Source organism: Lycium barbarum, chromosome 9, assembly GCF_019175385.1.
Source record: "Lycium barbarum isolate Lr01 chromosome 9, ASM1917538v2, whole genome shotgun sequence".
Classification (NCBI taxonomy): Eukaryota; Viridiplantae; Streptophyta; class Magnoliopsida; order Solanales; family Solanaceae; genus Lycium; species Lycium barbarum.
The window spans coordinates 27,009,268-27,081,356 of record NC_083345.1 but is presented as its reverse complement, the minus strand read 5'-3'; the positions used below and the strand labels follow the sequence as shown (position 1 = coordinate 27,081,356).

General features: G+C 36.9%; 1 protein-coding gene, 2 long non-coding RNA genes and 1 pseudogene across 3 annotated transcripts in view; 1 reads left to right on the top strand and 3 right to left on the bottom strand.

Moving 5' to 3' along the window:
- Positions 1 to 865: 865 nt before the first annotated feature.
- Positions 866 to 5,534, bottom strand: LOC132611200 (uncharacterized). Its single transcript, XR_009571502.1, has 3 exons — positions 2,720 to 5,534; positions 1,998 to 2,054; positions 866 to 1,237 (listed from the first exon to the last, which is right to left on the bottom strand). It is a non-coding gene; the product is annotated as an uncharacterized LOC132611200 (long non-coding RNA).
- A 17,053-nt stretch (positions 5,535 to 22,587) lies between these two features.
- On the bottom strand, positions 22,588 to 24,146 carry LOC132608851 (uncharacterized). The gene is made up of 3 exons (XR_009570549.1): positions 23,937 to 24,146; positions 23,495 to 23,557; positions 22,588 to 22,712 (listed from the first exon to the last, which is right to left on the bottom strand). It is a non-coding gene; the product is annotated as an uncharacterized LOC132608851 (long non-coding RNA).
- An 11,873-nt stretch (positions 24,147 to 36,019) lies between these two features.
- On the bottom strand, positions 36,020 to 60,242 carry LOC132611801 (3-ketoacyl-CoA synthase 2-like; annotated as a pseudogene).
- A 10,448-nt stretch (positions 60,243 to 70,690) lies between these two features.
- LOC132611798 (uncharacterized) overlaps positions 70,691 to 72,089 on the top strand; it is a 1,698-nt gene continuing 299 nt past the window's right edge. The window contains exon 1 of the mRNA XM_060326170.1: positions 70,691 to 72,089. This exon is cut by the window's right edge and continues 299 nt beyond it. Within this exon, the coding sequence (XP_060182153.1) occupies positions 70,691 to 72,089 (1,399 nt within the window).

Genomic DNA, 72,089 nt, shown 5'->3' with positions numbered 1-72,089 from the left:
CACAAAAATGATTTGAAATAAAATATTGTACCTAAATAAATATATTGCTTCAAGTTATAAAAAATTGTGGCAATAGTTAAATGATATAGCCACAAATTGTTTGCTACAATAAATTTCTGTAGCTAATCATAAGTTTTGCCACGCCATAAAAGTTGTTGTAGCAATAGTAACCTTTTAGCCACAATAAATTATTGGAAACAAAATATTATAGCTAAATAAATATTTTTTCTTCAAGTTATTAAAAATCGTGGCAATAGTTAACTGATATAGCCACAAACTTTTTCCTAAAGTAAAATTTCGTAGCTAATTATTAATTTTTGCCACGAGTTGAAACTAACTGTAGTAATAGTAAGCCTTTAGCCACAATAAATTATTTGAAACAAAATGTTGTACCTAAATAAATATTTTTGCTTCAAGTTATTAATAAAATATTGCAAATGTTAATTTAAATAGCCATAGATTTTTTGGCTATAATCATTTGTAGCTAATTATTAATTTTTGCCACGAGTTGAAACTTGTTGTAACAACAGTAACATTTTAGCTATAAGAAGTTATTTAAAATAAAATATTATAGCTAAATAAATATTTTTGCTTTGTACTAAGAAGACGTGGAAATAATTAGCTCGATAACTATAAATATTTGTCATGCCAAAATGATATTGTCACGACCCAACCCCATGGGCCATGACCAGTGTCCGACCTGGACACCCATATACGTACCTGTTAGATGTAGTCAAACTGAAACTACGAATAATATGGAAACTTACGAAGAACTCTGAAGGTCCATAACGTCATCATATATATATATATATATATATATATATATATATATATATATATATATATATATATATATATATCCAGATAAACTGTCTCCTGAGGAGTCACAACTAATCAAATCATAAAATGATACGCAAGCCGACAAGGCTGCCACTATACATCAATATCATATCATATGCAAGCCGACAAGGCTGCCATCACAGACGAACATATCCATCGCACATCGTTTAGACACAGCTGAACAGAACTTATACACAACCCACACATATGTCTACAGACCTCTAAGAGTATCGATAGCGAAATATGACGGGACAAGGCCCCACCGTACCCCTGGTTAAACATATACATATATATCATAAGATCTGTACCAAAAGTCTAGACTCCGGAACAACGGAGCTCTCCAAAACAGCTGAGTAGAAGTCCTATGCTGAAGGGTCACCAAACCGACTATCTGTACCTGCGGGCATGAAACACAGCCCCCCGAAGAAAGGGGGTCAGTACGTAATATGTACTGAGCATATAAAGCATGAAATACAGTAAAAAGGATCATAACTGAAATAGAGATTACCAGAAACAAGTATGACTTTTAAAACATCAATACACTTGCCTTATGAAATGAAAATCATGCATATCAATATCATATATCATATATATAACGTGTTCCGGCACTCTAGTGAGGGACTCGGTGAATAAGGTCGCTACATACCATCCTTGGCGCCATAATCACATCATCACACCATCACATCATCACATCATCACACCATCATATCATCACATCATCATATGTATATATATAACGTGTCCCGGCCCTCTAGTGAGGGACTCGGTGAACAATGCAGTGAAACTGTGCACGAAAACGTGTCCTGGCCCGGGACTCAGTGAAAGACATATTGAGGCACGCACGAGCAGAGTAGTGAGCAACTATATGCAATTTAAATCATATCTGAGACTCAATGGAATAATCAAAATGAACCATCATTTGCAAATCAAGACAATAGTCATACCAAATACCTTTCGAATGTCACTGTGAATTATATCAAAATAGAACTCTGGAACCATATGTACATATTAAAACATGATAAAGTGAGTTCTGGGAATCAAGAACATTAGCCATCCTAGTGGCTCTAAGAATAGGAATTTCTTTGGAACCATATACACATCGTCTGTTCGTTTCATAAAGATCATGCCAAAAAGAAAGAAGGGTTAACTTTACATACCTTACGTCGTTCAAGAGCTCAGTCTAGCCAAGAACTTCCACAATTAATATGATAAACCTATAATCGTAAAAATACGCACGTGACTTAAGAAGGCTTTCGCATATCATATATATATTAATTGATGACTTAATTCTAAAACGAAACGGGCAGCATCTCCTCTATACCATTAGCATCTCCCAATTTGGTATATCAGCCCAACAACGAATAAATCCCAAAAACACAACATGCATGTCCATAACAATTTCATAATACTCTATAACGAGCGACAAGCTCGAATTACAATCCGTATACTCCATGGCACCTTTTCGTATATTTTCTTCTTAACCTTAAAAATATTCTCAATATGATAAGGACATCATTTATCACAAATCTCGGTTTTATATCATATATTTACAACAAGAAAAACAGCCCACAACTCCAACTATATCAATTGACAATTCTATTTGTAAGTTCGCGTTTATTCCATCAATTCCTATATCGACACTTGTATATACTTCTTTATTTTCGTATATACATTGTATAACAGCAAACACAACAACAACAACTACAGCCAATCCCACGGTATTCCAGCACACCAAACAATTTATAGCAACCACCAAACAGTCCACACGATAACAATAACGATTTATCCGATTTCCCGCAATTAATTTCGTAGTTCCCGTCTCTCAATTTAACTATGACCTGGACGAATTTAAATATATTGAGGAGAGGATAATTCTTACCTTATATGCGAAGAACTATTCTTTTTCCACCTTACTTCGCTTTGAAGAAAGCCCGAATTCGACAACACGACAGAACGGAACAACGGGATCTAAATATAAAGCAAAATCCGTACGTTGTTCTTGAGAAAGATTACATTATTCTTCCTTGAAATAAATAAAACACAACAGCGTTAACGTTGCTAATCTTTCCAAAACGTGAAATGCTTGCTGCTTGCTAATATAATGATGTTCATCAAGTGTGTAAAAGGATAGGCTAACGTGAAATGCTTGCTAATATAATGATGTTTTTACTTTCAATGAAAGGTGGCCATATTGCCTCATATCCGTAGGAATTTTGCTGCCATTTCCTTTATTAAAAACCATGGGGTCAATGCATATATAATTCACCCATCATAAATGCTATCATTTTAAAGATGCCACCTGTGCATCTTAATGCATGGTCATTTGGTGCTTTATTTTACATCATGGCACGTGGATGATTGCACGTGGAATATATTCCAAATATTTCTCCATTAATTATCTTATTCTCTACACGCCAAAATTTATCCTTACACACACAATTAATTTCTTGATCTCATTCACTTAAATAGTACTTATATACTCATTATTATACTCATGTGGTATAGTACTAGCCTCATTTGCTACACAAAATATTATTTTCAATCATCGTCGTCATACTTTTTAAGTCCTAAAATCATTTCGGGACTTCATCCTTTTATACACCGAGCTCTTAATTTGCATGCTTGAATATGACCAAATTCTCCAAGCTCAGGTAAATTTGCTCATGTTGGACGGTTCAATTTCTTAGTCCAAAATTACTAGATATTATAGCTTGGACCGTATTTCATCAAATAAATTTCGAACCTCGACAAAACTTATTTTCTTCGATTGGTTTAACTTCAAATCCTTACGATACATGTGTACCATCACTTTAACCACCTATAAGCTTGGGGGATAACCTCGTGTCCGTTACTAATATCATTCAACTCGCACACTTTCCAACGCATGAGAACACGGGATGTAACATCCTTCCCCCCCTCTAGAACATTCGTCCTCGAATGTTAAACTAGTCCTGCACTTCCAATACTTCCTCAAGTGTTCTTTTATTGAATTATGCCCTTCACATGCCTCTTTCGTTGGTCGATTCCCTTCAATTTATTATAACGCATTCTAGATCTCTAAGTAACCGTTCCCGTAGTATTTCCTCTTGCTCTTGACCCTCGAGGTAATAATTCCATGTCGTTGTCTTTACTCTCCTCTTTATTTCGCAGTTGGTTGACAGTTGTATTGCGAGCTCTTCTGCTGAAATCTTACTCTCTCTCTCTGGTGCACATAATCATAACTTGACTCTTTCTTCTTCTATAAGTTTCTTCCTTGAGATGTATCGTTCACTTCATCTTACCTCTCAATCTTTACATAAGATTTTATAACGCGCTATCCCTCGTTAATTCATTAGACTTTACAATCTTTGGAGTATTTCATGCCTCTGGTAACCTGTAGACCCTTCGCAGACTCTACGAATAAAACGAAATTTTCCAAGGTGTAACATTATTTTACTTCAATAATCTTACATTGCTCTGCTATTCCAGTCTATATTCTTGAATCTTCAGCCTCATGTATCACTTCTCGAATTCTTTAAAAGACTTTAACTGTCACTCTACTTTTTAGCTCTTAATCTCAATCTTTAGAGTTGGCTATCAAGTAGCGCTGGAGTTTCCTCATATAATAACCTTACATAGCTGCTCTGTGCTCTTCTATCATTAACTGGTATAATTCTGATTTTTTTTTGACATATAAATTCACTGTCTTCTAGTAACCAGCTCGTTCTAATCGTCTCGCTTAAACCATTTCACAATTTCCCTTAACTCAACTTGTAACACTTTGGGCACATTATCTCGTGTCGTTTCCTTATTTTTAATTCAAACTCTTCTATTGCCTCTTTACTCAGATTTTGCTCTTAGTTTTTCTGTCACACATTATGTTGCAATCTTTACAAGAATATGCGAAGGTACTCAAATACCTTAGCGTCGCTTCACTAGTCTTTATGCTTTACTTTGCATTCTCCTTTTGTATCTTTCAATCGGTATCGGGGCTCAACTATGGCCATGTCCTATTTGCCCTCACTACTAATTCTATCTCGGTAATTGGCTCAAACCATCTTACCCCTTTCATTAATGTACCCAAAATATCACAACCGTATTGTTATTACTGAATCCTTACTCTTCTTATCAAGTACTCACTTGGTCTCATTATTAGCATACGAACATTCGTAGGTTGCATAACTATTCTTGTGCAACTTGTATAAAGTGCATCGAATCTTAGTCATAGTCTTTCCTTCTCCTGGCTTATTCTGCTTTATACATCTTATTGTACTAAAACTCACTTGCTGCCTCTTTTGTCATACTCCTTCCCTTCCTTTACTTACCATTCAATTTTCTCACATTCTACCATAGGAGATTCCCTATCCCTTCTTCTTTCCGACTTATAAGTCACAATGTCAGTAGCCAATAACTCCGTTGCCAACATCTTAACCTCTAATCCAGTATAGTCTTGCTACTCTTTATAATATCTTTTAAGTTACTCGTTATCACTCTCTTGTCATATTCTTCCTTTTTATAAGCATCCACCTTCTGATGTCATATTATCCAAGATCTTTACCAATAATTCTCAGCACTTTCTCAAATACCATCTCGGCTTTTATCCGTTTATTGCTGGCTTTCAGATCTCACTAACTTGTTTCAGCAAGGGATCTCACTTAAAGTTTAAGTATTCACATTAAACGTGTTGCAGTGTCGGTTGATTTCATCTTACACTTGCATTTCTCTCATCCGCTTCCCCCCCCCCCCCCCCTTTAGGGTGTACCCACATCATTATCTATTTATATTCTACTCTATGTCCCCATTTTAAATTTTCAGATTCATATGATTCTTTTCCAACACATTTGGTATACTGCACCATATCCCTATCTTCCTTTATATCATCTATGACTTAGATTATGAAACTCCAACACAATCACGGGGCGATGAGAACTCTCGATATATAGTACAAAATCTCGGCCGATGGTTGGTACTCGAGTAATATAATTAATGTAGCAATTTATCCAAAGCCATATTCCATTCGTTCCAATCAGTAATTAGCTAGTGCTTATGATCGTTTCAAATTCTCCATTCGGTAGCACTTATATTCTGATGATAAGTGTCCCAAGTTTTCCTATAACACCATCTTTATCCCAACGAACATCATCTGTTTCTTCTAGTAAATTCACAATACATCAGTTGTTTCGCAATTCCGCGATCCTTGTCCTTTAAGGATTTCACCATTTTCGAGGTGAGGTCACATACACGTAGTACTCGTTTATGTCTCATGCTCTTTCATCCTCATTGTATACCCAACGCTAACTTCTAACTTACTCAAAATCATATCAAATTCGTCTTAATAATGGTCTTGTCTTATCACCTTCTCGTCGTACTACATCTTAAGTTCATAGCTATATATTTCCCTTTTGTCCTATACTCATACTAAATTAGTTACGTCTGTCTTGGGTGCTTCCTTTAGTATTCCTTTCATTTCTCCAGTCTATGTCCATCTTTTATTCTGTGCACGAGGAATCTCATGCTACTCCTGCATCCTTTGGAAAACACCACTTCTACATAACCCCTTTCTCGTTTTCAGAACATATTCTGTTCGTCCCTATTTGTTCTTATCATACCAGTCATTTCTGGCATTCATTCTGTCTTGTTGCTCATCTTCCTTTTGTTTGGCTTTCACAATTTTGTCGTTTATATTCCTCGTTTTCTTAGCTGTACACGTCATAACGCATCGCTACACTGTAATCCAACTCGCTTTCTTCTTATCTTCCTCCTTCGATTAACTTCTTCACCTTCGTTACCATTTGACTTTTATTCTGAACTTTTCCTATAGAACTTTATAAGTCTTTGTTATTCGTTCTACATTTGCTTTTCCGTTTCACTCTAATCATATCGTATTCTTTAGTTACTTCCTTGCTAGGCTTTACTCATTTCCATAGCAATCCTTATGGTATTCACATTACATCTTGTTCGTAATCCACCCTATAATGTAACACTCCTTAATCTTATTCACGATTCTTACTATGTTTTAATTACACTCCGTGGACTAGGCGTACTTAACCCTTCACCCTTTCTGATGAATCGTATCCTTAATACCTCACAAGCTGTCTTATCAATACATTTATATTTGTCGCAATTCTTCCTCCTCCGTACTCTTGTCTCAATCATACCATTACTCCTTTTAACTATAAACACGTCATAATTTATCCCTGCTTATAAATTCAATCGGTACCTCAATATAACGCTCTATTAAGATTTGTCACCCTTTTCTAAATCGTCTCTTAGTATCACAAGCCCTACCAAATTATCCTAGCATTTCTTTTTACCATATCGATATCGACCTCATAATTACAATTACTATCAATTCAACAGTTAACTTTATTTCTCAAAGTCAGACTTGCAACTTGGTCAAATCCTATCATTACTATTGACACAACCTTTCAAGACATATTACGAACTTATATCTCATTCCCTTTTTATTTCTATGAAAATTTTGGCAGAGTTTCCTCTGTATTTCTTACTATCCCAAAACCTGCACGCAGGAAATACCAACAATGCCTCACAGGGCCAACATTTATACGCATATATCATATCGTATCATAGCCACACAGGGCTCCCAATTTACAGAAAAAGTATAAAGGTGTTGGGACTTACCTCACATATCGCACCTCGAGACGTACCTGATCCTTTGACGATCTATTCTGTTATACTTTCTTATCCACCTCCTCTTTCATCCACGAACCTTAACGTTTCAATCATGTTTCAATATTCTTACCTTACCCAACATGCCTATTTCGCACCGTAACTCACCTGTGTACCTTGTAACTGCCAATATCATCGGTCGCTTTCTTCTGTCGATGTCGTTCTTCAGCTGAAATCAAAGGTTAGTATAAGGAATTTCATTTCCTATGGCTGGGCTCTATCGCACGATCTTAGATATGAAAGAAAGGTAACATCCTAAATGTCCTGTAGCTTCCTGTTTATAGATGTGGTGCACAACACACCGATAAACAAGACTCTACTAGACATGGTCTGTAAACACTCCGAGGACGAACAGCTCTGATACCACTTTTGTCACGACCCAACCCCATGGGCCATGACCAGTGTCCGACCTGGACACCCATATACGTACCTGTTAGATGTAGTCAAACTGAAACTACGAATAACATGGAAACTTACGAAGAACTCCGAAGGTCCATAACGTCATCATATATATATATATATATATATATATCCAGATAAACTGTCTCCTGAGGAGTCACAACTAATCAAATCATAAAATGATACGCAAGCCGACAAGGCTGCCACTATACATCAATATCATATCATATGCAAGCCGACAAGGCTGCCATCACAGACGAACATATCCATCGCACATTGTTTAGACACAGCTGAACAGAACTTATACACAACCCACACATATGTCTACAGACCTCTAAGAGTATCGATAGCGAAATATGACGGGACAGGGCCCCACCGTACCCCTAGTTAAACATATACATATATATATCATAAGATCTGTACCAAATGTCTAGACTCCGAAACAACGGAGCTCTCCAAGACAGCTGAGTAGAAGTCCTATGCTGAAGGGTCACCAAACCGACTATCTGTACCTGCGGGCATGAAACGCAGCCCCCCGAAGAAAGGGGGTCAGTACGGAATATGTACTGAGCATATAAAGCATGAAATACAGTAAAAAGGATCATAACTGAAATAGAGATTACCAGAAACAAGTATGACTTTTAAAACATCAATACACTTGCCTTATGAAATGAAAATCATGCATATCAATATCATATATCATATATATAACGTGTCCCGGCCCTCTAGTGAGGGACTCGGTGAATAAGGTCGCCACATACCATCCTTGGCGCCATAATCACATCATCACACCATCACATCATCACACCATCATATGTATATATATAACGTGTCCCGGCCTTCTAGTGAGGGACTCGGTGAACAATGCAGTGAAACTGTGCACGAAAACGTGTCCTGGCCCGGGACTCAGTGAAAGACATATTGAGGCACGCACGAGCAGAGTAGTGAACAACTATATGCAATTTAAATCATATCTGAGACTCAATGGAATAATCAAAATGAACCATCATTTGCAAATCAAGACAATAGTCATACCAAATACCTTTCGAATGTCACTGTGAATTATATCAAAATAGAACTCTGGAACCATATGTACGTATTAAAACATGATAAAGTGAGTTCTGGGAATCAAGAACATTAGCCATCCTAGTGGCTCTAAGAATAGGAATTTCTTTGGAACCATATACACATCGTCTGTTCGTTTCATAAAGATCATGCCAAAAAGAAAGAAGGGTTAACTTTACATACCTTACGTCGTTCAAGAGCTCAGTCCAGCCAAGAACTTCCACAATTAATATGATAAACCTATAATCGTAAGAATACGCACGTGACTTAAGAAGGCTTTCGCATATCATATACATATATTAATTGATGACTTAATTCTAAAACGAAACGAGCAGCATCTCCTCTATACCATTAGCATCTCCCAATTTGGTATATCAGCCCAACAACAAATAAATCCCAAAAACACAACATGCATGTCCATAACAATTTCATAATACTCTATAACGAGCGACAAGCTCGAATTACAATCCGTATACTCCATGGCACCTTTTCGTATGTTTTCTTCTTAACCTTAAAAATATTCTCAATATGATAAGGACATCATTTATCACAAATCTCGGTTTTATATCATATATTTACAACAAGAAAAACAGCCCACAACTCCAACTATATCAATTGACAATTCTATTTGTAAGTTCGCGTTTATTCCATCAATTCCTATATCGACACTTGTATATACTTCTTTATTTTCGTATATACATTGTATAACAGCAAACACAACAACAGCAACTACAGCCAATCCCACGATATTCCAGCACACCAAACAATTTATAGCAACCACCAAACAGTCCACACGATAACAATAACGATTTATCCGATTTCCCGCAATTAATTTCGTAGTTCCCGTCTCTCAATTTAACTATGACCTGGACGAATTTAAATATATCGAGGAGAGGATAATTCTTACCTTATATGCGAAGAACTATTCTTTTTCCACCTTACTTCGCTTTGAAGAAAGCCCGAATTCGACAACACGACAGAACGGAACAACGGGATCTAAATATAAAGCAAAATCCGTACGTTGTTCTTGAGAAAGATTACATTATTCTTCCTTGAAATAAATAAAACACAACAGCGTTAACGTTGCTAATCTTTCCAAAACGTGAAATGCTTGCTGCTTGCTAATATAATGATGTTCATCAAGTGTGTAAAAGGATAGGCTAACGTGAAATGCTTGCTAATATAATGATGTTTTTACTTTCAAAGAAAGGTGGCCATATTGCCTCATATCCGTAGGAATTTTGCTGCCATTTCCTTTATTAAAAACCATGGGGTCAATGCATATATAATTCACCCATCATAAATGCTATCATTTTAAAGATGCCACCTGTGCATCTTAATGCATGGTCATTTGGTGCTTTATTTTACATCATGGCACGTGGATGATTGCACGTGGAATATATTCCAAATATTTCTCCATTAATTATCTTGTTCCTTACACGCCAAAATTTATCCTTACACACACAATTAATTTCTTGATCTCATTCACTTAAATAGTACTTATATACTCATTATTATACTCATGTGGTATAGTACTAGCCTCATTTGCTACACAAAATATTATTTTCAATCATCGTCGTCATACTTTTTAAGTCCTAAAATCATTTCGGGACTTCGTCCTTTTATACACCGAGCTCTTAATTTGCATGCTTGAATATGACCAAATTCTCCAAGCTCAGGTAAATTTGCTCATGTTGGACGGTTCAATTTCTTAGTCCAAAATTACTAGATATTATAGCTTGGACCGTATTTCATCAAATAAATTTCGAACCTCGACAAAACTTATTTTCTTCGATTGGTTTAACTTCAAATCCTTACGATACATGTGTACCATCACTTTAACCACCTATAAGCTTGGGGGATAACCTCGTGTCCGTTACTAATATCATTCAACTCGCACACTTTCCAACGCATGAGAACACGGGATGTAACAGATATAGCCAGAGATTTATTATTGTGATAAAATTCCGTATCTAATAATTGTATTTTTACCACGAGCTGAAATTTGCTGTAGTAGTACTCATCTTTTAGCCACCTTAAATAATTGTTTTCTTACCCTTAAAGTTACCATAAAAATAGTACTAATATAATCACAATAATTAATTGTAGCAAAGTTTTTATAGTTAGATGAATAGTTATAATGCTTTTTGAGATATCTCTTCTGTTACGTATAATTGATTGTATAAGCAAGTTTTCAAATGGCATCGTAAAATAAAAAAATTCATCAAATCAATATCTAAATGAAGACAAATTCATAAAATAAGTGCATAAATTAAATTAGAGAGACATACTTTATGATAAAGCCACACAACTGTTTCATCGGAATAATACATTTATCAATCTAGCATAATTAGAGGTGTTAATCGTTGGATTCAATTTTACCGGGCTTACTTGTAAGTTCCAAATATAATTTAAATAAATAGGTGATTATATCTAATTACTTTTGATTAACTAATTATAACGAATTTAAATTTACAATCTCCCACTCAAGTTTTATATTGATCAAGTGTTTAGAGAATTGCTACTTTACTCGGACCTAATCTATCTGAACAATACCTTTATGATCTACTGTTAAATTGAATTGCTTAATAATTATTGTAAATGTAATTATAATTAGTTGAACTGAGGATTAATAATTGAATAGATTGATTACATAAGTGTATCTATACCATACATTACATCTCAATAAATAGATGATTAAATCTAATTACTTTTTATTAACTAATTATAACTAATTTAAACAAAACTTCACTAAGTTTTGCTGAAGCTTCATCTTAATCAAGTGTTTCTAGAATTGTTATTTAACTTAGATCTGTTCCATCTTAATAATGCCTTTATCGATCTAGTGTAATTGGAGACATCAATGATTCGATTCAGTTTTATAGTTTGTAAGTTTGGATTTTAAATAAATAAGTGATTACATGTTAACTTCTATTACCTAATTATATCAAATTTAAACAAAACTTCAAAAAGTCTCACTCAAGCTTTATCATGATCAAGTGGTTCAAGAATTGCTATTTGACACGAACATGTTCCATCAGAATAATAGCTTTATCAATTTAATGTAATTAGAGGTGTTAATTGTTCGATTCGATTCAATTTTACAGGCCTTATTTGTAAGTTAAAAATATAATTTCAATAGATATGTGATTATATTTAATTAATGTTGATTAACTAATTATATTGAACTTAAACAAAACTTCACTAAGTTTCAGTGAAGCTTCATCTTGACCAAACGCTTCCAGATTATTATTTGACTTGTTCCATTAAAATAATATATTTATCGATCTAGTGCAATTTGAGGTGTTAATTGTTCAATTCGATTCAATTTTATAGCTTGTAAATTTCAAATATAATTTCTATAAATAAGTGATAATATTAACTCTAATTAGCTAATTATATCAAATCAAAACAAAACTTCAATAAGTATCACTCAAGCTTCATCCTGATCAATTTTTTCTAGGATAGTTATTAATTTGACTTGGACATGGTCTACTAGAGTAATGCCTTTATTTGTAATTAGAGATGTATATCATTCGGATCGAGTTAAATTTACAGGATCTTACTTAAAAAATAAAATAAATATAATTTAAATTTATCTTACTTGAAAATTTTAAGTATAATTTAATTAAATAGGTGATTTTATCTAATTATCTTTTGTTAACTAATTATATCGAATTTAAATAGAAATTCACTAAGTCTCCCTCAAGCTTCACCCTATCAAGTGTTTTGAGTATTCATGTTATTTTATTCGGACATGATATATTGAAATAATACCTTTATTGATCTAGTGTAATTAGAGGTGTTCATCATTCGACTCGATTAAGATCTTATTTGTGTTTCAAATATAATTTAAATAAATATGTGATTATATCTAATTACTTTTGATTAACTACTTTTATCGAATTTAAACAAAACTTTAGTATGTGTCACTCAAATTTTATCATGATCAAGTGTTTCGAGAATTATTATTTAACCGAACCTAATCTATCTGAACAATACCTTTATGATCTACTATTAAATTGAATTAATTAATAATTATTGTAAATGTTATTATAATTAGTCAAACTAAGGATTAATAATTGAATTATTAGTTATTACATAAGCGTATCTATACCATAATTTATATCTAATACGTATTAACTTAAAATAATGTTTAATGATTAATAAGTTATAAAATAAAATGTGTAAATCTAATATTGTACGTCTATACATCGAATAGAAAAGTACTACTACATAAAGAAGAAAATATTCTTACCGGAGCTTTTTTTTGTTGTTATAATTATTAGGAGGGAAACATGAAATTCAAATTAAAAAGAGAGAAAATGAATTAGCCAAAAAAACCCTCCAAATTATTTCCCTCTAATTTGTTTTGTGCCAAAATTAGAGCCTTCTTTTCCTATTAGAGATTAGAGAGTAAAAATAAAATTGACAAGGAGATTGGAGAGATCAGAGAACCAAAAACCCTAAACTCTCAAAACAGATCCAAAACCATTTCCGGAAAAAAGGTACGTCTTCTTCCTCTGTCATTCACCGGAAAAAAGGCCAAAATTTGATCAGATTGTAGCAATCCGGGGTTATATATTCATTCATATCTTAACTTGCTATTACCAAATATGCCTAAAAAATCAATTCATACAAGTTATGTGCAACAGAATGTATATTTTTTTTGTTCTTGTATTGTGTGCTCTGTTTTTTCAGATTTTTTAAAAAGCTTTTATTCATACTCATAAAGAAAAATAACTCACTCCAAATTCATTGAGAGATATATGGCTATTATAAGAATTTGAAACTATGGCTACCTAACGAATCATCTTTGGCTAAATTAATTATTTTTGTAGGACTTGAAGCAGTGGCGGAGCCAGGATTTATGCCAAGGGGGTTCAAAAATATAAAAAAACCATAAATGAAGAAGTTAAGGGGGTTCAATGTCTACTATATATACATAAAAAATAATTTTCACCTTGTATATACAGTGCAATTTTTCGCCGAAGGGGGTTCGGATGAACCCCTTCTATAAGGCTAGGTCCGCCACTGACTTGAAGATGGAAGGAGTAAGGTATTCTGATTAAGTTTTTCTCCCTAAAATTTAGCTCACCCATGTAAGATATTCTGATTATGTCTTTACAGCAGCAATTTATTGCTTTATTCTACTTACAGTTGCTCAAATTACTGATCCTTCTGAATATTTGTAGGCAATTTCCTCTCTCATTCTTAAAGCTTATACTTACCTTTCATACTGTATTTTCACCTATTGACCTCGAAGTCATTTCATTGTTATTATTTAACTTATTGATTTATCTATAGCAGTTAAAATTACAGGGCCCTAGTTAAAAGACACCATAACGTTGGAGGAATATATAAGGACAAATTAATTATTTTCTTATATTTATAATAATTAGGTTTAAAATTTTTAAAATAAAAATAAGAGATGTATGCATAATCACAAAAGAGTTAAGTTAAACAAAATGAAACTTGAGGGAGGTTTATGTGATTATTTCTTTATTTTTTGGCTAATGATTTTGTAGATAAAGTATTCTAACTTGAGTGACTTTATTGATACAAAACAAATGATTTTGATAGGGAATTTGATATAGTTGAATGACTATTTAAGTTATTAACTCTCTATATCTATCGGTTTGCAGTAGTATATTTTATTGAATTCCTGTTGGCTAATTTCTTTTCGATCTTATTCAATATTTTGATCCGTCTGAAATTCTACAGTCATTATTTGAAGCCAAAGCTATGTAACTTGGTGAAAATTAAGTGTTAAATTCTTCTTATAACTGTGGGAAACTATATTTCTAGCTTTGTATCAAGTATATAGCGTTTTAGAATGGGCTTTATAGATTTGATAGCCACCTTCCTTGTTATTTTTCCCTTTACTGACTTCCTGCTCTTTCTTCTACAAGGCAGAGAATGTTAGAAGTTGAACTTTGGCTTTTAAAAGTAAATGATTGGAAAGAGATTGGGCAAGAAGCATATGTGGAACATCGTCTTGGTAAGAAAAAATAGTAAATAATGAAGTTTTTTTAATCTTCTTTAATTTTCTTATGGAGCGACAATTATTATAATATATGATCCCAAACTTAGCTACATTCTGTAGCTATGTATGCACTATATTTGTAGTTTAGGATCATATATGATCATATATTTGTGGTAAATGACGGGAAAAAAAAATTTCAAATGATTGTTGCAGCTCAAAATCGACAATCAAATGATGCAAATCTAACCCTAAGTAGCTTATTTATTGTCACGACCCAATTTAGGACCATGACCGGCGCTATGGGGTAGGATTCCCAAAGCAAGCCTTAACGGGAATTTTACAAAAAATCGGCCAGAGCTTCCCCTGTTTTTATGACTATCCAAAACTTTCCTGTCTCAAAATCAACAACAAAAATATCCAATCTCAACCAAACTAAATGCAATCATCCTCAATCAACCCGATTTCAACGTAATAAAACTAAAACATCTCTGAAATACGAACTAGTCACCAGTCTATAATGAATAAAGAATACTCATGGAATAAATCAAATGACTATGGAGCAACTCTAAGAATTCAAAAGAAAAGACCATCATAGATAATAGAATCTTGGCCCACGCGGACAAGTGCGGGGCTCACCAGGAACTTTCAACTCGTGCTCTCTAGTTACCGTAATCCTCACCAACGTCACCTGCGGTCTCTGAAAAAAAATAGCGAGGAGTGAGACGCTTGCTCAGTGAGTAATAACACTTAACCACAACCGTTTTTATTGGGGACAAGTCAGAAAACATGCTTATATAATATTCATAAATATCACGAAATAAATGCCCTTTTTGCAAACACGGTAGCAATAACCAATCTTCTCTATCTTCATGTAAGCAGAAATAATTTAACAATTCAATAATAAACTCGGTAAACAATGTCATATCAACTCTTATATCTGGGAGGTTTCCAAGAAAGGATCATGTAATCTATATCATGTGGACCCCTTCGTAAAAGGAGTCAAATATAACTGTAGGTCCCTACTCGAGGGAAAATTGTGCATGTATGCTAGTTCTACCTTCCCACTAGCGAGGACTGTAACTGTAATCTATAAATACAAGGTGCACCAGGTCTAACGAACCCGCCGTTAGCCACGGGATCCTTCAAAGTCTCCTCCCATTAATACTTTGTAAAGAATAAATACTCATATGAAAGCATTTTCAAACAATACAGGGCATTTCAATTCTTATCAAATCATGTAATTGCATTTCAGAAACGGTAATCATATCTCAAGTAACGGTAAAACATATCTAGTAACGGTGAAAACAATTAGAATAACCGGTAACCATCTCAAGTAAACTGTTCGGTACTATATCAAGTAAAGGACTTGTCCCACATGCAATTTCAAAGCATCAGTAACACATTTTATTTTCAAAATCATGTATAAACCATGAAGGTTATGTAAATACAAATTGTGGTAAGATTACTACTCACAGTACTCGTGTCGAAATACCAGACTCGTCACCACGCAATTCCGTACCACTTCCTTCGATCAATCTATAATCACATCATATCAATCTCGTGTTAATTCCCTTATTTTGGCTAACTAGTAACTAAATTAGAATACCCCACCCTCAGGATTCCTGTTAAAATTTCAATCAATCTAATTATTTATATTTGCTCACGCTTTGAGTAATTCAATTAAGCCACGATCTACCAATTTTGGATTAACAACTAGAACAACCTTACTGTCCAACTTACTTTTCCTATGGCATATATTGAAATTCAAAATTTTCGGTCCAATTATATCTGTATTCACTCAATTCTTGAAAATTAATGAATTTCCCTGTTTCTTCTACCTCTGTCTCTTCAACTCTCAATCCCACTTCTTTAAAAAATATGAATTAAATCTATAAACTAAGGTTAGAAATTTACCTTTCTCTTCTCCTCCTATCCTTATTATTTATCTGTGCTTGAATTCCCTTTGTGCTTCTTCACTTGAAAGTGGCAGAACCTCACGTTTTGTTTGTTGGCTTTTTTTTCTTTCTAAGGTGGCTGGCAGACTATTTTCAGTGTATGCCCTTCTCTGTTTATTCACGTTTTAATGGGTTGTGGGGCTCTCTTTTTTCTTCATCAAGGGCTGCGGCCCACATGCCCTTTTTTTTTTTTTTTAAGTTTTATTAATTAAATACCTACACTTAAATATGGGATATTACATTCTCTCCACCTTAAGAAATTCGGTCCCCGAATTTAAAATAAGAGTATACCTATAGACTGAAACAAGTGGGGATACATGGCTCGCATATCGTTCTCGGACTCCCAAGTATCTTCTTCAACGGTATGATTTCTCCATAAGACTTTCACGGACACAATTTCTTTTGACCGTAACTTCCTTACTTGTCTGTCAACAATAGCCACTGGCTCCTCCTCATACGTCAAATTCTCATCAAGCGTTATAGTCGGTGCTTCCAGTACACGAGAAGGTTCTGATATGCATTTTCTTAGCATAGAAACATGAAACACTGGATGGATAAAAGACATCTCATGAGGAAGTGCCAAACGATAAGCCACCTCTCCTACGCGGTCAAGTATCTCATATGGTCCTATAAATCTCGGACTCAATTTACCTCTTTTTCCGAATCGCATCACACCTTTCGTAGGAGAGACTTGCAAGAAAACTTTGTCCCCAACTGTGAACACTAAATCTCTTCTTCTCTTATCCGCATAAGACTTTTGTCTGCTTTAAGCTGTGAGCAACCTCTATCTAATTAACTGGACCTTGTCGATAGCTTCTTGTACCAAGTCTGGTCCCAACACATTAGCTTCTCCCACTTCAAACCATCCGATAGGAGAACGACACCGCCTTCCATATAAGGCTTCATATGGGGCCATCTCAATGCTTGACTGAAAGCTGTTATTGTAGGCAAATTCAGCTAAGGGTAGGTAAGAATCCCAACTACCTCCAAAATCAAGAACGCATGCTCTCAACATATCCTCCAAGATCTGTATAGTACGTTTAGACTGCCCGTCTGTCTGCGGATGGAATGCCGTACTAAGATCTACTCGTGTACCCAATGCTTTTTGAAAAGATTTCCAGAAGCGGGAGGTAAATTGTGATCCTCTATCAGAGATGATGGATACTGGAACTCCGTGAAGACGGACAATTTCATTCATAAATATCTGTGCATATTTCACTCCACCATATGTAGTCTTTACTGGCAAGAAGTGTGTTGATTTTGTTAGTCGGTCTACAATTACCCATATAGAGTCAAAACCTCTAAGGGTTCGTGGTAGCCCGATCACAAAATCCATAGTAACTCTTTCCCATTTCCACTCTGGAATCTCAATCTGTTGTAGTAATCCCGCGGGTCGCTGATGCTCGGCTTTAACCTGCTGACAAGTCAAACAACTAGAAACAAAGTTAGCAACATCTTTCTTCATACCTTCCCACCAATACAATTGTTTCAGGTCATGGTACAACTTAGTGGATCCAGGGTGTATAGTATATCTGGAGTTGTGAGCTTCCCCAAGAATAGTTCCTCCTAACCCATCTACATCTGGTACACATAACCATTTACCCAGTCGAAGAATGCCATCACGGTCAACAGTCATTTTCTTACTTTTACCAGTGAGGACTTGATCTCGGTATTTGCACACTTGCACATCCTCATATTGTGTGGCCTTTATGCGCTCCACTAATGAAGATTTGGCTTGAACATAAGCTAACAATGCCTCTGATTTTCCCACACCAAACCTAACACCTGTACCTTCAAGTTTCAGAATATCCTTCGCCAACGGTCTCTTGTATGGAGCTATATGTGCCAAACTACCCATAGATTTTCTGCTCAGTGCATCAGCCACAACATTTGCTTTCCCAGGATGATACAAAATAGCACAATCATAATCCTTGAGTAGTTCCATCCACCGACGCTGTCGAAGATTTAGATCTTTCTGCTGGAATATGTACTTCAAGCTCTTATGGTCAGTATAAATCTCACAAGTTTCGCCGTATAAGTAATGCCTCCAAATCTTTAGAGCAAATACCATTGCGGCCATCTCCAAATCATGCGTAGGATAGTTCTGCTCGTGCTTCTTCAACTGTCTCGAAGCATAAGCTATAACATGACCATTCTGCATGAGAACACATCCTAATCCTACCCGTGAAGCATCACAGAATACCGTGAATCCTCCAGAACCAGCTGGTAAGGCTAATACTGGTGCGGTTGTCAAACATGTCTTGAGCTTCTGAAAACTCTGATCACATTCCTCTGTCCACTGAAACTTCACATTTTTCTGTGTTAACTTGGTTAATGGGGCTGCTATCCTGGAGAAATCCTGCCAAAACGCCTATAGTAATTTGCCAAACCCAGAAAGCTGCGAATCTCTGTAGGAGAAGTAGGTCTAGGCCATTTCTGCACAGCTTCTATCTTTTTAGAATCCACCATAATTCCATCCTTGGATACAACATGCCCAAGAAACGTAACCGAGTCTAGCCAAAATTCGCACTTTGAGAACTTAGCATAAAGCTCATGTTCTCGCAATGTCTGCAACACAGTCTTCAGATGATTCTCGTGTTCTTCTTGACTACGCGAATAAATTAGGATATCGTCAATAAACACTATCACAAATTTATCCAGGAACGGCTTGAACACCCTATTCATTAGGTCCATGAATGCAGCTGGAGCATTGGTCAACCCGAAAGGCAACACAAGGAATTCGTAATGCCCATATCGAGTTTTGAATGCCGTCTTTGCAATATCTTCTACTTTGATTCTAAGCTGATGATAACCAGACCGAAGATCAATCTTTGAGAAGTGAACAGCTCCCTGCAACTGATCAAACAAGTCATCTATACGAGGCAAAGGATACTTATTGTGTATAGTTACCTTGTTCAGCTGCCTATAGTCGATGCACATTCTTAGAGACCCGTCTTTCTTCTTTACGAACAATACTGGCGCACCCCATGGTGATACACTCGGTCTAATAAAACTCTTATCTAGTAAGTCCTGCAACTGTTGTTTTAGCTATCTCAGCTCCGCTGGGGCCATACGATATGGAGGTTTAGATATTGGCAATGTGTCAGGTGCCAAATCAATACCGAAGTCGATTTCTCGAACTGGAGGTAATCCTGGCAACTCATCAGGAAATACATCAAAAAATTCTTTCACTACTGGTACACTATCCAAGCTAAGTGCTTCCTCTCTTGTGTCACTTATCATAGCTAAGAGGCTTACACAACCTTTCTTCAACAATCGTTGAGCCTTCATAAAAGATATGACTTTACCAACCTCTGGAATTTGACCCCCTTTTAATACAAAGGTGGGCTCATTGGGTATCTTAAACTTAATTATTTTGGCGTTGCAATCAACAGTAGCATAACAAGGAGATAACCAATCCATGCCCATCAACACATCAAATTCAACCATATCAAGTACAATTAAGTCAGCTAGAGTATCCCTACCCTCAACTCGAATTTGACAAGCACGATACACATATTCAACTAATAAAGAAGCTCTCACAGGAGTAGCAACAAGAAAAGGATCATTTAACATGTCTGGCTGTCTGTCAAACCTTAAAGCAAAGTACGGGGACACATAGGAATGGGTAGATCCCGGATCAATCAGTGCAAGTGCATCAAATGAACAAACCGAAAGAATACCTGTAACCACTGCATTCTAGGCTTGAACATCCTGTCTAGTAAGTGCAAAAACTCTCGCCTGTCATCTACCAACATTACCCTGTCCATGATTCCCAGTAGTACGATCTCCAGCACCTCGACTTTTGTTTCCTGTACCAGCAGTACCTGAATTATTACGAGTAGCCTGAGTAGGTGCAGCTAACTGAACGGAAGCCTGGCCGGAATTCCTCGGAGGATGAGGGCAGTCCCTCATGTGGTGTCCCAACTGGCCGCACCGATAACACCCTCCAGTCAAAACACGACACTGGCCCGAATGTGGTCTACCGCAGGTCTGGCAGGATGGAGTAGTGGCATACATCTGTCCAGAACTATGATATCCAGAAGATAATAATGATGGCCCCTTGGTACCCTGTCTATGATGTGGTCTATATGCAGACTGTGAAACTGAATCTGTCTTAGAACCCTGTTGTTGCTGTCCCTGATTCCCTGCTCTGCGATTTTCACTAAAGCCGCCACTAAAAGATCCCCCTGTCCTGGCCTTCTTACGTAAATCGTTGGCTGCACGTTCCTCGCGTCCCTTGTTTTCAATCTTTCTAGCAAGATCAACTGCCTCTGAGTATGTCAATGTCTTTATCTGTGGGACTACTGCATTGTAGAGACGACCAACCAACCTATCAACAAACCTCCGCACTCGGGATGCTTCATCAGGCACCAAGTAAGGAGCATATCTAGCCAGCTTACAAAACTTGGTATTATACGTCGATACATCCATATCTGGAGTCTGAACCAGTCTCTCAAACTCGTTAGCATATTTCTGTCTCAGACTGTCAGGGAGAAAATTATCCATGAACAACTTAGTGAACTCGTCCCATGTCAGTGGTGCTGCTCCTGCAGGTCTCCCTAGCAACAAAGTTTCATACCAGGTATAGGCCATGTCCTCTAGTTTATATGCTGCAAGCTCCACGGCTCTCTCACTGGAACATCCGAGAGCGCGTAGTGCCTTAAGTGAGCCATCCAAGAACCCTTGAGGATCTGTTGAGTTCTCAAAACCTGTGAATTTTGGTGATTTCAACTTCAGGAAATCTTGCAAGGATACCTCGTTGTTCCCAAAAGTCTGAGTCTGTGCAGGTGCCCGAGAATGTGGTTGTGTCTGAGCAGGTGCAATATTCTGCTGCTGAATCCTCTCTTGTCTATCCATTCTGTCTGCCAAACCCTCTATAACTCTCTGCATAGATATAAGTGCCTCAGCAGTGACACCCTCATGCGATGGTGGAGGTGGGCTAGCACTCATTTCAGGAGTGGGCTCCCTCGTAGTCCTCGTGGTGGTACTGCGAGTCCTCGTGGTGGTACCGCGGCCCCTACCTCGGCCCCGTCTGTGAGCTCCGCCTCTTCCCCTAGCGGTGGAGGCTGGCTGCCTACCCGAGGTGGCATTAGGTGCCTGTGGAACAATTGTCCTAGCTCCGCCAGAAGATGATCGAGTGTTAGCCATCTGATTACCAAAATAAATAATGTTAGATTCATCTAGTTGACCCTAAACGTCACACACGTAAGGAGGAATAAGAAAGAAAGACAAGACACGTCCTATCACGCTCTCGCAGAATCACGATTATGGGAATGGCCGGCAACATAACCATAATTGAGATTCTACTACTAACGTGTGCTCCATCAGTCACACCGAAATAACCTAGGCTCTGATACCAACTTTGTCACGACCCAATTTAGGACCATGACCGGCACTATGGGGTAGGATTCCCAAAGCAAGCCTTAACGGGAATTTTACAGAAAATCGGCCAGAGCTTCCCCTGTTTTTATGACTATCCAAAACTTTCCTGTCTCAAAAACAACAACAAAAATATCCAATCTCAACCAAACTAAATGCAATCATCCTCAATCAACCCGATTTCAACGTAATAAAACTAAAACATCTCTGAAATACGAACTAGTCACCAGTCTATAATGAATAAAGAATACTCATGGAATAAATCAAATGATTATAGAGCAACTCTAAGAATTCAAAAGAAAAGACCATCATAGATAATAGAATCTTGGCCCACGCGGACAAGTGCGGGGCTCACCATGAACTTTCAACTCGTGCTCTCTAGTTACCGTAATCCTCACCAACGTCACCTGCGGTCTCTGAAAAAAAAATAGCGAGGAGTGAGACGCTTGCTCAGTGAGTAATAACACTTAACCACAACCGTTTTTATTGGGGACAAGTCAGAAAACATGCTCATATAATATTCATAAATATCACGAAATAAATGCCCTTTTTGCAAACACGGTAGCAATAACCAATCTTCTCTATCTTCATGTAAGCAGAAATAATTTAACAATTCAATAATAAACTCGGTAAACAATGTCATATCAACTCTTATATCTGGGAGGTTTCCAAGAAAGGATCATGTAATCTATATCATGTGGACCCCTTCGTAAAAGGAGTCAAATATAACTGTAGGTCCCTACTCGAGGGAAAATTGTGCATGTATGCTAGTTCTACCTTCCCACTAGCGAGGACTGTAACTGTAATCTGTAAATACAAGGTGCACCAGGTCTAAAGAACCCGCCGTTAGCTACGGGATCCTTCAAAGTCTCCTCCCATTAATACTTTTCTTTGTAAAGAATAAATACTCATATGAAAGCATTTTCAAACAATACAGGGCATTTCAATTCTTATCAAATCATGTAATTGCATTTCAGAAACGGTAATCATATCTCAAGTAACGGTAAAACATATCTAGTAACGGTGAAAACAATTAGAATAACCGGTAACCATCTCAAGTAAACTGTTCGGTACTATATCAAGTAAAGGACTTGTCCCACATGCAATTTCAAAGCATCAGTAACACATTTTATTTTCAAAATCATGTATAAACCATGAAGGTTATGTAAATACAAATTGTGGTAAGATTACTACTCACAGTACTCGTGTCGAAATACCAGACTCGTCACCACGCAATTCCGTACCACTTCCTTCGATCAATCTATAATCACATCATATCAATCTCGTGTTAATTCCCTTATTTTGGCTAACTAGTAACTAAATTAGAATACCCCACCCTCAGGATTCCTGTTAAAATTTCAATCAATCTAATTATTTATATTTGCTCACGCTTTGAGTAATTCAATTAAGCCACGATCTACCAATTTTGGATTAACAACTAGAACAACCTTACTGTCCAACTTACTTTTCCTGTGGCATATACTGAAATTCAAAATTTTCGGTCCAATTATATCTGTATTCACTCAATTCTTGAAAATTAATGAATTTCCCTGTTTCTTCTACCTCTGTCTCTTCAACTCTCAATCCCACTTCTTTAAAAAAATAAGAATTAAATCTATAAACTAAGGTTAGAAATTTACCTTTCTCTTCTCCTCCTATCCTTATTATTTATCTGTGCTTGAATTCCCTTTGTGCTTCTTCACTTGAAAGTGGCAGAACCTCACGTTTTGTTTGCTGGGGTTTTGTTTTTTCTCTAAGGTGGCTGGCAGACTATTTTCAGTCTATGCCCTTCTCTGTTTATTCACGTTTTAATGGGCTGTGGGGCTCTCTTTTTTCTTCATTAAGGGTTGCGGCCCACATGCCCTTTATTCTTTTTTTTTTAAGCTTTATTAATTAAATACCTACACTTAAATATGGGATATTACATTTATATATTTTTATATTATTCATTTAGTAAATATGTGATTTTTGTAAAAAAAAAAAAAAAAAAAAAAAGATACTCATATTAATAAATAAAATTTAATTGCTTAAAAGAATACTTTATTGTATCATTTTTCTTCTTCTTTTTTTTAATTGTTATTGCAACTTGTGGAGGAGTGAAGGAAGCAATCGATAAGGGCATGAATAATTATTTTTTTTCTCTTGCAAAAGTATATTGATATGTTTGAATAAAGTGATGTTTCACTATTTTGAATGATATTGTTGAACCTTTCAGTCTTTTTTTCTAATATATTGCTTTCATTACACAATTGAAGATATTCTGCTATGATATTGTTTATAAATTTCATGCCGAAAATGAATTCTCAGTTACATGATGTGGCTAACAATATTGGTGGCAAAATTTTCAATTAGTAGCTATGCAATTTTTGAATTTGTAGCTAAACATACATATAATTGCCACGCAAATGAGAACCTGGATACAAATTTTTATTTCCATAGCAAAAGAAGAAAATCTTTTGCTACAATTTTATCCTTCGTGACAAAAAAGTATGGACTTTTAGCTATGAGCTTTTGAATTCATAGCTAGACATATACTCCTACAATTGCCACGTATGAAGAACATGGCTATAAATTTTCAATATTCGTAGCAAATGAATATTCTTTTTAGCTATAATGCAATTTATTTCAAGGCTTAATATATGGATTCTTAGCTATATGAAAATATTTGTGGCAAATACTATAATTCATAGCTATAATTTTTTTAATTCGTAACTAAATATGAGTACTATTGCCAAACTAAGTAATAGAAATAGCCATAAAATATGAGTTTGCATGGCAAACAAATTAAATCTTTTGCTACAATACAACTTTTTGTGGCTACAATATGAAGATAGCTATATATTTTATTAGTCGTGGAAAAAGAGTTAAATCACTTGCTATAAGTATATATTTCGTGGCAGGAATGTTCTACCATCACAGCTACAACACAAAAAAACTCGTAGCAATAAGTATAAGTCCTTAGCCACGGATTATGTAAAGTTTGTAGCTAATTTTTAGCTACGCTACATTTTGCTACGAATGCTACGGAAAAAAAATTGTGGCTAAAGTGTTTAGCCACGGAAAATTTTATATTTAGCTACGACGTATTTTGTAGCAATATATGCCTTGTGTTGTAGTTTGGGGTCTTAGGGATAAGGGGTAGGAGTTGGGGGTATTAAAATAGGGATTTTTGCGCCCCCCGTGGCCAATGCGCCGGTCTCCACACTACTATAGCAGTCCCGCTATAGCGGCCTCTTGGTCGCTATAGCGGACCTGCTGGAATAGTCCACACAAAAACGGGCATAACTCTCTCATACGGAGGCGAAACGCGACAATTCTTTTTGCTATGGCTTTGTAATTTCGATACGGATCTTATGGTTCAATCCTCACTCAAAACAAAGGTCATTTTATCAATCTGGAGCCATTTCTATCCACAGACCTTCGGCGAAAACATCGAATACAAGCGCGAAAAAAATCCAAACCCGTCTGAAACTCTTCGGAACCTCACCAAAACTTGTGGACAAGTTCAAAATCATCATATTAACATGTTGAAACTTCCAAAACATTGACACGGGGTCATCCTAACCCGGCGTTGACCGTGGTCAACTCTAACTCGTCAACTTAACTAGTTTCTCCATGAATGATTCTATTTACACTCGAATCTGTGGGAACCAAACCAATGACTTTATTACGTCATATATCATACTAACGCGACTTGGGGAAGGGTCAACAAGGGTAATTAGGTAAAAATCACTATAACAACCAGGTGGGTCGTTACATGGATGTTACACTCGTTTGTAAAAAAAACTTAACAGATTCTGAACCTTATACTGGTGATATACCATCTTTATATTGAATATACAGGTATATACAGGTATATACAGGTTCTTATACACCAAAGATGTATAGGAACTATGTATACATGGTATACTTTAGGTATAACCCTGGTATATTTAACCACAAAGACCCCACAGTCAAACTCAAGGGAAAAAACTTATTAATTTAGTCTTTCCTACACCCCTTTTTAACACTTTAATTCAATTAAGGACATAGGGACATATTTGAAAGAGGCCACAAAAAAGGAAAAGAAAATACAGTGTATTTAAGCAGTTTAAGGAGTAAGAACTTCAAACCATTTTATCATGAATACTACACATAGACCTCCTTGTTTAAACTTCTAAAGGGTCCTATGGGGTGTGATTTTGCATAGGGAAGCCCTAGTGGACTGAAAGGAGGATGACTAGGCTGAGTTTGACTGGAAACTCTAAGCCTTGTCCACTCTGTTTCTATCCCTAGGTAAGTCACACCTATAGCTAAACACACCCTAAGTGACAGCCTCTTTTCTAACAACACTCATACCCACATAAAACCTTAAACTAGTTAAGCAAGGTGATTAAATGCAAGAATGAAGTAGACAAATACTAAACCGGTATCCAGTTTTAAAAAAAGAGTATCCAAACATAGACAGCTTGACACAGGGGCAGTCAAATATTTAGGTGTACATAACCAGCAAAGCAAGTGTGTCTAAAACCATAGCTGAAAACTTGCAATAAAAGCTTAATGCTCATCAGATAGTCTCAATAGAGTCAAGAAACAAACATAAGAATAGACATGGTTTCACGCAAGGGTTTAATCAAATAGCCTAAGCATAATTTTATTTTTAGCAACTGATCAAATTTCATCAAAACCATTATCACACTAAACAGAACTAGACTAATAAGTCTTGAACCTAAATCAAACCAAACCAACACTTAGTCATATTTATATCAAGTTAACTAAGCAGGCCCTGTAAGGATTATAGAGGATTAGTGATTCGTTAACTATCCTTAATGATATATTGACCTGAACTCAACCAATACATAGATTTTATTTAGATCAGTGGTTGTTTAGTGCACAACTAAGCTTAAATATGACCAACAATGCTTAAACAGGATCCCAACTTGCATTAACAACAAAGTAAGTTGTTCTAACATGACAAGAAAAATAATCTAATCACTAGGCATCCATCAAACCAGACCAAAAGCTAAACAACAAACATAGATAGGCAAGTTTGAGAATGCTTAAATATCCCTAAATTAAGCAAACTTAAGCAACTACTAATTAGCAAAATCAGCAATTAATACTTAAAGTAATGATTTAAACTAACCATTATACATAAGAACTATAATAATCAGTAAGTTAAACAAAAAATAAACAAAGGGAAGGAAAATTACCTTTTGCGAGTGCAGCCCTATTCGAGTTTTGGATTTGGAAGATTTGCTTCCTCAACCTCCCAAATGCTCAAGCCACACCAACAAGAATAAAGAAAAATGTTTACAATTTTGAACTTAGCTCGAAAATTCAAAGTTTCAAAGCAAAATGTGCCAAAACTTAAGTATTTCGATCTTTTTTGGGCGAATCTCTTAATGTTCACCTCTTTCAATCTATCAACTTAGGGCCATTTATATAGAAGCCTCAAACTAATCCCAAACCCTAGTTTTCGATGTGGGATAAATCCCAAAGATGGGATTTCCTCCTCACATACCCATGTCGTAGGTTGAGATTAAATAAAAAATAAACATCAAAGGTGAGATTTCAACCAACAAAACCCGATCCAAAAAGTTCTTCAAGAACCAATCATAATACGGTATTCAAAATAGAAAACGAACAAGAGTAATGAAAGAAAATACAGTCTTTGACCATTTGAACACAGAAAAGCAAGAAAGAATATCAAAACAAGCAAGGATAATATTGTGTTTGGTCGCAATGGAGAAGAGAGGAGGCCAAACAATTAATGTTGGTTGCAATGGAGGAGAGAGGAGGCCAAGAAATTAATGCTTGCCTCCAATCGTCCCTGGCAAGCCTGCTAAAGTCCTTACACCTCTAAATCTTTGTAAAAAATGGTGAGATGACGAGAGGAGAGAGAGAGGGTGGCCCCGCGGTGGCTAGGGTTTGGGAAAAGAAAAAGGGAGGGGGGGGGGTGTAAATGTCGTTTATCTGAACGAAATAAGGAACCAAAAAGGGGGTATTACCCCTGTTAAACGTTTGGTCTTGGCCGGGTCATGCCCAGCATTGGGCTGGACTTGGTCCATTTGCAAAATAGAGGATAAAAAGGGGCCTCTTTAATATATATACACATGTGATACACATGTATACATGTGTATAGAGGGTCACATGTGCAATAAGTAGCCAAAGTTAAATAATGTCCCTTAGTTGGATATTTAAATTAGGACCACATTTAAACTAATTGGCCAATTAAACGAATTTTCTAAAAAGTGATCTTAATTGAATTAAGCCACGAATATGGCTATTTCAATTATTGCCATAATTGGCTAATAGTTGATTATTTCAATTACAGCCATTTAATGAGCACTTTTCAGAATTAATCACAATTAAAAACTTAATTAATTATGACAAAATTCTAATAATTTGATTAAACAAAAATTGAGGGGTAAAAATGGTTAATTTATTTAATTAAATAGATTCCTTGCATTAAACAAAGTAAAATACTGTGCAAATTGACATTTTAACAATTTAGATAATTAAGTGAATAATTATGGTAAATTATTTTCTCTCTTGGTTAAATTTAGCAAAAGTATTATAATTGTAAAAATACGTAAATTAGTTCCCAAATGATTTATAATATTTTATCTAAATAATTTTGTAAAATCATTTTGAACTCTGAAAATATATATTTCACTCTATTTAATATTCAAGGACTCTGGGTAATTAAAACAAATTATGGGAGGTCAAAAATTAGTTGTCAGCACCTTGTACCTTGAAAATAAACTATGTTCATGATTCGGGGACTTAGAAAACCAAAGGGAAGTGTTAGGATTGAAAATTCATTACAAACCAGTGATTCATGCTTTTGCGTCAATTATATAGACCGTACTTACAAGTACAAAACGTACTTGTTGGACATATATTACCCCCAGAAATTCTCTGTCTCTGGAATTTTACAATCGAGATACGGTCAAGAAATATGGACCGTACATTTATGTATGAGCCGTACTTTCTAATCGTACATATTATATAGACCATACTTACAATTACAAGTCGTACTTTCTAACCATATTTCCCTTTCACGAAAAGCTTAGTTTTTGGCTTTTGACAATCCAGGTATGGCCCAAAATACGAGACGTAATTAAAAGTGCTAGCCGTACAAGTTGGTTGTACTTTCCCCATCTCAGCATATAGTATAAATTCATGGGTTCAGTCTTTTATTCAGTTTTTTATACTCTCAAGCCCTAGCATGAAGGTTCTCTCCTCCCACTATTAAAGAACATCAAGGTAAGCCTATTCCAAACATTCCAAGTGAATTCTAAGTATATCCATGATTTCTAAATAAGAATTCAGTGTTCCTAACCTAGGTTTTCAAGAAAACCCATCTAAGAGATTCAAGATTAAGACTTTTGGATTTCTTCTTCAAGTTCAGACCATTGTTACAAGTTTTGGAGTGATTAAGGTATGTAGGGTTTCTATCTACGTGTAGGAACCTCATTATTCTTTCCTACACCACGTTCTTCCATGATTATATGAAACTTCACCAAAACTACGGTTTCCACCCATGTTGATGATAACCCTAAGTACATGCACCATGATATACCATGTTGTGTTAATAATTCGTTATTGTGGGTTATTGAGAATCTATCAGTTATCCATGAAAAACCCATACTTCACATTCCATGAGTTCTTAAATACAAGATATGAATTATTATGCCTATTTTCACGAAATTCTACATGCTTCCATGTTTTCATACAAGTTATACTATATACTTCTATTCATGCTATATTATACCCACGAATCATGTTTACAAGTTGTTGTAGGTTATGCGTCCACCAAACATAACACAGAGAGACCTAGTTGTGTAGCAGTTCCCTTATGCAGTGCAGTAAGTAAAGAAGACACGATTTTACCGTGAAAAATTCCTTGCTCAAGGGATTAAAAACCATGACCTAACCCAAAAGGATTTCAACTCTACTAACCAAGCAACTTTAGATTATAACCTATTGCAAACTAGGAATGAACAACCATAATCCCTTACCCTTACAATAGTTGCAACCTAGGAACTAACTCTCATAGTCCCTCAACCCTTACAATACTCTGATTGTAAGTAACTCCACTTAGCTAACTCTAACTAAGGACAACTAATACACTTATACTAAATCTAGCCTAGTATACCATTCAAAAGCTTGTGGAAACACACTTCTAACAGCTTCTAAACATGAATACTAGGTTCACAGTTTAAGCACAAACAAACAAAGATTTACAACAACCTAAAGAACATAGACGAAACTCATATCAGGATCTAGTTCTTCAGTTTGAAAGTAACTTTGTTCTTGCGATCACTTGAATTCTTACGGTGGCAACTTTTGCACAAGTTAGATTAGGTTTTTCAAGTGAGACACAATATGTTGCAACATGTTGTATATATAGTGGGAAGCATCTGGGATAGAGATCACCCATTCAATAGTTTCACCTAAAGTATGGGCCAGCTCACTACTATACTTGTGTGCAGTAAGTAGCTCAGCTTTACAACTGTCTCTGCTGATGGTGCATGGTACACAGAGAGTAGAACAAAGATCAGGTCTCTAGTTGGTTCTGAATCAGTTTGATAATATCAAAATAAAAAGCACTTGGATTTATCACTTTCCCCTTTTTTTATGATGATAAACTTATAAACGATGCTCCCCCTGAGAACCAGCTCCCCACTTGTTCTTCCTGCGAAGCAACCATTATTTTCAAAGCATCCACAACATGTTAGCAATAACCAAAATATTTCCAACTAGAAGACCAGATTGCCACATTATCATTACATATCAATCTTCCAGTTATTCCCCCTTATTCCCATTATGTACACCTTTTTCAACAAGCACACTATTTTATTTATTTCCCCCTTTTGGCATCATCGAAAAGGGGAGTTGGCACAAGCAAAAGAAGTTCAGCATTATGAACTCAGAGCCACTAGGGAATCACTATCATGAGAAGTAAGAGAAACATGCAAGCATTTAGGCTAGCACACAAAAGAGTAAAAAGCCCAAACAGTTATACAAATACATAACATAGTATCCAAATCATAAAATGCATAAAGGAAAAATTATCATAAGTGCCAGAACATTGTCACATAGAAACAGAAAATACGGAATAGGATTAAAAAAGGCACATGAATATGAATTTGACATGAACAGGCTAAAGAGCTTTGGGCTTCTGTGAATTTTGGGACAGGGCTTTGAGGAAATTGTTCATTCGTTCACCGTTGACTCTCTGGTCCTCAATCATCTGATTTTTAAGCTCATCCACCTTCAATGTCAGCCTCTCATTGTCTGAATTGAGCCTCTTAATTTCCAGTCTTGCAGCTTTTAGAGCACCCTAAGAACCAACTTATTTCTCTTTCTCAGATAGCCGAGTTTGAAGGACAACATTCTCATCATTTACCCTTTGTAGCAGTAGTGATCTCTTGAGCTTCAAGTAATTTTGAGATTATGGAGACACTTCCGACACCACTTTTCTTAGGTATATACTCACACTCCTCCAGAGTTTTCATGAAAAACATATGTTTCTTAGTGCTAGCAATAGCATTGTCTATCCTGACCTTGAAGTGAGCAAATACTTTGGTTAGAAGAAAACCATATTGGAGCCCATGTTGACCTCCTGGAGCCCTCTGCACCTTGATGATATGCTCAATCATAATAGCAGGAAGGTTTATAGGTTGGTCGTTAGTCAGTGCCTCCATGATGACCAGGTCGTTGATAAAAGTCTTGGTACAACCCTCTTTTCTTGGAAGCAGGACTTTGTTCATCATTTCAAACATGAGCTGAAACTCTCCTTTCAGTTCTTTCTTCAAAAGTTTATCCCTTGACCCGGTATCCTTTACTCTATTCTTGACTATCATAACCTTGAAGTCACTTAAAGCCTTTGCCTTTCCATTTATGGTTCTCAACCCTTTAGTAGGAACTTTCAAAAACTCTCCCAATATCTTTTCCTGTAACATAACTTTAGTCCCACTAATTGATACTATGAGAATACTGAATTCATCGGAGTAGTAGAGATTTTCATAGAATTCAAAATTCGGTTTATCATACACACTCGATACAGGTAGAGCAAAGAGATGACTTCATTCCTGAAATTCAACAATTTCAATCAGTTCTTTCATTCCAGATTGTTTTTGCAACTTCAGGGTCAAACACCCTTCCCAGCAACACCTTTTGTTTCCTTAGAGTTTCTCTTCTCTCAATTTCACTTTGTGCAACAATTTTGCTCACCCTTTGCTCGTTTAAGGAACCAGATTCCTTAATCATCTCACTCTTTCTCTACTTCGAAAGGTTTAATTCATTTGTCGACCTGTCACCCTTAGCTAGTGTGACCCTTGACTTACTGTTCCTCTTCTTTTCCTTCTTCTTAGCAATTTCCCTCACAAGTGAGACATCTTCTGCTTCTGCTTCTTTCTCTTTATCATTACTGTTGGCAACTTCAGCCTCCGTATCCACTAACTCAATTTCATCAATCAATCTACTCTTTGTCTAAGAACACCTAGCTCTTTTTCTAACCTTGGCTTTACTTGCTTAAAGAGCTAATTCAAGCGTTGCCTTAGCTGCATGCTTACTCTGCCTAGTTCTTGGTGCGGTTCAACTAAAGGTAGTTCTCACCGAGCATGTGCATCCTTTGGTTTCTTTGACCTTTGACCTTTTCTTTATTTTAAAGACAAGAGGTATCTCATCTTTATCAGACTTATCAGCATACGCACGTTGACCATGATCCTTCTCTGGTGACATCTCAGTAAGAGGTATGACACCATGAGGTATAAGCTCAGGACTTAGGATTAGGCCTAGTTCCTCCTAGATGACCCTGGTGCCTCGTCCCACACATGAGCTATCATAGGTCTAGTTTTAAGGGTTTCTCATGAAGAGGGAACTTGTGTTTCATTTTTTTTGTGAAGACCTCATATTTTCTAACTCACTCATGGTACACATGGTCTGAGAAAGTTCTTCCATAAGAGCAACATCACTACTCATCCTATAAAAACGTCCCTAACCAATCCTAGAAATAGTATCATCTATTTTATAGGAGACTCATCTATTGAATCCTCTACTCCTTTACCAAGATCAACAGAAGAAGAGTTACCTTTTTGCACATTATTTTTGTCAATCTGAGTGGTTTATTTCTCTTTGTTATGCATGACTTTTCCTTCTACAGACCCTGAAGAGACCATGTTCTCTTTGGCTTGATTTAATTTCTCTATGTTCTTGAAGGGTTGACTAGTAACTTCTATACCATTGTCCTATTCTTCTCTTTTGTCAGTTGTTTGAAAGTACTTAGACACTGATACTGTATACCTATTGCTGGCAGAGTCAGGTTTTTTAACAGAGATGGCTGAAGAGGGTACAATATTTCTGCGAGTTTGACTGGATACAGAGGATTGTAAGGAGGAGGTACTAAGATTTAAATTGATGGAGGTTTGGGATTTTAGGGAGAGCATGCGCTGGTTTGATTCAAGAAGATTTTGAGTGGTGAATCCTTCTCTCGACATAATCGATGATTTGATTTGAGAACCAATGGGAAGAGTTTTAAGAGAATGAGAGAGAGCATGTTTGTAATAGAAGAGTAGAGGTGAGAAGATATGTTTGGATTTTCAATTTCAAGTGAGGAGAAGGAGAATGCAGTCATGGGTATTTGAGAAGGAACAGGGATGAACAGGTCGGTCGATATAGAGAAGGTGTAGCGTTTTAGGGAAGATTTTTAAAAAGCTGACTTGACACTTAAATGACATTTTCAATTTTATACAAATGCTGAAAGGCTACTAACCTAGGCTATAGAGACTAGGTCTCTGAGATTATTTCGGCAAAGGTTCTGAAATGTGTCATGTAACTTTTGTTTACGTTGTTCTGAGACATCCATGCTTGTATACCTGTAACAGTATAGAAGTCAGTTAGATATCACTGAAAAACACTTTTTACAGGATTGTACCGCTCTTCTTGACCCAGCCATTTTCAGCAATATCCTTTCTGCATTTAAACGACGCACGTTTGGAGCTTTGCTTTACATCTAGTGAGAATATTTCAGCATTTTCTCTTAGTAGTACCCCGTGTTCTGAATCACAGAAAGGTGTATTGTTAAGTTTTCTAACTCTAGTGACACACCCTCTCCTTGGCAGCTACTTGAGTGAGAAATCAATATTCATTTTCTTAATCTCCTCCCTTTTTCATACTCAAGCCTTCTATCACAACTACTGACTCAGCTTGGGACCACATTCCAGATTAGGTCCTTTGGAATAATGAGTGAAGTGAGTTGAACTCCCCTTTTATTGTTCAGGGAAGTTTACTACTTCTTGATGCAGCGATAATTCCTCCTCTCCTGATTTCTATTTGGCAGTGTCTTCATTGTGTGGATAGTTGGAGATGCCGATCTTCTGAAGTCGGTGCCGTTGTCTGTCTTTTTTACTCAAGAGATCCATGGATATGGTTGAAGGACGGGTCTCTTGTAGTACATTCACCTTGTTCAGGCTTTTCTGGAGTTGATTTTCTCTTGTAGTTTCTTCAATTTGTTCCCTCATATCTATAATGCACATCACTATATCATTCCTTTCTTGCTCGGAGTTGTTGAGTTTTTTTAATTATCTCTTTCTTTTCTTCAATGAGTTCATGATGCTCATTTAACAATTTCTTAATCAAGAGACTAATCCCTTATGGGGAAATCCCTTTATCTTCACTTGATCATTAAGAGGATTAGCTTCAACCTTCTTTCTTTTACTTCCAGTGTCAAATTGTTCACTTGAAAAGAGTCTGACTTATCCATTGAATTTTCTCTGTTGACCTTATGGTGATTTTGCTTGAGATATTTGCCATGGTTTCTTCTCTTCAGAGATTTATCACTTTTTCGAATCAATCTTTGAAACCAGCGAGTGAGATACTCCATTTCTGATTCATCATCGTAACTTAAATCTCTTCTACTCTCATTATCCAGTTCATTTGTTTTCTCTTCCTTTGCCTCATTTTCTTCCAAATCTGACGTTCTCGTAAGCTCATGTATTTTGAGGTAGCTAATGAGTTCCTCAATGGTCAAATTTTGGAGATCCTTGGTTTCAGTGATGACGTTCACCTGGTTCAACCAAGATTCTGGAAGTGCATCCAGTAGTTTGTGAACCAGAAGCCTTGTCTCTATGATTGACCCTAGAGAGTGAAGTTCATTTATGATTGAGGTGAATCCGGTATGCATGTCATGAACTGATTCGCCAACGTTCATTCTAAAAAAGTCATATTTTGAGGAGAACATTTGACGGGCATCCATGATTTCCTTTGCAGAAATACATTTGCTCCCGAGGCTTGATGATGCTGAGCTGGATTCTCCTTCTTTGTTTGATAAGACATCCATTAGAATGAACCTTTCTAAGTGTTAACCTTTTAGAAAAGGCCTGCTCTGATACCAATTATTATAGGTTGTGAATCTACCAAACACAATACGGAGAGACCTCGTTGTGTACCAGTTCTCTTATGCAATGCAGTAAGTAAAGAAGACACGATTTTACTGTGGAAAACTCCTTGCTCAACGGATTAAAAATCACGACCTTTTCCAGTAGGATTTCAACTCCACTAACCGAGTAACTTCAGATTACAACCTATTGCAACTAGGAATTAACTCCCATAATCGCTTACCCTTACATTAGTTATAACCTAGGAACTAACTCTTATAGTTCCTCAACCCTTATAATACTCTGATTGTAAGTAACTCCACCTAGCCAACTCTAGCTAAGGACAACTAATATACCTAGACTAAATCTAGCCTAGTGTACCACTCAAAAGCTTGTGAAAATACACTTCCAACAAGCACACTTTGGGAATTTAAAACACCTACAAAAAGTTTTTAAACAAGAATAGTAAGTTTATAGTTTAAGTACAAACGAAAAAAGATTTACGACAACCTAAAGAACATAGACGAAACTCATATCAGGATCTAGTTCTTCAGCTTTGAAGTAACTTTGTTCTTGCGATCACTTGAATTCTTGTGGCGGTAGCTTTTGAACAAGTTAGATTAGGTTTTTCAAGTGATACAAAGTATGTTACAACATGTTATATATATAGTGGGAAGCATGTGGGATGGATATAGACCACTCATTCAATAATTTGACCTAAAGCATGGGCCAGCTCACTGCTATACTTGTGTGCAGTGAGTAGCTCGGCTTTATAGCTGTCTCTACTGATGGTGTATGGTACGCAAAGGGCAAATCAAAGACCAGGTCTCTATCTGGTTCTGAATCAGTTTGATAATCATCAAAACAAAAAGCACTTGGATTTATTACAAGCCATGTTTACAAATCATGCTTACAAGTCATGTTATAAAAACCATGGGCTCAAATGCCACCTATATTCATGTTCATGTTTTGGGAGTAGCATAGGTTTATCGAGAAGGCTCAGATAGCCTGAAACTATGTATGCCAACGTAGCGTAAGGGACGACACCTTCAGACAGTTGAATTAGATCCTTTTTCATGTCATACTTATGTCTCATACCCAGCAAGGTGTGGGGCTGCTCTACTGTTCGGGCCAGGTACCAGACTCCACGTACCCACGTGGTGAGATATACACACACACACACATTTATTCATGTTAGATGATGCTTATGTTCATGTTAAGCTTACAGCTTACAGTTTCAGTTCTATTATTTCATGTGCCATGCTTATTTGATTCAGTTGCTTTATATACCAGTACAATTGAAATGTTCTGACGTCCCCTTTCATTTCCTGGGGCCTGCATTTCATGATGCAGGTATTGATTTACAAGACAACGGATTTTCTCGTTAGGACATTGCTAGTATCAGTCTTTGGTGAGCCCCATCTCATTCGAGGTTATGTCTTTACTTCTATTTATGTCAATTATGCAGTTAAGGTATGTCAAGGAAACAGTTTAGCAGTTAGAATCATGTCAGAGGTTTCATAGACTAGTTAGTCATGTCATATTAGATGTTCAGTTGAGTTTGCCTTGTTAGCTACATTACTGCATTCATGGTATAATAATATTTTCAGACTTATATTATTGAACTACATGTTTATATTCCGCATCAATTCATGTCCCACATTGACTCAGCAAGCCATGTGGTTGGCTTGGTGATATGCAGCAAGACACCGAATGTTGTGTTACGTCAATGCTATGGTTCGGGGTGTGGCAGGTGCATTTATCATCTAGTTGATATCAAGAACACTTAAGCTGTAGTACCTGATTGAGTCTGTTCCGATAGTTAATAAATTTCCCGAAGTGTTCTAGAAGATATCCCGGGTATTTCACCTGATAGAGTTATTAATTTTGAGATTGATAGTATTCTCGAAACTCAATCGATTTTTATTCCACCGTATCATATGGCTCCGGCAGAGCTACGTGAATTGAAAGACCAATTGAAGGACTTGTTGGATAAAAGTTTTATTCGACCAAGTACCTCACTTTGGGCTGCTCTGGTCCTATTCGTCAGAAAGAATGATGGTTCTCTTAGAATGTGTGTTGATTATCATCAGCTCAATAAGGTGACCACTAAAAGTAGGTATCTGTTGCCTAGGACAGATGATCTATTCGACTAACTTCAGGGTGCTAAGTTCTTTTCAAAAATTGACTTGAGGTCTGGGTATGATCAGTTGAAATAAAGGAGTAGGATATTCCAAAAATAGCCTTTCGTACTCGTTATGGGAATTTTGAATTTATAGTGATGTCCTTTGGTTTAACTAATGAACCTGTTGCATTTATGGACTTGATAAATCGCGTATTCAAGACTTTTCTTGACCGTTTCATTATTGTGTTTATTGATGATATTCTAGTGTATTAAAAAAGTCATGAGGAGTATGCAGGTCATTTGAGAATGACTTTTAAAATGCTTGAGAGAACAAGTTTTATGCAAAATTTTCTAAGTGCGAGTTTTGGCTCAACTCTGCGGCATTCTTGGGCCATGTAGTGTGTAGCGAAGGTATAAAAGTTGATCCTCATAAAATTCGACAGACAAGGATTGGACGATGCCCACGAGTGCAATAGACAATCGTAGCTTCTTGGGTTTGGCATGTTACTTTCGGAAGTTTGCAGAAGGTTTCTCATCTATAGCCGCACCACTGTTGAAATTGACTCAGAAGGCTACTAAATTCCAATGGTCTGAAGCCTGTGAAAAGAGCTTTCAAGAGCTTAAGGTGAGATTGACTTCGGCTCCTATTTTGACTCTACCTTCAGGGTCTGGTGCCTATATAGTTTATTGTGATTCTTTCACAATTGGTTTAGGTTATGTGTTGATGCAGAATGGTACGGTGATCGCCTATGCTTAGCCACAGTTGAAGAAGCATGAGAAGAATTATCCAACTCATGATTTGGAATTGGCTGTTGTGGTTTTGGCTTTGAAGATTTGGTGTCACTACTTGCATGGTGAGCACTGTGATGTCTTCACTAATCACAAGAGCTTGCGATATATCTTCAAGCAGTAAGAGTTGAATCTCAGACAAAGAAGATGGTTAGAGTTGTTGAAAGATTACGACTTGAACATCTTGTATCATCCTGGTAAGGCGAATGTTATTGCTAATGCTTTGAGATGAAAATCTATGGGCACGTTAGCATATTTGTGTGCTCAAGATATGCCGATGGGCAAGGAAAATCAAAAACTTGCTAGTCTTAGAGTCCGACTGGATGAAACTGAGAATGGGGAGCTAGTAGGAATTACATAAGCATGATCTGATACTGTGGGGGAGAATTAAGTCTAAGAAATATGAAGATGGACTTCTGGTGAAGCTACGAGATGGAGTGGAAAAGGGTGAGTACACTTCATTCACCGTTGGTGCCGATGACAATGTCCTAAGTTTGCAAGGGCGTTTATGTGTCCCTGATGTTGATGGTCTCCGATAAGAGTTGATGGTGGAGACGCATAATCAAAAATATTCCGAGCATCCGGTATCCACCAAGATGTATAAAGATTTTAAATAACACTGTTGGTGGAAGAGCATGAATGTAGATATCTCTAACTTTATGGCTAAGTTTTTGAACTGTCAGTAGGTGAAGGCTGAAAACCAAAGACCTGGTGGTTTGGCTTAGAATATTGAGATTCCCCAATAAAAGTGGGAGATGATTAACATGGACTTTGTTGTGGGTTTATGATGTGCCGCGGATTTGTAGCACATTTGACGTTTTTTTACTATGAATTTTGGTTGTTTTCAAGTAAGTCTGGTTCTCGTTAATATGTTTTGTTGTGTTTTAGGTAAACAATGGCCCAAAAGCAAAAAGCAAAGAACAACAAAAAAATTGTCCAGAAATGAGAATCAACGGTCCGTCGATCAGTCGACGAACCGTCCTTTGAATCGTCGACAAGCCTGATTTTCCAGTGATGACAAAATGAAGACGACAAAGGACGGAGGCATCGACGAAGCGTCGAACTGATCGATATTTCGTCGTTTGTGTCGTCAAGAAGAATCTCTCAACAGAGGAGAAAAATACGGAATACTCGACGAAGCGTTGAACTGGTCGACGGCACCGTCGAACGGTACACAATGCTGAAGTTACAAAAGACGAAGAAATCGACGGTCCGTCGATCTTGCTATCGGGGCACTTTTGTCAGTTTTCTGATGTGCGTTTTTGGAGCCTATTTAAAGAACATTTTAGGTTGTACTCAACTAAAAAGTCCCAATGGTGGGTGAGCATTGAATACTCCCCTTTTGAAGCCTAGTGAAGACACAAGATTCTATATTCCATCATCTTTATTGCATTTGTAAGCTTGATGTCTCATTTATTGCTTACTACTTTTGAGACCATAATGTGTGAGTAGTCTCTTTAATCAAAGTTGTGGACCCAAATGATGGGTGCTATGTAATGGGTATCTAACATTGTATATATATATATATATATATATATAATGGGTTGTGATGTATTTTATTATTTCTCATATTCATTGTTCTATAAGTGGTTGCAAACACTTGTTCATGCACAAACCCTAGTTTATTTGGAAAGATGAATTAGGGTGTGATTTGAAATAATATAACAAGGACTCGGGGCGCTAACCCTCGTTTAATGAACTCGCTTAGGAATAAGATGAGTTCTACTTGGCATATTTAATCAACCTTATTTACAACTTTTCTGCATTTGGGAAAATCATGAAAAGAAATACTTTCTAACTATTGGAAAATATTAGAAAGTGTGTTAGAGATTAAGTGCATACATAACCGCGACCCATTAGAAATATATCATATTGACACCCATAGCATAACGTCTAATCATTGCGGGGACACAACTTTAGTTCTCCAAATCCAAACAACTTTCAAACAGTTCAAAATAGCTAATACAAACCAAATCTCCTTTTTAAAATATTCGGAATAGGATTAAAGTCTTTAAAGACTAGTATCGCATACAATTAGTACCCTTTTCTCTCCATATTCCCTGTGGGATTCGACCCCAACCTTGTTTGGGTTACTCTATTTGACAACGTCCGCTTTACGCCATTAATAGATGTAATTTGAGCGTATCAGTTTACCTCGCATAAGGGCCAATTTGATTCCATTTGTGATCATAGACAGACTCACCAAATCTGCTCATTTTCTTCCTGTGAAGACAACAAATACCGCGGCGCATTACACCAAGTTATATTTGAAGGAGATAGTCAGATTACATGGGATTCCAACATCCATCGTATCTGATAGAAGGACGCAATTCACTGCTCATTTCTAGAAATCGTTCCAAGAAGATTTGGGAACTCGAGTAAACTTGAATACAGCTTTCTACCCTCAGATGGACGAACAAGCAAATAGAACTATACAAACTCTGGAAGGTATGTTATGAGCGTGTGCACTTGATTTTGGAGGTAATTGGGATGAACATCTACCTTTTGTAGAGTTTGTGTACAGTAACAATTATCAAGCAAGTGTCCAGATAGCTTCATATGAAGCAGTGTATGGGAGACATTGTAGATCTCCAATTGGTGTTTGAACCTACTGAAAGAGAACTATTGGGTCCCGATTCAGTTTACGATACAATCAAGAAAGTGAACCTCATTGTGCAACAACTCAAGATAGCTCAGAGACGATAGAAGTCTTACAAGGAGATGAGGCGTCGTGAGCTAGATTTTCTATTAGTGACAATTTATTCTTGAAAGTGTCACCAATGAAGGGAGTAATGCAGTTTAGTAGAAAGGGTAAACTTAGTCCTCATTTTATCGACTCTTATAAAATTTTGAGAAGAATTGGGAAGGTGGATTATGAGTTGAAATTACCATCTGAGATGGCTATAGTACATCGTATGTTTCACATTTTGATATTGAGGTTGTATAAACCTAATCCTTCTCAGGTCTTGACTAATGAAAAGATTGAAATCAACGAAGGGTTGTCTTAAGAAGAAAAACCTGTGCAGATCTTGGATCTACAAGTTAGAAGGTTGAGAACAAAAGATGTAGCTTCGGTTAGAGTCCTGTGGAAAAAAATAATACCGAATAAGCGACTTGGGAAATGAAAGAGGACATAAAGAAGAGATACTCTCACTTATTCCCTATTTTAAGTATGTGTTGAACCTTTTGGTTAACGAATCCTAGCGAAATTGTAGACTAAAGGTGTAAATCTTTTATTTCATGCATAGGCTTGTTTAGTGTAGTTGTGGGGAGTCCATGTGAGGATCATATGAGTATTGTTAGGGTGTTAGCAGAGTTTTGTTTTGGGATAGCTTGCAATACAAAGGAACCTAGCGAAATGTTTTTGAAAACTTGAGGTTTAGTGAAGGACTTAGGCCATAACTCTCATTCGAGGACGAATGATCCTGAAAGGGGGATAATATAACGTTTTGTAAATCAGGATTAGGGGTGAATGTGTTGAAAGAGTATTAATGTGACATTTTAGGCATATGAAGTCATATCGTAATGAGTTTGGGTGAAAATAGTTGTTTTAAGATTAACACGAATAGTGGGGTACGTAAGATTCGATAAAGTCGACTAAGTTTTCGGTAGACCTAACTTCCAGCTCGTTAGGAATATGAAAAAACCTAAAACATGAAAGTTTTATCCTGTTGAAATACCTTTCCAACAATATATAGTGGAGCTCAAATGGGCATGTGAGTAAAAAGTTATGACCATTTTACTAAACTACATCATGTTGCGGCGCAATCTGCGTTTAGCAGGTTCAGTCTGCAGCGCAACCTGCGTTTCGTAGGTTGAATACCACAAATCATGTTTTACTGTCATAACCTTCATTTCATCGTATCCATCAAGTCATATGCATCTCGCAGGTCGTGTCGCAGGTCGTGCTCGGCTATAAAACTATAGAATTTGAAATTTTTGAAAATTATTCATTCCACTTCATTTTTGGCTGACTTTTTGAGGAGAAAAGACCGTAGAACTTCTCCAAAACTTAAAAGATGAGTTCCTGAAAATCTTGTGATTAAGCTATATCGAAATAACAAGGATTAACACTAGATTATCACTCCAACCCATAGATTCTTGAAAATCAAAGGAAGAACAATTGAAGAGGACTTTTGTGGGGATTTCAATAAAGGTAAGATCTTTAACCTCTTATGGTGTTTATTGAATAAATTGAGACTAGTGTGGGTTGTTACAAGTGATTAGAATCCATAGGTGGATCATATGAAAGAAAGAACATGAATATTGACTTAAAAACCCTAGTTTTCAAAATGGGTGGGGATTCTAGGAAAAAGGTGTAAAGTTCTAATATTTCTAATCTAAATCAATTGTAGAGTGATTACTGAACCTCGAAAAACCCGTTTGGTAAATTTATAGCGAGAATTGAGGTATGTCTCTTTTCAAACATACTTTTGCAATCTTTAAAAATGATTTCTTTGGCAAGATTTCATGTGCGTAAGGGACAAGCCCACATGGAACCCTAGGTATATCATACTATATATATGAAATGATTCTTCCTATCAAAGTATTGTTGAAACTGATTTACAAATCTTTGAACTTTGTACATGATTAACCCCTATAAGGGACGTTCTAAAACTGATTCGGAAGTTTGGATATTTCTTGTGTTTTGCCAATGAACATGCTTTGTTGAAGTTTAAACTTATCGAACTACTTGAACATGGTTTCTCAACCTATTAATGGGATGTTGAACATAATCCATAATAAGTGATTTGGCTTCTATTCTATGATTTTGATTTGACTACTATGCCGTAATTTCTGTTGTTTGCGTTTAGCCCAGCTACTTGGGAAGAAGGGTAGTCACTATGTATCCTAGTGGGGTTAGCCTAGACATTCGGGAGGAAGAGTTGTCATCGGGGGTTTGTAGCCCCGATGTGGTCTTTGCCTAGTTATTCGGGGTGAAGGGTAGCCATTGTGGGTTGGTAGCCTTGATGTAGTGCTTCTATGCAGTTTAGGAACCTTAAATGGTAATCCCTTCATTATATTGATTTGGACCTGTATGGGCATGTGCTATCCTTTGGTCGTCTGTGAGTGTCTTGTGATCATCTTGGGTTCCTGATTGAAAAGATTTAAATGTGATAAACGACATAATGAGTTGAAGTTGAATTATTTCTTCTTAAATTATTTCCATTAAGGGTCTTTTTAAGTTGATGATTTATTCTGTCTCTGAATTTTAGACTGCTGTTATTGACACTATTTTACCGATTCTTATTATATTATTTTGTTATATTATCTATTGTCCCGGAGACACTCACTGAGTACCCAGTACTCAGGCATACCATTGTTGTTTTTTATGGTGTGTTAGGTAAAGTTTAGCAGTAAGTTCGTGATACGCGTGCGGACTAGGAGAGCTTGCTACTTTCTGGACTATTTGATGAGCCCACATGCTTGTCGTAGGGCACCACCCTATCTTACTTATTGCTTTCAGGTTTCGGGTTGCGTCCTGAAGTTAGACTATTCGTTATTTATCATCTTAGAAGCTCCATAGATAGACATTGATACTGTGGGTAGTTGTTGAAGTCGTTGTTTGACTCATTGGATATTGTTGTGTTCTTAGGACGCTATATTTATATTAAACTTCCGCTGTTTTACTTCATAACTATGATCATGCTCAATTAGCTATTTATAATTTGTTGGGATAAATAATGAAAGATTATTAAAAAGGAACTTGATATTATTGATTCAAAAGGTGCTACCGGTGTTGTTTATAGCATTGGATGGCTATTACGTCCAGGGTCGGGTTTGGGGTGTGACAACAGTGAAGCAAGCCGAGAAAACATCAAGACTTGTATTTTTACACTCAATATTGTTGTATAATCTTTTTCATGGTGTCAGAGCTTTGGTTATAACCTAAATAATTCTGTATTTTTTTAAAGCAACCACTAAGTAATACTTAGTGGAGGGATATTTATTAAATACTAACTAATAAGAGTTCAACAGAAAAGGAAAACAAAACCCGGAACAAAAGCTATGTGATCCCAAAAAAGAAAAAATGAAACTAGCCGACATACACCCCAAACCCTCACCCCACTTAGGAAACTTCTATATTGGTCACCTCCACTGGAATGAAGCCATTGCAGATCCACCATAAAGCAACGAAAGATGGTTTTCTGACATGATTTCGCTTTATTTTCGCACCACAAAGCTCTTATCGGTGCAACAAAAACCATATTCAAGGAGTTCAACTCAGAGAAACCAAATCTCTTATCTTCAGGTAAATTATTGTGTATTCAGAACCCTATTCCACATTTTTAATGGTCAGTTCATATTCCTCTACTCTCTCCCCTTCACCGGGATCTATCTCTCCATCAATTCATAATTATGTGTCCCATAAAATTAAAATCCTCAAACAATCTTGTTTGGAGAATCTAGATAGGTTGTTTATGCAGACCCTGAAAATTAATGACATCATTTACTCTAAATAAAGTGATTACATTAATACAAGATCATATAAAACAAGACTAGAGAGGGTGTTTGGATGGACTTATTTTAAGTGCTTATTGCTTTTAAACTATTTTTATTAATTTTTGAGGTGTTTGGCATAAATAAAAAGAGCTTAAAAAAACTTACTTTTAGGCAAGAAAAGTACATAAATAAACCAAAGGCCATATTGGGAAGCCAAAAGCTACTTTTAAAAGTCAATCCAAACACCTTCCAAATCATTATGAAACCCGACCAGAATGCGATCTGCCATAATGTGCTCCCTTTTTCACCCTACCTTTCGCTTCAGCATAAACGACTTCATACCAGATTGAACTGTTGGAAGTGTTACCGAATCTATACAACGTCATTCTAGAAGCTTCCATTTGTTCATCGCTAAATCCTAGTTTCTTCTGCAAATCATCCAACACTGGTTTTCCACCAACATGTGGGAAGAAATGATCAATGGATTTGGAGAAATCAGGATTATAAGGTTTGATGTTACTTTTCTTGTGAAAGTGCCGCATTGTAAGATTCATCAAGTAACGAAATTTTTCAGATACAGGAAGGACTAGGGGAGCTATAGTGGATGTATTTGATCGAATGGTTTTCATAGCTGCATACAAGAGATCTTTGTTAATTGTGATTCCTCGATGTCCTTCTTCGTCTTCTTCCATGAAAATACAGTTGTAGGAGCGATCATTGTTTGCGGTTTGAGAACGGACGGTGTGGATGAGCTCTTACTTGGAGGTATTTCGATCGGACGATTTGCTGGAAAGGAGAAGGGCTACCGCACCCACACGGAATATGCAATTGGTCAAAAATTTTGACCGGCCATTGCCCTTGTATACATTGTCTGTGATGCTCTCACTGGTCACTAATAGGGCATGGGAATTATCATGCACCTGCACAACATTGTATATGAATTTGTTAAACACTATCACTGTTGAGTTATGCATTAAATAATACACTTTTCATATCAGGTAAAAGTCTAAGAATTTCACTTTTCTACTATCATGAGAAGGTATAAAGGATCATAATTCCTTTAATTTCCTAATAGTACTGATCGAGAAAGACAGGCGATCACTTTTTCAAGAGGCAATAATAATTTTTCACATTATTTACTTTTGAGAGCCCATTCTATGTTTAAATTTGATCAATTCGACCGTTAAGAATTTTAGTATTGTACTAATTAAAAATTTTAATTATGGGAATATGTCGATATTCTTGTAAGTTGCCACACATACATCTATGCTCATGAAAATCACTGAGTTCCTAAGAACCTATGAAAGTTAAAATATTTGATTTTCAGATTAGTCCATACATAGATGTCACAATACTTGCATTTGATAGAACTCGAGAAAAGGCCTAAAATAGTCCAGAACATGTTTACAGTGGTTGGTGAAAGGCCGCTAATATTGTAACTTACTATGTTTATAATTGAAAACATTAATTAAAATATTTGATAGAACTCGAGAAAACATTAATTTGAATCACTATCAAAGAAAATATTTTTCTTTTTCAAATAAAATTAGATACATATAAACAATAATGGATAAAAAGTACTCCCTCCATTTCGAAATAATTTAATATTGGGGTGTGGCACACCCCTTAAAAAAGTTAATTAAAGACATTAATAAAAGGATTGTTAAAATTATCCTTTTGCTTCTTTCTAAATTTTTCTTAAAACTAGAGATAGGCAATGTTGGGACTGATGGAATCCAAACTTTCAACTCTATTGCTGATCTTCCAAGACTAGTTAGAGAGTTAATATACTTAGACGAATGGAATATGTCTAGTGATATTTGGCACAAATATCATGTTTTGTGTCGTATTACAACTTCTTCTTATGACTTTTATCGCTTAATTCATGAGGTAACCGTCGTATTTGAACTTATGTCGTTGCATTTCATGTCTATAGGTACGATGACAACAAACGATGGAAAATGTGCTTAAAATTGATTGAAAGTCGTAGCAGATGTCGATTGGCTGAGGCGACTAGTAGATTACCGCAAAGGATGAACTAACGGAAGAGTAATCACCTACAGACTTCCGCTTTCCTTCCGCATCGCGGAAGGATCGCGAGAAGCTTCAGAACTTCAGGCCATCGATCCGCATCGCCTGAAGAAAGCGGAACAACCAAACTCAGTCATCAGACTCCGCGATCGACCCGCATCGCGGGGGAAAAGCGAGAAGCTGCAGAACCTTGCGCGATCCTTCCGCGATGCGGAAGGAAAGCGGAAGTCTGCGGATCTTTTTCCCAATTAGACTAGGATTTGGATTCTTTATGTATTAATTTTACCCTAGCCTATATATAGACGTTTTTAGAGCTGAGAACGGTATTCTTGGATTATTCAAGGATTTTGTAAGCCACCATTCTCCTCTTTATCTCTTTAGTTTATTTTTCATCTTTTTCAACCCTAGTTTATTCATGGCTTCTCTTGGCTATGATCGAACCATGAGTAGCTAATCTCCTAATTCTAGGGTTGTGGCGAAAGACTTGAAAGTTGATGTGATGATAATTTCTATCTATTGATTTTCCATATTGTGGGTTGCTTATTTATTCTTGGTTTGAATTGTTTGATTATCTGGCCAATAGTTAGACACTATCTGTGGTGCGTGGATTGAACTTGAGAAAGGGAATTCACGTACGTAATAAGAATAAATAGAGTTTGTTCGATTTAATCGTTTCGCTAATGAGGATAGAGATATACCCTTTAGCCCTACTTAGTTGAATACGGTAAAATAAAGGCGTTCTTGTTATATCTAATGACCATAGAGATATAGGCATTAAAGTAACATCTACAGGCTTGTGAGTAGTTCGAGAGAATATCATAAAGCATAATTAACCCGTCAACTAGTAACCCTGGAAATAATATAGGTGGAATTGTCTGAAGATCAACTGGATTGTCGAAAGCCATAACCCTAGATCTTTATCTCATCTAATAATTCTTACAGTCCTTGTCAACACAGTTCCAGTCACAAAATCACCCATCATAAATTGTTTACTTTTCAAGTTTTAGTTTAGTACAACAAACAATCTTGATTTTCACTTTCTTGAATAGTTTCATTCGAATTTGAATTAGTTTGACAGTAGAATCTAAGTCTCTGTGGGATCGATATCTGGACTTAACAGTCTATATTACTTGTACGACCACGTATACTTGCGTGTGCGTTTGGGAGCAACAAGTTTTTGGCGCCGTTGCCGGGGACTTAGAAAAATTTACTGTTTCTCTAGTTTGAGTTTGTTTTTTTTCTATTCAAGTCTTTACTCCTCTTCGTTGTTCTACTTGTGATTCTTTAGGCTTCTCTGGTTTATGCCAAGCACTAGAAGTTCAGGACAACCGTTAGTTGATCTTGATCCAGAAATTGAAAGAACCCTCCGACGATAGAGACAAATGGCTAACGAAGCAGCGAGACTTGCTCTTGAACAGGCAGAAAGAGATAGAGCAAGAAACACAGATGAACAGGGAAACCAAGCAGCTGCGAGGGCACAAGAACAACGAATTCTGTTATCCAGTTATGCCAGGTCAAGTCTGGCGACCATTGCTAAAGCTATTGTTAGGCCTGACATTGCTGGAAATTTCGAACTAAAAGAAGGAACAGTGCGACTGGTGCAACATACGTGCCAGTATATGGGTAAATCTAGTGAAGACCCGCATAAGCACTTAATGCAGTTCGTGGAATTGAGCGAGAATTTCCAATATAGAGATGTCCCCGACAATTATGTGAAGCTGTCCTTATTTCCTTTCTCACTTATTGGCGAAGCGAGAGAATGGTTGACAAATCTACCTGCAGGTTCTATCACTTCTTGGGAAATATTATCAAATAAGTTTATCGACAGGTTCTTCTCACCCAAGAAGACAAAGGAGCTGCGAGGAAGAATTTCCAATTTCACCCAAAGAGACTCTGAATCTCTACCACACACTTGGGAGAGATATAAGGGCTATCTACGAGATTGCCCCCATCACATGCAGCCAAAAGAGATCATTGGCAACTATTTCGTAGAGGGTCTCAACCATGAATCAAGGGCCCTGCTGAATGTTTCGGCTCAAGGTCAGATATTAAACAAAACATATGAAGAAATGGAGGATCTCCTTGAGATGATGTCTGAGGGTCATCATGAGTATAATGAGACTAGCAGGGCATTACCACAAAAGGCTGCTGGAGTTCTTAAAGTTGATGATGTTGCAGCCATTCGGGCTGATATAGGTACTCTTACTAATGTGATGTTGAGGGTGTTTCCTCAAGCTTAGCAGATTCAACCAGTTCAGCACATTCAGCAGGCAGCATGTGTAGGTTGTGGTGAACCTCATGATTACAACAATTGTCCATTGAATCCAGAGGCTGTCTATTTTGTGGGGCAGCAGAATCGCGGTATTGGAAATCGGGGGAACTATTATGGGAATAACTTCAACACTCCATTTGGAAAGCAGGATTTCCACAAACCGAACAATTATCAACAACCTCAAGCACAGCCATCCAGCAATTTAGAGGAAATGATGAAGCAACTCATAGCTCAAAACCAGGCGATGCAGCAGCAGAATCAGAAAATTCAGAGTGAGATGCAGAAATCGATTCACGAGCTTGAGCGTCAGATGGGGCAGATGGCTCTTATGCAGAATGTCAGACCTCCGGGTGCGCTTCCGAGTGATACTGAAAAGAATCCAAAAGAATGCAAAGCAGTCACCTTGAGGAATGGTAGAGAGCTAGAGGAAGTGCCACCGAAAAAGAAGAACATAGCAGAGGCAGAACTTATTCCTGCTGAGCGAGCAGAACCAAAGCAAACAGCCGCAGAGCATCAGGTAGAAGAAGTGGCGCGACCACCCCCTCCCTTTCCACAGCGACTACAGAAACAGAAAGCGGATTCGGCTTGCAGGAAATTTCTTGAACTCTTAAAACAGGTACACATCAACATACCTCTGGTGGAGCTTCTACAAGAAGTCCCAAAATATGCAAAATTTATTAAAGATGTGGTCGCAAACAAACGTCGTTGGACAGAGTTTGAGACAGTTGCACTTACTGAGGAGTGCAGTTCTAGAGTGAGGAGTAAAATCCCGCCAAAGTTGAAAGATCCGGGCAGCTTCACAATTTCAATTACGATTGGCAACATTGAGGTTGGGCTAGCATTGTGTGATTTGGGTGCTAGTATTAATCTGATGCCCACCTCTGTGTTCTGGACATTGGGTTTGGGGGAGCCAAGGCCAACCACTATTACTTTACAGTTGGCTGATCGCTCTCTTGCGTACCCTGATGGTATTATTGAGGACGTTCTTGTGAAGGTAGGCCCATTTATTCTGCCAGTTGACTTTGTGATACTTGACTATGAGGCAGATAAGAGTGTTCCTCTCATCATGGGGAGAGGCTTCTTGGCTACTGTTGATGCTGTGATCCGAGTGAGGGATGGAAAGATGTCCATGACGGTTAATGGGCAAGAAGCGACTTTTGATGTGTTTAAAGCCACCAGACTTCCAGCCCATTATGAGGAATTGAAAATGATTTCTGTGGTGGAACCTGAGCTCACAAATGCCGAGTTGGATCACTTCCTAGCCTCGCGAGACCCTTTGGAGACAGTTTTGGTATATGGGGAAGAGCTGATGATCGATGCAGAAGTGGAGGAGTGTCTTAGCATTCTTGACACTTCATGTGCTTATCTACAAGCACATACACCGTTTGAGGAGCTGGACAGACGAGAATCATGGAAGAAGCCGAAACCATCTATCGAAGAGGCGCCCGTTCTTGAATTGAAGCCATTGCCTCCTCACCTTCGCTATGCTTTCTTGGGTAGTGGAGACACACTGCCTGTAATACTCTCTGCTTATCTGAATGAGGTACAGGTGGAACGAGTATTGCGCGTGCTAAGAGATCGGATTCGAGCCCTTGGGTGGTCGATAGCTGATATTCGGGGTATTAGTAGCTCGTTTTGCATGCACAAAATTTTATTGGAGGAAGGCAGCAAATCCAGTATTGAGTGTCAGCGGCGACTGAACCCGATCATGAAGGAGGTGGTGAAGAAAGAGGTAATCAAGTGGCTTGACAGCTGCATTATTTACCCCATATCGGACAACAATTGGGTGAGTCCTGTACAATGTGTCCCGAAGAAAGGGGGCATAACTGTGGTGGAAAACGAGAAGAACGAATTGGTGCCTCAACGAACTGTCACGGGCTGGAGGATATGCATCGACTATCGAAAGTTGAACAACGCCACCAGAAAAGATCATTTCCCTTTACCCTTCATGGATCAGATGCTCGACAGATTGGCAGGGCATGATTATTATTGCTTTCTGGATGGTTATTCGGGTTACAACCAGATCATGATCGCGCCTGAGGATCAGGAAAAGACCACATTCACTTGTCCATATGGCACGTTCGCATTCCGGAGGATGCCTTTCGGTTTGTGCAATGCACCAGGTACCTTTCAGCGATGCATGATGGCTATCTTCACCGACATGGTGGAAAATTATGTAGAGGTATTTATGGATGACTTTTCTGTCTTTGGAGATTCCTTTGATGACTGTTTGAACCATCTGGATGTCGTGTTAGCACGCTGTGAAGAAACAAACTTGGTACTCAACTGGGAAAAATGCCATTTCATGGTCCGAGAAGGAATTGTTCTTGGGCACAAGATATCAGGCAAGGGAATAGAAGTCGACAAGGCAAAGATTGAAGCAATTGAAAGATTGCCACCACCCGTTTCAGTTCGGGGAGTGCGCAGCTTTCTTAGGCATGCTGGCTTCTACCGACGGTTCATCAAAGACTTCTCTAAGGTTGCCAATCCACTGTGCAGGCCTTTAGAGAAGGATGTGAAGTTTGTGTTCAATGAAGCCTGTCTGACGGCTTTTGAGAAGCTGAAACGAAGGCTGGTATCTGCTCCTATTATTGTAGCACCCGATTGGTCTCTACCATTTATCCTAATGTGTGATGCAAGTGATTTTTGCTGTGGGCGCTGTCCTTGGTCAGAAAAGGGACAGAATCTTTCACCCTATTTATTACGCCAGCAAAACACTTGATGCAGCCCAGATGAACAATACTGTCACAGAAAAGGAGTTATTGGCGGTTGTCTACGCCTTTGACAAATTCCGATCATACCTAGTGGGCACGAATGCAATTGTCTACATTGATCACACGGCAGTCCGTTACTTGTTTGCAAAGAAGGATGCAAAGCCAAGGCTTATCCGTTGGGTGCTGCTTCTTCAAGAGTTCGACATCGAGATTTTAGATCGAAAGGGTACAGAAAATCAGGTGGCAGATCACTTATCGAGGTTAGAGGAACGAGAACATGTTGATGAAGCAGTGGGGATTAACGAGACGTTTCCGGACGAACAGCTTTTTGCTCTTAAATCAGCTGAGGTGCCATGGTATGCAGACATGGTGAACTTTATAGTGAGTGAGATTTACCCTCCTGGTGCTAATCACGAGAAGAAGAAGCGGATTCTGCATGACAGTCGTTTCTATGTGTGGGATGAGCCATATCTTTACCGGGTTGGCACAGATCAGTTAATCAGAAGATGTGTTCCAGAGGACGAGGTCCCAGCAATTCTTGAGAAGTGTCATTCATCACCCTATGGAGGACATCATGCTGGGGACAGAACAGCAGCCAGGGTACTTCAGTCCGGGTTCTACTGGCCAACTCTGTTCAAAGACGCCCATGAATTTGTGCGTGCCTGTGATAGCTGCCAGAGAACCGAAAATATTTCCAAGCGTCATGAAATGCCTTTGAAGGGCATCTTGGAAATTGAGTTGTTTGATGTGTGGGGTATTGACTTCATGGGTCCCTTTATACCATCCAAGGGAAATAAATACATATTGGTGGCTGTAGACTATGTTTCGAAGTGGGTGGAGGCCATTGCACTTCCCACCAATGATGCTAGTGTGGTGGCGCGATTTCTGAAAAAGAACATTTTTACGAGGTTTGGGACCCCGCGGGCCATCATCAGTGATCAAGGTACACACTTCTGCAATCGGCTCTTTGATAAACTGTTGCTCAAGTATGGGGTGAAACATAAGATAGCGACTGCTTATCACCCTCAGACAAGTGGTCAAGTGGAGGTATCGAACAAGGAGATCAAGAGGATTTTGGAAAAGACTGTGAGTGTAAGTAGGAAAGATTGGTCATTGAAGCTTGATGACGCTCTGTGGGCATACAGAACAGCTTACAAAACTCCGATCGGTACGTCCCCTTATAAGCTCGTTTTTGGTAAGGCATGTCATCTACCAGTCGAGCTTGAGCATAGAGCATATTGGGCGATCAAGAAGCTGAATCTCGACATGGTTCAAGCTGGAGAGAAGAGACTGTTGCAGCTGCACGAGTTGGAGGAATTTCGATATCATGCTTATGAAAACGCGAAAATGTATAAGGAGCGCATCAAAAGGATTCATGACAGGCACATCCAATCTCGTGACTTTGAGCCTGGGCAGTTAGTACTGCTGTATAACTCCAGGCTGAAGATTTTCGGTGGAAAGCTAAAGAGCAAATGGTCCGGACCATTCGAGGTAGTTCGAGTGACTGCACATGGTGCTGTCGAGCTTAAAAGACCCCACTCGGATGAGACATTCTTGGTGAACGGACAGAGAGTGAAGCATTACTACGGGGAGGCCACTGACCGTGCAAAGACCACCATCGATCTGGAAGAGGCTTGAAGGGCGCCTGCGTCGTGCCGTGACGTTAAATCAGGCGCTGCTCGGGAGGCAACCCGTATGTGTAAAAAAAAAAAAAAAAAAAAATAGTGTGTCGTGCCACGACCCTAACTAAGGCGCTTGATGGGAGGCAACCCAACAATTTGTAAGATATAAGTCACGTTTGTTCATGTTGCAGGAATCGAGCGGAAACGAAGAAAACAGACAAAGTGCCCAGTGATTCCCGCAATATACCCGCGATGCGGTCAAATCGCGCATCACAAACTCATAAATGCCCAGTGATTTGCGCGATTTACCCGCGACGCGGTCAGATCGCGTGGAGATCTGCAGCTTCGAGCGATTGACCCGCGATGCGGACCGATCGCGCGGGTCGACCCGGTTTGTATATTTCTTTTCACTAATATAGGGTATACACGGACCCCCCTCTCATTTTTCATTACACAGCATTCCTCAACCATTCCCATTCTCCTTGAATACGAAAAAAAAAAAAATTGCCCATCCCCCCATTCCCTCTCTCACACAAACAACTTCCGATTGTAATCCATCCCACATCAACACCACAAGGTAAGTGTTCACCTTCTCTATTTTTCTCTCTCCTTGTCATTATGTTGGTTATGTGTAGAGTAGGGATATGGGTATGGGCGAATTGAGGGCGGGGATTGGTATTGCTTGTGTAATAGGTGTGAATGTGGATAGAATGTGAGTCCCATTGCATAAGGGAGGGTTCTTCAACCCCCATTGTTACTCAAAGTAAAGGGACGAATTTACGCCCACAAAGTGCTCGATGAAAGTCCCAAACCAGGTTTTTGTGAATTTGTGAAGTCTTGAGTAACAATGGAACATTAACCGAGCCTAGGAACCCTTGTGTACGGCACCTCACCACCAAATTCGAATTGTGAGGAAAAGCAATTCTTGTTTCCTCCTAATCAACATGACGATCGTATACCTTGTTTTTACTTGCTAGGTCTTGTAGGAGTAGTAACTTCTTTTGATTTTTCTTTCCACTGTATAGTTTGAAGTAAGTGTGGGGTTGTTTCCCGACCCCGTCATGCCTAACCGAAACCTCTTGTTTGGTAATGCATTGTTTTGCAGGCAACATGGTTCACAGCAAATCCTAAGGCAAAGCTGTCGCCTCCTCCTCCCAAGGTACAAAACGAGGACGAGCACAGAACCCGCCCAAAGAGAAAAAGGGGCAAACGTCCGGTAAAGGCAAGCATCCCGCGGTGGTTATTCCCCCAGCAACTAAAAGGACAACAAACCCCCACCTCTCGGGGGAAGGAGCGGAGTGGTATGCGGGGTTTGACATCTCGAAAGGGTACTACCATGAGCGGGCAATCAGTAGAGCCCCTTTGAAGAGGAACTTTCGGGATATCCATGACCGTATAGTTGCCATGGGATGGACATCGGTATTCGAACAACCGGGGCCTGTGAACATCGATTTGGTTTTGGAACTCTATGCGAGCGTCCCAACCCGTCTGCCTCGAGAATCTGTGCACTTTCGAAGAAATTGGGTGCCATTAACGGCATCAACCTTGTGCGGGGCAATCGGAGTCCCGAATGAGCCTGTCGAGCCCTTACTTGAATTCATCAAAAGGCCGGACTATCGGGCTATCCGGGAGATGCTGTGTGGAGCCCGCTCAAAAGCTCAATGGGCTAGATACTCAGGACCTATGCGGAAACACCGAAGTATGAGCATGAGCAACTTTTGTAGAGAGGCCCGAGTGTGGCTGCGCCTCCTGAATGCGAGAATAATGCCACTTGATCACTTCTCGGAGGTACAACGGGAGAGAGTGTGCATTGTGTACTTCCTAATAACAGGGCAGCCGGTAAACATAGGGTATTGGATGCTACAGGAAATCCGCCGAGTGCGGGCTGGGAAGTCGAAAAGGCTAAGTTATGGGAATACTCTCACTTCCTACCTAATGCGGCTCGACAGTGAGTTAGCGTACTCTACTGATAGAGTACTTGAGGCACCCAATGAACCGCTCGATATCTCCAATGTCATGGCCCCAGCAAGCATATCCGAACATCACTTGACCCCGGCAGAGGAGAGGTCTGCCCAGTCCACCATACTAGCTCAGTTGTACTCAGGAATGATGGTTGCGAGTGACCACTTTAATATTGATCTCACCAGGGTCTTTATTGATAACCCACACACTCCACACTCTCGGGCGTTGGTAGGTGAGCTATCTCAGTTACCAGCGGATGAGGATGAGAACTCAGCTGATAGAGTGATGGTCCCATGTGAAGAGGGGGAGGAGGCAGAGTCGCTGATGCAAGGCGACGACGAAGAGGATGAAGAGGATGCCGAGCCAGATGAGGGCGCGGCCGATGATGAGGACTTCCTTGATGAGGACGACTAGGCCCTAGTGGGCCCCAGGGAGTATTTCTTGCCTCGCTTGTGCTTTATTTGTTTTCAAATTTACATGCATTGAGGGCAATGCATACCTTTAAGTGTGGGGTGGGGAAATACGTCCCTGGTTTGTAACAACATGTTTTGAGGTTGCGGATGATGACTAGAATGTCGTAGGATTTTTTTTGTTTTATAGGATTTCTTTTTAGTTTTGCATCTTAGTGTGAAAAATGAAAAAAAAAAAAAGTTGGAAAATTTTCAAAAAGATTTTATTTTCTTTATTTTTCTTTGTTAACTTCTTAAGCCCCTCATTAGTAGGCATTCATCATCCACCCCCTTTGGTTTTCTTATGGCCTCGGTTCTTTCCCGAGGGGGGGCCTTTGAACCGGGCGTAGGTAGATTTTTTTTTTAGTCATAGGAAGGGTTGTTCCTGATGACGGGTGGATGACAACCTGCTTGAGGGAAAATCAGTCAGTAGGCTAGGAACATTCAAATGCTAGGTGCACGGGATAGGTAAAGTTTTGGCATATGAACGACCTTGAAATGTTTTGTGAAAGCATGCCGTGAAAGTGTATTACTTTTCTTGGAAACACTTGAAAATGGTTTTTGTGTTGACTCGTATGACCCACTTGGCATTGATGATTTCCATTGTGTTTGATTGTTTCGAGGGACAACCGGATCCTTCTTGCGTTGATTATGTGCCATGTGTGAGTAAGGTTTCGTTCGTATCCATGTTTGGTATTGACGTCTAGAACTTGCCCTGTGTGTGCACAAAGCGAAATGAAGTTCGGTTGAGCCTAGCAAATGATAGAGGCATTTCTTTGATTAGTCACTAAAAATCCTGAAAAGTTATCCCACCAACTTGCAAATAGCACCTTAGTTAGCCCTTTTGAGCCTTTAGCCTTTTCTTTGATAGCAGTTAATTAGCCGTTACCCCTTCGTTCTATAAAACTTGATTTTTGATCCAAAACACTCCAGAAGCACTTTAAGCACATTACATGCATAATGGGAATTGGGAGGCGAAAAAAAAGAGAGGAGAAATGGTTGTTAACTGTAATCTAGGAAGACAATGGGGGCACCGAATGAAAAGAACTAATTCACGTGTTAGTTGGGAATTGAAAAAAAAAAAGAGAAAAAGAAAGAAATCTGAAAAAGACGAAAAAAAAAATGTAGCGAAAAAGTGTCCCTTCTAACTTGTGTGATCTTGAAAAAGAGTGGTGCTTAAACAAAGAAACAGGGCGAATTGGGAGAAATTTAAAAGTTGGTTGATATTGAATAAGGGCCTAATGAAGAAGTTGTGCAAGAGCGATAGAAGTATATGTATTAAAGTGCTTAGGGAGGTTAGTCACTATTATCCAAATAATTCCTACCCGTCCCTCAGCCTACACTACAACCCTCGAAGTCCTACTTGATTCTAGGTTCGTCTTACGGGTATTAGTGGAGTGGTTACACTACGGGCAAGCCTATGGTATGTTGTACTTTACATGTGATATTCTTTGTGAGAGTGAGCGTACTTAATGATTTTATGTCCATTGATTTAAACATATATTTCTTGATGAGATATGGACTACTTTGTTGAGGTGAGGGCTCATAATTAGCAATAGAATGGTGAAGTGTTGGTTTCTCGATCATAAGGTTACCTATATGCGTTAAAGTGGTGTCGTTGAGTCAACTGGTTTTGAAATTCGAAATGTTTTCGTTGAAAATAAGTACTTGGTGCTGAAAATGAGTTTTGTTTTTGAACCCTTGGCATGGCTTTCGCAATTCTGGGTCACTGGTTTGTTTTGAAAATCTCGCTTCAAGAGTTAGCCATACTAGCTGAATCCCGTTGCAGACCTGTTTGAATGAGTAAGCTAGAAGTGTAGCCTGATGTTGGTTTGTGTTTGCCCGAGGGCGAGCAAAGTCTAAGTGGGGGGTGGTGATATTTGGCACAAATATCATGTTTTGTGTCGTATTACAACTTCTTCTTATGACTTTTATCGCTTAATTCATGAGGTAACCGTCGTATTTGAACTTATGTCATTGCATTTCATGTCTATAGGTACGATGACAACAAACGATGGAAAATGTGCTTAAAATTGATTGAAAGTCGTAGCAGATGTCGATTGGCTGAGGCGACTAGTCGATTACCGCAAAGGATGAACTAACGGAAGAGTAATCACCTACAGACTTCCGCTTTCCTTCCGCATCGCGGAAGGATCGCGAGAAGCTTCAGAACTTCAGGCCATCGATCCGCATCGCGTGAAGAAAGCGGAACAACCAAACTCAGTCATCAGACTCCGCGATCGACCCGCATCGCGGGGGAAAAGCGAGAAGCTGCAGAACCTTGCGCGATCCTTCCGCGATGCGGAAGGAAAGCGGAAGTCTGCGGATCTTTTTCCCAATTAGACTAGGATTTGGATTCTTTATGTATTAATTTTACCCTAGCCTATATATAGACGTTTTTAGAGCTGAGAACGGTATTCTTGGATTATTCAAGGATTTTGTAAGCCACCATTCTCCTCTTTATCTCTTTAGTTTATTTTTCATCTTTTTCAACCCTAGTTTATTCATGGCTTCTCTTGGCTATGATCGAACCATGAGTAGCTAATCTCCTAATTCTAGGGTTGTGGCGAAAGACTTGAAAGTTGATGTGATGATAATTTCTATCTATTGATTTTCCATATTGTGGGTTGCTTATTTATTCTTGGTTTGAATTGTTTGATTATCTGGCCAATAGTTAGACACTATCTGTGGTGCGTGGATTGAACTTGAGAAAGGGAATTCACGTACGTAATAAGAATAAATAGAGTTTGTTCGATTTAATCGTTTCGCTAATGAGGATAGAGATATACCCTTTAGCCCTACTTAGTTGAATACGGTAAAATAAAGGTGTTCTTGTTATATCTAATGACCATAGAGATATAGGCATTAAAGTAACATCTACAGGCTTGTGAGTAGTTCGAGAGAATATCATAAAGCATAATTAACCCGTCAACTAGTAACCCTGGAAATAAAATAGGTGGAATTGTCTGAAGATCAACTGGATTGTCGAAAGCCATAACCCTAGATCTTTCTCTCATCTAATAATTCTTACAGTCCTTGTCAACACAGTCCCAGTCACAAAATCACCCATCATAAATTGTTTACTTTTCAAGTTTTAGTTTAGTACAACAAACAATCTTGATTTTCACTTTCTTGAATAGTTTCATTCGAATTTGAATTAGTTTGACAGTAGAATCTAAGTCTCTGTGGGATCGATATCTGGACTTAACAGTCTATATTACTTGTACGACCACGTATACTTGCGTGTGCATTTGGGAGCAACATCTAGCTTCGAGGTAAAACCTGTTAAACCATCACTTTTTGTTTTTGATCCTCCTTAATAGACAGATCTTCATAAGACATAGGAGTAGTATATATAGTTTTCTTAATCTACTATGATCATATTTTTGGTGCTAACCTTTTAAGATAGTCTCATATCAATGATTATCATGTAAAAGTTTGGGATGCCAAATTCAAAATTGTACCTTTCGCTCATCAATGATCAGTGGGGACAGTTTAAATAAATAAAAAATAAACAAAGAAAGAAGCATGTTACTCCTCAATTTTCAGGTTAACATATCATGAAAAGGTAGTACAAAAAAAAAAGTAGAGCATGACGAAGAGTAGTTAATTAGATGTATAGTTGAGAGCAGCAAACCTTGAGCAAATTTTGGACAAGTCCTAATGCAACAAGGCCAGCACTGCAACCCATTCCAGTAATATTATAACTGCGCATATCATCTCTGAGCTTGTAACGCTTCACTATCACACTCGACAACGATGGCATAATATTGAACACACCACACACACAAACCAATATGCCAATATCCTCAAATGTAACTCTAGTTTTAAGCAGAAGTTCATCTATGGCTCCAAACACCGCCATCTCCACTTCTTCCTTAGCAGCTTCCGAGCTCATATCCATAGGTTCTTTCGATAAACCTTTAGATTTAACGTCTGATCTCCTAAACCGGATCGTTGCAAGATCCGGTCCATAAACTCCAGTGTCTTTTTTAAAGTTTAAACCTATACTGCTTCTGTTGATAAAGGTTTGTCTACAAATTTGTTGGTTTTTCTGGGGTTTGTAGCATGCAAAATCTACTACGAAAATTCTTGACCTAGTGTTTTTGTTCCAAAATAACACTAGTATTAAAGTTGTCACTGTAATGAGAAAGAGGTTCAAGTACTCCATGGTGCCAAATGTAAGAGCTAGAGAAGGATCCACTTCTCTATTTTCCCTTCTATTTATAACATTAGGGCTCGTTTGGTTGGAAACAACTTATCTCGGGATTAGTTATTCCACCCTCAAGGTGGGATAAAAAAACACTCTAATCCCGGGATAACTAATCCCGGGATTAGTTATTCCGAGTTTTTTTTCCAACTAAACGTCGGATAAGGCGGTACTAATTTTTATCCCATGACTATTTTTCTCTATCCACCATACTAAGTCTAAAGGAGGAGGAAAGAGGACTGTTGGTGAAGGTAGTGCTAATTTATAGATAAATGTACTTGATGCATTATGTAATCAATAGTTAAATTACCTAAATCTCAATCTGAAACCCATTTAAGATCGATTACATTTTTTTATATAAAAAGATTGATTATATCGTAATATTACGTACTCCTTCGGTTCCTCTATCCCAACATATGTACCACAGTTCGAATTTCGAGAGCCTAAATTTCTTAATTTTAATCGTGAACTCGGACATAGAATCTTTAAGTTTTAAGAAATAAAACTTACATATTTGAAAACTACGTAAAAAGTACTATAAGTCACAATAATTAATAAATACCTGATTTGACTCTTGAAATTCAAAAGATGCAACATAAATTGAGAAAATGGAGTATAATTCGTCTTTTAAAACAAATTACGGATTATCTAAAACTAAAAGCATGCTAAATCTCACACTTATTCCTACAGGGACAGAAAAATTAGTTCTCTAATTACAGACTAAAAAGCTCTTATGGTAACCGGAACAAATGTTAAGTGTAAGCAGGGGCGGATCCACCCTTTGGGGTTGGGGTGGCATGGCACCCCCTCAATTAATAATTTTTTTATATACTTATGTTGTAATTTGCTTAAATTAGGTTAAATATTTGATCCTGCCACCCCCAGTCGTAAATTAGACAAAGGTGTCACGGCTGGTAGACACAAGTTTGAATATATCTTTAACATTTTCCGATTCCCGTTTTTCTTTGCGTTTTTTACTTCCTTTGTACCAGTAATTCCCTTTTCGGCCCTCCCAATTTTCTATTTATCTTTTATTATTTATATTATGTTTCCTCTTTTCTATTATTTTATCTGTGATCTTTAGCGATAACACACAAATAGAAACTTCAAAATCCCTTAAATTAAGCATTTCTCTTAATCTCAAATCTGTGAGTATTTAAATCGAAAAACTTGGGTTTCAATGGGAATTTTGGATTGAGATCAAAATTCATTTTTTTTAATAATTTCTTTTGTTTATTACTCTCTCCGTCCATGTTTACTTGTCTATATTTGACTTGAGACACTCTTAATAAGCAATAAATAAAATGAGAAATGAATCGAAGTACTTACTAATAAGGGTAAAATAAGTATAAAATGGTAAATTATGTCTTGGTTTTTCAAACTATAAAACTTACAAGTAAAAGTGGACATATAATTTTATTATAATGGACAAAGAAAAATGGACGGGGGGGAGTGTATTATAAAAATTTATGCTATTCTATAATTGTTAAATTCAATTTAAATCACTCTACTACTTAAATAGTGATGGAAACTTCGTAAGCACTGCTTAGAAAAATATGAAATTTATGATTTATTGTTGAGAACTTGTAGTTTATCTAATTCTACATTTACTTATGGGGTGTATTTACATATTGAAGAGTTTTTCTATTATTTTTCTTATTTTGATTGGTGTAATTCCCTTATTGAAGATGTTATTTTACTTGTGCAAATTCATTTTTTAATATACATAAGAGATGCAAGTTCCTCGGTGAAAATGTTGATTTTATTTCTGTTGTTAATGGGTGTTAATGAGTGTGATTCCTTGTTTAAGATGCTAATTATGTTCGTTTCTTGATTTTTGAGATGTAATTTTCATATTTGCAAATTAAAAAAAAAAACTATTAAGTTGATCCGAATAAACTAAAAAGAGATGGACCCGACCCAAATACACGTTCCTAATAAGATGTACATTGAAAAACATTGTGACATCCGCCACCTTCAAATCCTAGATCCGCCTCTGTAATACCGAAGACAAATTAGTTTTAATCTCTGTTCCCTACTAGTTACTAGCGAGTGGACAATGCCTATGCGGATCATTAATTTGATTCCATTTTGCTCAGTTAGTTAACTTTGCTTTGTTTAAGGTATTTTGTATGTTCTAATTTGAGATAATGTATAATATCTCTCCATGGCGCATTATAGAATTAACTCCGTACCTTTTTAGAAGTACAATTTTGTTGGTAACGTACTTATATATCGCTATATTTGGAGGTCTAAGTAGGACACATGCAAAGCAAACCATCACAGTTAATCGAAATCTTCACTAATTTATTTTCTGTCTGATACTTGGATCATTTATTAAACTAACTAGATCATTTCAAATCTTGTCCAATTTTGTATCACCAGAAATTAAATCCATGTTAATATCCTACTTTCCACAATAACAGTCAATTTTGTGGGATATTTTGGGTCGTAAAAGCACAGTCTTTGCTCACATATAACATTGCTAGTTTTTCTTTCTTACAATCCTATAAAAATTTCCCTTTTACATAATACCCAAGTCCCAAACTCACGTATAACATTGCATTTTCTTTTTCCTCTTGGCTACTTATTTTCTTTTGTCTTCCTTATTTCCATAAGCTTAGTGCGTAAAATTTGAGTTTATGTGAAATATAAATGAAAAAGTGATGTACTAAGTTTATCCCTAAAGATATTCTTCCCTTTAATTACTTCCATGCTTAATTATCGTTATGATGATGTGCATGCATGTTGTCCCTGTTTCTCCTTTCTTCTTTTGATTTGTTACAACGACACCTTATATTTTTACAGCAAGTGGATATGTTGTATTCATTACCATAATTATTGGTCAATCTATTGACAGTCATCATTTGTGATATATCCAAGTAATTAATATGATCACAATAATCCTTAATGTAAGTAATTTAAATTCCTTAAAGCTGTACAAAAATAAAATAGCAGTGTCAAATATTTTAAAACATTCTGAACTGCCAACAGTTTCAAATTATGTAGAGTCATTAATTTATGACTAACAACTTGAAGACTGCAATGACTATTTCTATAAATTATATGGAAGATGAGGCCATATGTGCATTAATGAGATCAAATTTTCTTTTCATATCATTAGCTAACTGAATAGCAGCAGCCAGGAGACAATAAAGTGTGGGTCTTTGAAAACTTCTCAGTGACAAGATACAATACGCTATATGTTCGGAATTTTTTATCATATGGACTTAAATACTAATATTTGTTTCTATATAGGCTATCAACTAAAGGGCTCAAGTTTATAAATTATATTTAACTATGTTTGATGGAAACATATTGAAAAGACACTTAAAAACAGGAAAATGCAATTAAAATTAAATAACTTATAAAAGGAAGTAATCCGTAGGGCAAAACAAATATTACTATTCTTTTCTTTCCATCTCAAAGAAGAACGATTAAAAGAGCACTGTTCAAGGACTAAAAGATCCAGACTCCTTCAAACAATTTCTTGTCTTTAAACATTACTTGCTTAGTTTATTGTCTGATAATTTGCTTGCGATCATGTATTCAACTTTTTTTTTTCCTTCTTAACGGTATGTCATGACTCATGTGCAGGGGTGGAGGGAGGAAGGACCAAGAGGGTTTATCCTTCAGCGGAAAATTATACTTTTTATACATGGTTAAAATTATTTTTATGTATATCTAGTAGACGATGAACCTCCTTTGACTTCTTCGTGTGTTTACTTTTTCATATTTTGAAACTCCCTAGTGAAAATCTTGATTCTGCCACTTGTCATGTGTTGAATAATTGTTTGAAACTCCCTAATATTTTTCTTACAATTTTATCCTTATTTAAGTAAGTATAGTTTCACATGACCAAGAAACCATTAAATATTTACTTCTTTTTTAAGGCATTTGATTAAGGGTAAGTTAGTAAAAATACGTCTTACTTTCTAGGAGTGAGTAGTTTTCTTAAGGGGTGTGTCCAAGCTAAAAACACCACTTGCTATGAAACAGAGGGAGTGATTACACTATCATCTTTGACTGTCGTTTTTGCTCTTTTCACACCCCTTAAGAAAATAATACTCCCTCCGCTTGATAATAAGTGATTTTTTTAGCTTATACACACCCCTTTGAAAGTGTTCACGAAAGTGTTCACTCCTAGAAAATTGGGAGTGTTTTTACTAACTTAACTCTAATTAAATGCCTAGAAAAAAAAAACTACTTAATGATTCTTAATTATGTAAATATGGGTAATTTTGGAAGAGTAGGATCAGTCTCTTCTTGAAATCCTAAACCACCACTTATTTTGATATAAAATGAAAAGCCTAAAACACCATTTATTTAGAAACGGAGGGAGTAATCACAAGATATACTCCATCTGTCCCATATTAGTTGCCACATTTCCCTTTTGCACACCCCCCCCCCCCCCCCAAGAAATCATAAACAATAAGTGTTGTTTTACAAATTTACCCTTACTCTTCGTAAACAAGGCTCTACTAATCTTTTTGGTATTTGAACAATCATAACATCAACCAATAATCACCTGTTTGAGTTTTTCAAATTTATCATTTCTATGCTATGTTATTAATATTGTTTACTTTAAAGAACAATTAAATAAGAGCAAAATAGAAAAAATAATTAATTCTATCTTGATTTTGTAAAATGACAAGTGCTTTGAGACAGATGTGTTTAGTAACCTTAACAACTAATATGGGACTGAGGGAGTAATTTACTAGTTACTCCTAAGTAGATCGATTCTTTTCCTTTTAAATAATGTGCAAATTTATTTTGGAATAATTTTTTGAATAAATTAACTCTTAATATGGGACGGTGGGAGTATCAAGTGGAGTACTATAAAGCTCCAACCTAGAAAACTCTTGCGATGGCTTCCTAACGGAGCACTATTATTGCCAACTTGCCATTGCAGTACCACCAGCAATTTATTTAACCCAGAGAATGAATGAGACATAAAGGGAGTTTTTGGGAGAGTTTTTAGTTAAAATTGACCCATGAAATTATGATATGTCCAACTCGTTCAAGTCTCGATTGATTAATGACTTATTCATTTAATAACGGATGACAAATATGTTTAATTTCGCATAGTTCGGGTGCAAATTTGACTCTTTGTCCGGATGTACAATACGTAATGTACCCTATTAAGATGCGTCTTAAGTTTTCATTTTTTTTTTTTCCAATTTTACTTTTTATGTTTATTTATTTTTCAATCTTTATTACTATAGCTAAGCTTTGTTCTTGTACTTACAAAGTTACAATGAGCAAGCCGCATCTGGTTTCTTCTCTTTGTACTTCTTCTCCCTCCACAATTGCCAAGCATAGTATTAATTAATTAAAACACTCCCATACTTATGGCTGAAAGCGTAGCTACTATGTCAAGTCAACAACATATATATTGTAGTAGTACTTCCATTTATTTATTTTTATATATAAAAAGGGTAAGGTGTATCAAAAAACACTATGTCCTGCCTATAGTTGGAACTATAAGCCATGCGCTTTCCAAATCCTGCCAAACTGGCCACATTATTTCTGTTTTCAGGCATTAAATGATTTAAACAACCTTTGACCTTTTAGTGTCATGAAAAAGTAGTAGACTTAATACACTGTCATCTGAGATCCGAAAATGTACATTATGATTTGCTATCTCTATATACATTTACCGGTCATTTGGAAGCTTATTTGAAGGTGAGTTCTATAGGTATAAAATTTTGCATAAGTAATATCACATTTGACAGCTGATTAAGAGGTAAATTATTATGTATAAAATTAATATGGTGTCTAATTTGTAGTTTAGAAATTATCCACATAATTAATATATGTACTCTCTCTGTCTCAATCTATGTGATACATTTTCCTTTTTAATCTGTCTAAAAAAAAATGATACATTTCTATATTTAGAAAAAATTTAACATGAAATTTCTCTTTTTACTTTTAATGAAATGATTTACACTCACATGAATATCTATGGCTCATTTTAAACCACAAGTTTCAAAAGTCATCCTTTATTTCTTAAACTTCATGCCTAGCAAAACTATATCACATAAATTGAGACAGAGGGAGCATAAGTTATGCGAGAATGTATGTATGATCTTATGCATGATAGAATGTGAAATAACTAATGCATGAATAATTAATACATGAATAACTAAACCCTACATAAATAAATATAAAAATTCTCTCATAACTAATTCTTGTATTATTAATACCTGCATAAATCTAACCAGCTATCAAATGACCCTTTAAAGTTTAGAGTAAGTCAATTGAGCAAAATGAGAACTCATAAAACTTCAAAGAATATCCTACCTTAAAAAATTTAGACATATCATGAAAAGTACTATCTATAATAGTCGTACTTCATTCGATGTATCAGTGTTATTTTATTTTATGGTAAAGAGTTCATCGCCCAGCTCTTTCCCACTTTGTTCTACTTTTAAACGATGTTCATTGTGGTGGAATAGTAAAATTATTTCACCCTTCGTGGAGAAATATACCACATCTGTGATGGACGAGAACTCGACTCCGTATAAGGCTTGAGCAATTCTCCCCCCTTTGAGCTAGCTTTTAGGGTATGAGTTAGACCCAATAACTAATTTGACATGATATCAAAGTCAAGCCCAGACCCGATTCGATGTGGGCCCCCAGAAAAAAGAGGGGGCCAGAATGCCCCCAGACCAATGGGGGGTGAAAATGTCCATGTTCCATAAATCTGCACCCTCCAGCTCCTTATAAGGCTTGGACAATCCTCCTCCCTTCGAGCTAACTTTTGAGTGTGAGTTAGGCTCAATGCCTAATTTAACACCCTTAATTAAAATTCTTGAATTTAAACATTGAAATGGAATTATCATCAGTTAGGATCGCTAGCTAAGACCTCGCATGGGGTGCTACTTAAGACGGAATTTGAATTAGTCGATCAGTGATAATCTCAGCTCATTAAGTGCTCTACTTTAAATGGGATTTTTTTGAGTAATTCATTTTCAACGAGAAGGCGGAGTAAATAATTCTATTTTATGTTAGGATACAAAAAATTATTCTATTTTATGTTATGGGAATAATTCTATAATAATCTCAAAAAGTAAGATATTTAAATTGGTTAAAGTATATGCACTACAAGAAATTATTCGCACACAAGACTCATCAGGTCACATGTACCCTAGTTTAATTTGTTTTCGCTTTGTAACGTATATTTTGTGTTAAAATTTTTAAACTAATGTATCCCCGCAATTATTTTGTTTGATGTTTTTGGACAGAAAAGTACTAGCTAGTTGTGGATATATACTAGTAGCTTTTATTGTAATGGCATGACAAGAAGCTGTATATTGCAATCTTTCGATACAATTGTACAGAGTACGTACTATCACTTAACCTAAGAATGGCAATATTTATGATCTCTTTCATAGTTTAGGAGGTAAGAAGTGACAACACAAGTCTTTTATTTATTGGCTTTCAAGTTCATTTGATCTTATGATTATTAAATCAACTCCAAATAACAGCCAATCGCCTTGACTCTTGACGCGACAATTCTACTTTGGAGACTAAGTTTTTTTTTTTTTTTCTTTTTTCTTTTGGCACTTATGATTAATTAAGAATGAGAAATATAAATAAACTATTTTGTATATGTTACAATTTTGTAATTGAAGGTGACGACTATCTACCTGATGGATGGTTGTTTTTTGTTTTTTTCATCAAAAGGCTGACATTTTCATTCATTTGATAGCAAAGCAAAAGAGTCACGAGTTTCATCTACAAGCCATATCGGAAATTAGTCATCCCCAAAAACTGCATCGACTAAAGTCTTTGAAAAACTAGCAAGACAGTGGCTACACCTATTTTTGTTCCTTCCAATAAAAGAAAATCGAACTACATCTAGGGTGTCCCCGAGTTGCATGATATCTTCATATGTGTTTTGCATAGGCCAAGGTGCTGACTTCAGTCCTTGATTTATCATTACCAATTCCATTGCATCCGATAGAATATGCACTTTCCTCCATCCTTTGTGAACCGCAATCTGCAACGCCTCTCTAATTGCAATTGCTTCAGCGATGATTGGCTTCCCAACTGACTGAATTGGAGAGCCAAAGGCATGAAGCATCGAACCACGAGCATCAACTGCCACAACACCAATACTGGAATCTCCTGTGCCCTTTTGCACACCTGCATCAGTAAAAAACAAAACCTCATCTTGACAAAACATTAGTTCCTCATCAATTAGGGGTATATCATTTTGGATGTTACTGATAGAGCCAAGTTCTTTAAACTTATGGTAATCAAATAATGCTTGTGACACAATATTAGAAACATGCCGCATTTCATTATTAAAAGTCCAACTATTCCTAGCTTTCCAAATAAACCACATTAGATGCACAGATAAATTCAAAAGATTCATAGACTCTGGAAATTGCTTAACATTCAAAAAAAATCATACCACCAACTAGCAAAATTATTAACTCTATCGATATTATAAATATACTTAATTTATAATATAGAAATTTATAAACTTAGAAAAAACTTAAGTTATAAATAACTTAAGTTATAATACATGTAACTTAAATATATATAAGTATATATAGTATACATATAACTTAAATATATATATATATATATATATATATATATATATATATATATATATATATATATTAAGTTATATGCTTAAGTTATATTACATATAACTAAAATATACTTATAATATCAATATATATATATATATATATATATATATATATTAGTTATATATATATATATATATATTGATATTATAAGTATATTTTAGTTATATGTAATATAACTTAAGCATATAACTTAATATATATATATATATATACATATATGTTGTTAGTTAGTAAATATATAAACTTTACTTATAAACTTTTATAACATATATAAATATACCTACAATATACTAATAAATATTATAATATATATAGACTATACAAAAAACAAAAAACAAAAAAGGGTTTTTTTAATGTTTTGGACCGGCCGGTTCCGGTTTCCATGTTTGGAACCGGTGGCCAGTTCCGGTTTTTAGATAAATTCAAAAGATTCATAGACTCTGGAAATTGCTTAACATTCAAAAAAAGATCATACCACCAACTAGAAAAATTATTAACTCTATCAATATTAGGCCATAAAGCATGACTCATTTTCCAGACAGCTAGAGATCTAGGGCGGTGAAAGAACATATGTTCAACTGCTTCTTCTTCCATCCCACATACCTTACATGCCGCATCTTGTAGCCTTAGCCTCTTTGCTAGCACACTTTTAACCGGTAAGGCATTCAACAAACACTTCCTCAAAAATGCTTTAACATGTTCTTAATTTTCATTTTCCACACACTCAACCAAAATGATTTCGGAAAAGACTGGTTACTTGATTCCATTCTATCATTTCTCCTTTCATGAGCCTCCAATAAGGATTTTGCTAGGTGATAGCCTGAACCAGGGGCGGATCCACGTGGACCATGCCGGGGGCTCGAGCACCCATTGACTCGACATGAACTTCGTAGAAAATATGAAAAAACGGGTATAATATATTAATAAGCACCCAAAGAACAAAGCTGCTGGTGGGTGCTTTGGTATCTGGCTACTGTTTCGCGCAGCCTCAGCCCTCAGGTCGCGTGTTTGATTCACACCGTGGGTTATTTATTTTTTCACATTAAAATTTGTTCCTTCCAAACTGTATTAGTTATATATAAAACAAAACGTTGAAAAATCTGACTTTTCCTATTCAAACTCTAATATTTTAATTTTTTTTTCATTGTTGACTTTGAGTTTTTTATTTACTATTTCTACTTTTTAGATCTCCTTTCCCAAAAAGGTTACAACTTTCTCTCTACACAAAACCCTTCTTCCTCTTCACCAAATCTCAACAAGACAACAACTAGTAAGCTTCTCAACAACTAGCAAGCTTTCTTCTTCTTCTTCTTCTTCTTGCCAAATCTCAACAATTTCAAAATCAAAATACAAAAAGAAAGGTAATAAGATTTGGTATTTTGATTAAAGTTAGACATTGAAAAAAAGAACTTTGGGTTTGGGATTTTCAATGCTATTGTTATTTGATAATGCTTTAAATTCAGATTAGGGGAACTTTTTCTATTATTTGATGAATATATTGTATATTATGATTGGTAAATGGTAATTTCTTGTTTTCTTTCTTTGGACTTGTGGTTCCTCATAATTACCAATTTAAATGTTACTACTTTAAATTGGTAACTTAGAATGGAATTCTTCAATGACTACTGGTATTGTTGGTAAAGGTATTTTGACTAGAAAGTAGAACACACATGTAATATTTCCTTAGTATTGATTCTCATATGGTTAAGAGAAATACTCTGTATTTTTTTGCCTTGTATATAACATGATTTTGGAATTATGTGAATCTTGTTTTTGTAGGAATTATCGTTGTGAATCGAGATGGATAAGTATATCACGAGATGGAAAATTGGGCAACCAAGTTGTAGTTCTACTCATCCATCTGTTGCTTCATCCGTAGCTCCAGAAATTCAAAGGGAAATCATGGATCCAGAAATTCAAAGGGAAACATTTCCTTCGGGTGTTAATTTAGAATCTTTTGAAGCTGATCCGGGAATTAGAAAGACTATTGCAGAATATAACCCTAATATATGTGATGAAGTTAGGAGATATTATATTCAAAAAGGGCCTTGCCAACCTGAGGTTCATGATTTTCCTAAAACTAAGTTTGGGAAGGAAATGCGCCAGTTTAATGCTAATTGGTATAAAGGTCGTCGTAAGTGGTTGAAGTACAATATAACAAAAGATGTTGCATATTGTTTGTGTTGCTATTTGTTCCAAAATGAACATGAAAGTAATGGAAATACGAGTGAAACTTATACAAAAGTTGGCTTTAAAGCTTGGAACAAGGCTCTTGAAAGATTTAGAGCTCATGTTGGAGAGGTAAATAGCATCCACAACAAGTGTTTTAATAGGATGCTTGATTTAATGAATCAATCACAGTCAATTCAAACTGCCTATGACAAGAAACTCGAAAAAGACAAAAGTGAATCGCGACGTCACTTGAGTGTTTCAGTCGATGTGACAAGGTTTCTCTTGAGACTAGGATTATCATTCCGTGGGCATAATGAGAGTCAATATTCTTCAAATAGAGGTATCTTTCTTGAACTTTTGCAATGGTATGGAGATATTAATGAAGTTGTTGGAAGCATTATATTAGAAAACGCCCCAAAAAATGAAATGATGTGTTCTCCAAGTATTCAAAAGTATATTGTTGATTCTTGTGCTAAAGAAACAATCAAAGCCATCATTGAAGACTTGGATGGGGATTATTTCGGGATACTAGTTCATGAATCAAAGGATACATCACACAAGGAGCAAATGGCAATTGTTCTGAGATATGTTAGCAAAGAAGGCGAAGTAGTAGAGCGATTTGTTGGTATTATTCATGTTAGTGATACATCTGCTCGTTCATTAAAGGAGGCAATCTACTCTTTTCTTTCGGATCACTCATTAAGTCCATCACAAATACGTGGACAAGGTTACGATGGAGCTAGCAATATGCAGGGAGAGCTAAATGGTCTTAAGACTTTGATTTTGAATGAGACTCCATCAGCATATTGCATTCATTGTTTTGCTCACCAATTGCAGTTAACACTTGTAGCTCTTGCAAAGAAGAATTCGAATGTAGATGATTTTTTTTGTATAGTTACTAATGTGTTAAATATTGTTGGAGCATCTTTTAAGCGTAGAGATTTGCTTCGAGAACATCAAGCTGAAAAGTTAGAGGAGCTGCTCATATCAGGTGAAGTGCATACTAGGCGAGGATTAAATCAAGAAC